This window comes from Pipistrellus kuhlii, unplaced genomic scaffold, assembly GCF_014108245.1.
Source record: "Pipistrellus kuhlii isolate mPipKuh1 unplaced genomic scaffold, mPipKuh1.p scaffold_m20_p_25, whole genome shotgun sequence".
In the NCBI taxonomy this organism is placed as follows: Eukaryota; Metazoa; Chordata; class Mammalia; order Chiroptera; family Vespertilionidae; genus Pipistrellus; species Pipistrellus kuhlii.
The window spans coordinates 30,841-100,676 of NW_023425524.1; the positions used below are offsets into that span (position 1 = coordinate 30,841).

General features: G+C 56.1%; 1 protein-coding gene across 7 annotated transcripts; it reads right to left on the bottom strand.

Moving 5' to 3' along the window:
• Window positions 1–7,475: 7,475 nt before the first annotated feature.
• On the bottom strand, window positions 7,476–48,724 carry SIPA1L2 (signal induced proliferation associated 1 like 2). Of its 7 annotated transcripts, XM_045587047.1 has the most exons (22): window positions 47,030–48,724; window positions 44,599–44,732; window positions 44,013–44,201; window positions 41,343–41,517; window positions 39,516–39,619; window positions 35,037–35,194; window positions 32,562–33,138; window positions 31,398–31,672; window positions 22,814–23,071; window positions 21,915–21,998; window positions 20,960–21,060; window positions 20,281–20,400; window positions 19,627–20,009; window positions 18,925–19,140; window positions 18,374–18,382; window positions 17,575–17,579; window positions 16,175–16,331; window positions 14,202–14,421; window positions 12,674–12,805; window positions 9,759–9,879; window positions 9,111–9,192; window positions 8,386–8,603 (listed from the first exon to the last, which is right to left on the bottom strand). In XM_045587047.1, the coding sequence occupies exons 1-22, from the start codon at window positions 48,471–48,473 to the stop codon at window positions 8,457–8,459; spliced, it is 5,091 nt and encodes a 1,696-aa protein (XP_045443003.1). In that variant the 5' UTR covers window positions 48,474–48,724; the 3' UTR covers window positions 8,386–8,456. The 7 variants fall into 7 exon arrangements, with proteins under 7 accessions (XP_045443001.1, XP_045443002.1, XP_045443003.1 ...); XM_045587045.1 differs by lacking the exons at window positions 17,575–17,579; window positions 18,374–18,382 and adding an exon at window positions 10,251–10,304 and having other exon boundaries at window positions 7,476–8,603; XM_036453518.2 differs by lacking the exons at window positions 17,575–17,579; window positions 18,374–18,382 and adding an exon at window positions 10,251–10,304 and having other exon boundaries at window positions 8,387–8,603; window positions 20,297–20,400.
• Between the last annotated feature and the right edge of the window lie 21,112 nt (window positions 48,725–69,836).

The following is a 69,836-nucleotide window of genomic DNA, read 5'->3' on the forward strand; positions in this document are numbered from 1 at the left end:
GGCCGGATTCAGTGACTCCCGGGGATTCATTTCCTGATAAAAAGCCAAGATTCAGCCGGCCGGTGTGGCCCAGCAGTGGAGCATCGACCTGGGAACCAGGAGGTCAGGGTTCGATCCCCTGTCAAGGGCACAGGCCCGGGTTGCAAGCTCCATCCCCAGTGTGGGGCGTGCAGGAGGCAGCCGGTCCATGGTTCTCTCTCATCATGGATGTTTCTCTCTCTGTCTCCCTCTCTCCCTTCCTCTTTGAAATTAAAAAAAAAAAAATAAAAAAAAAATAGCCCTGACAGGTTTGGCTCAGTGGATAGAGCGATGCGCTGCGGACTGAAGGGTTCTGGGTTCGATTCCAGTCAGGGGCATGTACCTTGGTTGCGGGCACATCCCCAGCAGGGGGCGTGCAGAAGGCAGGTGATGGATGTTTCTCTCTCATCGGTGTTTCTAACTCTCTACCCCTCTCTCTTTCTCTTAAAAAAAAAAATCAATAAAATATATCTAAAATTATATATATAATTTTAGATATATTTTATTATATATATATATAATTTAAAAAGCTAAGATGACAAAAGAACTGGTGGCCCAGAAAGAAGCTCACTACAGACTGATTCATTTGCCTTTCAGCATAGCGATTATTGCTTCTCTCACTTTTGATTCTTATAAGTGTATTTCCAGGAGGACATGAGCTCACTCATCCGGGGGAAACGGTGAACACCATAGACGGATGTACAAGAACGGACCCGGAGACAAGGAGCCATGGGCCAGACTGTCGGACCTCAGAGGGAGGGTGGGGACAAAAGGGAGAGATCCACCAAAGAAAGGACCTGTGTGCACACATAGGAGCCTAACCAGTGGTCACGGACGATAGGGGGGTGGGGGCAGGAGTGGGGAGGGGTGGGGGATTGGAATGGGGGGTTGAGGACAAATATGTGATACCTTAATCAATAAGGAAATTAATTTGAGAAAATAAAAAGCTAAGACGAATCACTTCACTTGTCCCTGGAGAGACGTGGGCGGGAGGGAGGGGGTGCGGCACATTCGCTGCTCACACACAGTCTCTCCCCAAAGAATTCTGTCTCTCACCGGCTGCCCTCTGCCTCTGCCGCCCCCACCCCTGCCCGCACCTCCGAGCTTCAGCCTCAGCTCCAGGCTGCCTCCCCGCACCCCTGCCCTCCGCCCAGCCCCCCCACCCCCCACCCCAGCGCACTCTGTGGAGGGACAGCTGGTCTTGGGGTTCCGGACAGACACCAGGAACACGCTGCCCGCCCCCCCCAGTTCTATCCAAGGCAATGACGCCTGAGGTTGGGGGAGGGGTTGGAAACGCCACAAAAAAACTCAGAAATCCCTACGGCTCCCCGCTTTGCCATTCTTTCTGGAACCTCCCCCTGCGGATTGGAGGGCCGACGGCTACTCCCGTGGCCCCGAGCCTGCCGCTGAGGGGGTGATGGACGGCTCGGTGCCAGGACCCCAGACAAGCAGGACCATGGGGGCGCCACAGTTCGCGGTGATGGATGGGCGTTTTCTCCTCCCGACACCGCTTCACCCTCTGCCCGTCTCCATCGCCGCTCCCACCGGAGCGCTCAGAGCCGCGTCCGCCTTTCCGAAGCCTGGTTTGTCACAGACAACTCCCCCTCCCTGACCAGCGCGGCTCAGCGGTGGAGCGCCGACCTAGGAACCAGGAGGTCCCGGTTCGATTCCCGGTCAGGGCACAGGCCCGGGCTGCGGGCTCCACCCCCAGGGGGCAGCCGGTCCACGATTCTCTCTCTCTCTCTCTCTCTCTCTCTCTCTCTCTCTCTCTCTCTCTCTCTCTCTCTCTCTCTCTCTCTCTCATTGAGCTATCTCACTGGCCCAGCGGTCGGCAAACTCATGAGTCCACAGAACCCAATACCAGCAAGACAACGACTGACATGCCTTCGGAGAGCCACATTTTTTAAACTTAAGCTTCTTCGAACGCCACGTCTTCCACACAGACTCGCCCAGGCCGTGGTGTTTTGTGCAAGAGCCACACTCACGGGGCCAAAGAGCCGCCTGTGGCTCGAGAGCCGCGGTTTGCAGACCACGGACCCAGCCTAACTACCTTGTTTCCCCGAAAATAAGACAGTGTCTTATATTAATTTTTTTTTTCTCCCAAAGTTGCGCTAGGTCTTATTTTCAGGGGCTGTCTTATCTTTCCATGGGCTCGGTCTTATTTTCGGGGAAACACGGTAGGCAGTGACGGTGCCCTCAGCGGGGACTCTCCCAGGGGCAGGCAGGGCAGAGGCCACGAGCGGGAACCCTCTGGGCGAGTGGCAGGGACAGCCGGAGGCACCCCGCACCCAGAGCCACGCAGACCCCACCTCCAGCTCCCCAGGCAGGAGGCAGGCTGGCCCCGAGACAGGTCCAGGCGCGGGAGCCACCTGGCACCCACAGCTCTCTCCGTGCTAAAGGGGCAGGCTGGCCCCCTGCCTCCCGGGCCGTCACCACGGCCCCCCATCGGCCTGCACCCTAGAAACGGCGATGAGTCAGGCACCGAGGAGAATGCTGTTGGCCTGGGGACTTCAGCCTCGGTGTCCATGGAGACCCAGCGGGCAGTCATCTGCCAGAAACCCCGGGAGCTCCCAGGAAAACCCAGCGACTCACCTGCCAGGCCCGGAAAAGGGGGTGCTGGTCAGAGGAACCCCATTCATTGCGGACCATCCTCACGGCCCTAAACATCAGCCCCCTTTGGTGGAGGAACAGGGTGCAGGGGAGATGAGCCACGCCCTGGCTGGTGTGGCTCAGTGGGTAGAGCGTCGGCCTGTGAACCGAAGGGTCCCGGTTCGATTCCGGTCAAGGGCACGTATCTCGGTGGCAGGCTCCTCGCCGGCCGGGGGCCCTCAAAATGTGTGCAGGAGGCAACCCATCGATGTGTCTCTCTCACATCCATGTTTCTCTCTGTCTCGCCCTCTCTCTCCCATTCTCCCTAAAAATCAATGGGAAAATATCCTCGGGTGAGGATTAACCAAAACAACAACAACAATAACAACAACAACAAAACCCCACAAAAAAAAAACAACAGCCAAAACCGGTGTGGCTCAGTGGATAGAGCGTCGGCCTGTGGACTGAAGGGTCCCGGGTTCGATTCCGGTCAAGGGCATGGACCTTGGTTGCGGACACGTCCCCGGTGGGGGGGCGTGTAAGAGGCAGCTGGTCGATGTTTCTCTCTCATCAATGTTTCTAACTCTCTATCCCTCTCTCTTCCTCTCTGTAAAAAAAAAAAAAAAAAAAAATCAAGATATATTAAAAAACAAAACAAAAAACAGCAACAACAAAAAAAACCAAGGACAGGGAGCCACAGGCCTGCTGGCAATCACAGGCTCCACAGCTCTGTCTGCCACCGGCTCCAGACTGCCCAGCGCGGGAGCTGGCACGCTCCTGGCTTCTCCGCAGAGCGGTGTGGGGCAGGGAGGTGGCGAGTGGCACAGGGCCCGTAGCGGAGGATGCCCAAGGCCACGTCCCTCCCTGGTCTCAGTGGGAGCACGGTGTCCGGCCCCGGCCCGGCCCCTGGGGAAGGAGTGACCGGATGAGGGTTCCCAGCCCTTTCCGCTTCCCCACCTTCGAGCCCAGAGACTGGCTGATCCGATCGAGGGGGCGGGAGACGTGATTCCGCCTCATTGATGGCAGCTGGCCGGCGCTGGCCCGCCATTTTCCCCGACAACGAGCAGCTGGTTCCCAGGGAGGAGATTCCAGAAGCTGGCTAGTGGCTTTCTGGGAGCAGGTGCACGCTGCTTTTTGTTGTTTTTGTAATATATATATATATATGTATTTATTGATTTCAGAGAGAAAGGGAGAGGGAGAGAGACACAGAGAGAGAAACATCAGTGATGAGAATCATGGACCAGCTGCCTCCTGCACACCGCACACTGGGGATGGAGCCCACAACCCGGGCCTGTGCTCCTGACCGGGAATCGAACCCTGACCTCCTGGGTCCTAGGTCGATGCTCAACCACTGAGCCACGCTGGCTGGGCCTGAGTCACGGTTTGATTCCCAGTCAGGGCCCAGGCCTGGGTTACTGGCTTGATCCCCAGTGTGGGGCGTGCAGGAGGCAGCCGGTCCATGGTTCTCTCTCATCACGGATGTTTCTCTCTCCCTCCCTCTCCTTGCCTCTCTGAAACTAATAAAGATATATTTAAAAACAAATAAATAAAAGACAAAATCCCTATATTTCTCCATTCTCCCCTCCTTCTCCTCCCTCCCCCGTTTGAACAGAACGCCTATGGAACGGCCGGCACAGGAATGGACAGGAGCCACCTTCTCAGGCCGGAGGGAGGTCTCCTCTCACGAAGGGCCCAGCATCCGCCATCGAAGCCGGACAGACTCCCAGGGCCCTGCCAGCGCCCGGGGGGCGGGCTCCAGCCCCTGGAAGGGCTCAGAGCGGGGTCCCAGGCGGGAGCTGCAGACAGGAGCTGGGAAGGGGGGGCAGCGCACATGGCTGGTTCTGCAGGGAGGAGGGAAGGAGGGAAGGAAGGAGGGAGGGAGGGAAGGAGGGAGGGAGGGCCTGCCCGGAGCCCAGGCCTCACCAGGAGCTGGTGCCCCCTGCACCAGAGTCAAGTTACCGTGTTTCCCCGCAAATAAGACATCCTCCGAAAATAAGACCGAGCGCATGGAAAGATAAGACATCCCCTGAAAATAAGACCTAGCGCAACGTTGGGAGGAAAAAATTAATATAAGACACTGTCTTATTTTCGGGGAAACAGGGTCTGACGTCTAAGGCCTGGGAGCTGTAACGTGTACGCGGCCCAAGTCAAAAAGATTCCTTCTTGTGCCCGGCAGGCCGGTGTGGCTCAGGGGTTGAGCATCGACCTGTGAACCAGGAGGTCACAGTTCGATTCCCGATCAGGGCACAGGCCCGGGTTACTGGCTCCATCTCCAGTGGGGGGCGTGCAGGAGGCAGCCGATCCACGATTCCCTCTCATCATGGATGCTTCTCTCTCTCTCTCCCTTTCTCTCTGAAATCAATTAAAAACAAAAAAGATTCCTTCTTGCTCTAGACCACATGTGTCAAACACAAGGCCCGCGGGCCAAATCCGTCCCGCCAGGCCTTGCAATGTGGCCCGCACCGCGCTGTCATCACTGCACTCCGCTGCGTTTCCATCACAATGACAGTTTATGACTGTTCAGTAAACCATTTGGCCCGCGATTTTAGATTTTGGCCCCTTCTCTGATTGAGTTCGACACCCCTACTCTAGACCCAGGCCCAGCCCTTGAGCGACAGGGGTTGGGGCAGTTCGCTCAGGAGGCGATTGGGGCCTCCAGGCGGGACCTGGTTGCGGGGCGGGGATAGGGGTGAGGGTGACAGTATTTGACAGTATTTGCCTAGTTGCTCTGCTAGATGGTTCCCATCGCTCCTCGCTTCACCCAGGGAGCTGCTTCACAGAACAAATAGCAACGGGTTTGGCCCGTGAGGTGGGGCAGGCGGCAGGAGGAGGAGGTCTGGGCTGGGATCCTAACTCACAGAGTTACCCCGGAGGCGCTGTTGCTAAGTGGTCGGCCACTCGGAGCTTCACCCCCTCCCCCCACCTCTGCCTCCGTGCGGGGGTCGGGGGAGGACCGTTCTCAGGACCCTGAGCCTGGGAGTTTGCCCCCAGCTGGGGGTGAGCACCAGGCGGGCTGGTGGCGGGAAGTGCGAGTCTGGGAGCCGGACCTCCGCTCCCCCTTCCTTTCCTGGGCTCGGCTTTCTTTCTTGATGATCTGCTCATTTCTCAGTTTCCCCAACCCTGGGGTTCGCCTCCCTGCCTCCTGGACCTCCCTCTGGGGGCTCAGGGATTGCCTCTTGGGGACACATCTCCTGGGCCTTGAGCCCCGTTGTTCGCTGGGTGTCACAGGCACCAGACTGGGACCCCCAATTCTTTTTTTTTTTTTTTAATATATATTTCTATATTGCTTTCAGAGAGGAAGGGAGAATGAGAGAGATAGAAACATCAACGTGAGAGAATCACGGATCGGCTGCCTCCTGCAGGCCCCACACTGGGGATCAAGTCTGCCACCCGGGCCTGTGCCCTTGACCGGAATGAAACCCGGGACCCTTCAGTCCGCAGGCCGACGCTCTAGCCACTGAGCCACACCGGTTTCGGCCCCAATTCTCTTTAAAAACATTTATTTTTATTAATTTCAGAGAGGAAGGGAGGATGAGAGAGAACCATGCACACCCCACCCTGGGGATGGAGCCCCCAACCTGGGCCTGTGCCCCTGACTGGGAATTGAACTCTGACCTCCTGGTTCACAGGTCACCGAGCCACGTGGCCCGGTGGAAGCGTTTTCTCGCCCCTGGTCCCCAGCCCCTCCTCCCCCTGCTCCTGCCGCCACGCAGAGCCGTGAACACCAGGGCCTGCAGCAAACATCGCAGGGCCCAGCCGCTCCTCCTCCTCTCCGCATTAATTACCAGATTAATCATCCTCCCGAGGCCTCCGCCCCCCGCCGGCCCCCGCCGGCCCCCGCCTTGGCCTCCTGAGCCGAGCTTCCGAGAGGAGGCGGCCTCTCCCCGCATCGGGCCGCCATCCATCACCGCCTGGCTGCCCTTTGGCATCCGGAGGGCACTTCGGAGTGTGCCCTGCCTGCCTGCCTGCCTGCGCCGGGTCCAGAAAGGCTGTGTCTGGGGAGACGAAGCTGGCTGGTGTCCCCACAAATGGACTCATTCAGGTCCCCATTCCCTTCCCTTTTCTTTAAAAATTTTTTTATTTTTTTATTTCAGAGAGGGAAATAGAAACATCCGTTCTGAAGGGAGAGAGAAACAGAAGCATCCATGATGAGAGAGCATCGTCGGTCAGCCGCCTCCTGCACGCCCCTCACTGGGGATGGAGCCCCCAACCCGGGCCTACGCCCCTGACTGGGAAGTGAACTCTGACCTCCTGGTTCACAGGTCGACACTCAACCACTGAGCCACCCTGGCTGGGCTGTGGCCTCTCATGCTTGACACGATGTCACGGTTGCTGCCCCCCGAACGGGCAGAACCTGGCACCTTGTCCTGGCCCCCCCCCCCCCCGCCCCCCCCGTGGCCCATGCGCTGTCTCCTGTCTGCCTTACACTCGACTGGAAGTTGGGGTTTACCCCTTCCTGGTGGTTTTTCAAATCCCTACGACTTTATTACTTGTATGTTCTTGTAAGGAACACCAAATTCTTTACTGAATAAGATTCTAATCTCTCTCTCTCTCTCTCCTCTCTCTCACACACACACAAGGCAACCTTAGGAGGTACTTACCTTGAGCCTCAGTTTACCAAGCTGTAAAATGGGTCCGTGAGGACACCGTGGGGTTACAGGAGGTGGACGGAAGCGCAGGGACAGGGTCTGGCGCGGGGCAGCGGTTCGGAGGGACCTGTCACCGTGTGGGTCAGGTTGGGGTTGCGTGGACGGCTGGGCAGCATTCAACAGAGACCTCCCCCCCCCCCCCCACTGCGCCCGGAGAGACGCTCACGGCCGCTCCCGCTGTGGACATGACATCCCATTCACCCGACAACACCGCCGCTCGTGTGGGCTCTTCCAAACATTTATTAAAAAAGCAAAACGGACGTTCTTCCCGAAAGGAACTGTGAAAAACCGGAAAGCAATACGAAGGTGGTGTCTAGCAGCATCGGGCGCTCAGCCTGCCTGCGGCCCCGTCTCCGGCCGGCCGGCCGGGCGCGCCCAGCGCCGGGGAGCCTGCGGGCCACGCCGTGTCCGTAGAATGAGCCATTCCGGGTTAAATAAGCTTAAATAAGGGTGTTAAATACAGGACACTTCATCGAAGCCTCTGCGCAGAGACGCGCCGGCCGGGAGCGCGGGGGGCTCTCGCCCGTGGGCCGGCCGCCCCCGTCTGACAGCGTCCGCCGCACACCCCTGAGCTAAGATCGGGGTGACTGCTGAGCGAGCCATGGACAGGGCGCCGCCTCTTTGTTAAAGAGCATCAGAGATTAGAATCTTATTCGGTCAAGGTCAAGATCCAGGCGCCGTCCGCTCCTGCAGGCGCGCTGGCCTCCGGAACCGCTCCGGGCGAGCGCCGAGCGTCGGGCACGCTCGACGGGGCCTCCCCGCGCCCGGACGCGCCCGTCTTATTGCTGTGAGAGCGGCCGTGCAGAGAGAACTACTGTACATCCAGAAAAAATAGACGGCCTTTCATAAAGTCTACGGCTGGCTATCTGCGCCGGCCCGCCTGACCGGCTGGGCTGGGACTACGGGAGTGGCTGACGCCTCTAGCAGGTCGCCTGGCACCAGGGACACAACTATTATATATACACAGACCGCGTGTGGCGTCTACGGGGGAGTCTAAGCTGACACTGGGGCTACATTCACCTCCGCACGGAGTACATTCATCTTCGCGCCCGCGTTCCCGCCCGCGACGGCCGCGGAGAGGGCGTGGGGCGCGAGGGTGGGGGGCGGGGGTGACCCCTGGCGGGATGGCAGCACGGCTGCCTGCGACGACGATGTGCAGGGCCCCTGGGCGTGTCCCCGCCCCCCCCCGAGGGGCCCCGGCTAGGACTTCTTGTCGACGGTGCTGAAGAACCACTCGGTGAACTTGCGCAGCTGGGCGGCGGCCGTCTGCGACTCCTCCTGCAGCCGCCGGTTGTCCTGGCGGAGGTGTCGCACCTCGGCCTGCAGCACCGCCTTGTCCTGCTTCTCCTGCGGGAGAGACTCCAGCGTCAGCGCTGCTCACAAGGCCCAGGCCTCCCTGACGTCCCACTCTTTTCTTATTTTAAACTGGGGGTGTCGAACTCAATCAGAGAAGGGGCCAAAATCTAAAATCCAGCCTAAATCGCGGGCCGAATGGCTTACTGAACAGTCATAAACTGTCATTGTGATGGAAACGCAGCGGAGTGCAGTGATGACAGCGCGGTGCGGGCCACATTGCAAGGCCTGGCGGGACGGATTTGGCCCGCGGGCCTTGTGTTTGACACATGTGTTTTAAACCATTCCCTTTGTTTACAAATGGGTCTCAGACGGGAAGGGAGAGGGAGAGAAACATCAAAGATGAGAGGGGATCCTGGATCGGCTGCCCCCACAGCCCAGGCGTGTGCCCTGATTGGGAATCGAACCCTGATCTCCTCTGGTTCCTGGCGGGGAGGGGGGTGCTGTGTGCGGAGAGGGCTGATCAGGGACAGAGGGCGTGAGAGGGAGCACCAGGCTTACCTTGCGGAGGTCGGTCTGCAGCTGCCGCAGGACCAGCTCCAGCTGGTTCACCTTGCCGGTCAGCGTGGCCGGGGACGGCTCCCTGAGAGGACAGAGGCACAGAGTGAGAGGCCCGCCCGGGCCCCGGGGCCCGCCCCGCGCAGGGCGCTCGCCGCTCGGCGCTCCCTCTGAACCATCCCCTGGGCCTGGGCGGGCAGGGTCCTCGGGGTCGGCACAGCCTGGCCGCGGAGGCCCCTCAGGGAGGGAGGGGTCCATCTGCACCGTCAGTGACTGGCAGGTGCTGATCTCGCCGTGGGGAGCCTCACACCGTGGGCACCGGCTGCACATCTGGGTGGCAAGGCCCGCCACGGAGCTGAGCAGGAGCCGGTCAGTCTCACCCCGTCCCTTCTCTGGCTGCCCTGGGTCTGAGGGACGGGGTGGCAGGGGGCACTGTGGCGGGGGTGCTGGCTGCCCTGGGTCTGAGGGACGGGGTGGCAGGGGGCACTGTGGCAGGGGGTCTGAGGGACGGGGTGGCAGGGGCACTGTGGCGGGGGGTCTGAGGGACGGGGTGGCAGGGGGCACTGTGGCGGGGGGGGGGGTCTGGCTGCCTGAGTTCCCGGATGCCTGACCCCTGGGCTGGGATGGGGACGTGGCGGACCACGGACTCACCCCGTGGCGTCCAGGAAGTCCTGGCCGCCGGGCTCCAGGCACAGGGGCAGCTCCGGGGCGCCCTCCAGGCCCTGCGCGCGCTGCATGTCCGTCAGGGTGCAGAAGGCGGCCACCCGCTGGTCTGGAGGGACGCACGGAGGTGTTAGCCCCACCGATCCTTGTGGAAAGGAGCTTCCACCTCCCTCCACCCCCAGTCCGTCCACAAAACAAGCAGACGCGGGCAGCACTGGCGCCGGCCGCACGGCCCATGCACACAGCCCGACGCGGCAGGCACAGGGGAGCCCACGGCTCCTGCTTCCGCCCGGACAGACGCCGACGGCGCTGGACCAGGACCAGGACCGGGACCCGGACCCAGACCCGGGACCCAGGAGGCCACGCTCCTCAGCCCCAGCCCCAGAGCACCGTGGGCGCGCGGCCCGGCCCTCGACGTGCCCATGCAGACGTGCACACGGATGCAAGCACAGGGCCCGGCCGCCCGGGCCCGCCAGTCACCTAGGTAGGGCGCGTGGTGATAGAGCAGGGCGAGCTCCTCGTCCGCGTCCAGGCCTGAAACAAGAGCCGGAGACCCCGTGAGGAGGCCGCTGTGCGCGGGCCCCTGCGCCCCAGGCCCGCCGGGCCCCAGCGACAGGGCTGCGAGGCACAGCAGCCCGTCCCTGATGTGAGCAGAGCGGGCGGGCTCGACGCCATCAGCCCCCTCGGGGAGCAGCGGGAGCCAGGGCGGGGCTGACAGCGGTTCCGCCCGGAGCTGAGAGCCCGGGGAGGGCGGGGGTGGGGGGGGCTGAAGTGCAAACAGATGGGCCCTGAAGCATTCTGGGGAGTAGCTCATCCCAGCGCAGCTTCCAGGGGCGGCGAGGGGGGAGGGGCCCGACTTCTGCGATGGGGACACTCGGACAAAGCAATGACTGACATGGTCCCATATGGCTCAGACAAAACTGTGAAGGGAGAGAGGCGTACCGTAGGTGACCGAGTCCCCTAAACAGCTTGTAGGGTGCAGAGACACCCACCCACACTATACACACACACACACACACACACACACACACACACACATGCATGCCTCCACCTCACATCTGTCTGCCTGGAAAAACACCAACAGGCTCCCCGACGGTGACAGGGTGACGGCTGGGTCGTGGGACACAGTCCGCCGGCTGCATTTAGGAGTCGGACGGGCAAAGGGCCACATCTTGCCCTCACCAGACCACAGAACCGCACGCATGAAACAGGCCTGAACTGCTCCCCGATAGTTCTCCGACTCACAGGACGGCGGGCCAGGAGCCCGGGCAGAGTGTGGGTACCCGCTCACTGATTCATCGCACTGTAATAACGCTGTGCAGTATTTCTCTACTGGAAGCTTTTTTTTTTTTTTTTGCTTCTTCTTTCGCGTAATTTCCAGTAAGCAAGTTTTCAGGAATTAATTAGGTTTCTGGTCCAAGGGTGGGTACGTTTTTCATCATCTTGCCTGAACCAAAACGTGAATCATTTTGTGATCTGTGTAAGGACATGGGCGGCGGGCGGGCATTCCTCACAGCTCCCCAGAGCAGCTGAATCACTTTGATGCTCAGAAGGTGCGAGCTGGCAGCTCAGGCGCGTTGACGTTGACCCGTGTGGTCGAGCGTTTCTCGAGGACATATTCACGCGTGATTCTTCTTCTGAGGACTGTGCATGCGTGCACCTAGACCAGCGGTTTTCTGCTTTCTGGATATGGGAGCATAGCTGTACACATTTATTTACCTCCAAAATGTATTCCTTTCTTCTTCGCTTGCTTTCATGTCCAGGATCCCAGGATACAATTATAGGATGTGGTTGCAAATGATACCTTTGGTTTCTGGATTTAAGAAATATATTTATCCTATTTTCCTATTAATTATTATGCAGATCTTTGGAATAGAGTAGATTTCTTTGTTAAGTTTGAAGGTATCTCTCAAATCTTCTTATTAAAAACTAGAGGCCTGATGCACGAAATTCCTGCAAGGGACTCCGCCCTCACAGCCCTGGCTTCATCCGGAAGGTTGTCTGGACGGTTGTTCGGCTGTTTGGTCTAATTAGCATATTAGCTCTTTATTATATAGGATAGGTTCTAATTATATTAGATACGCCCTTTTGGTGAAACTGATATAACTTTTAATTAATTCACCTGCTGTAACTTGCAATTAGAAGTTGTTTTTTTTTTACTAAACTGGCTAAACTCTTGCCAATAACAACGAATAATCTTTTTGGTTTACCACAACGTTTCATTTTCACACCAAGATTGTCATGAATCTTTGTGTGTGTTTGTTATCAGGAAAGAACCCTCTGAGACAATAAAGCTGTGTCTGAATTTGAAGAAAAATGTATACGAGGGCACCATTATTCTTCAAAGTTTGCAAACAGTGAACTGTAAACTCAGTTTCCGGTGATCTTTGGGAATAGGGACATTCTTGGACAATTCTCCCACTGCCCTCTGCACTTGGCCTTGGGGTGCTTCTTGCAAGAAGTGCCCAATCATCTGACTCATCCATTAAGTAAAATATATAGATGCATGACATTCTTTAATTTTTACAATCTCTCTTATGGATGATTTACTACTAATTTCCTTTCTCATTTCTAACACTGTCCACTCATACTTTTCATATTTTGATCCAATTCATATTGGTTTATAGACCTTAGAGAAACTTGATCCTAGGTGTTTTTTTCACTTATAAATCGCACTGAAAATGTCATTTGCCAGTTTAAAAAAAAATTATTTTATTCCTTTCCTTTCTTTTTTTTACTTTCCCTCACGGCATTTGCAGAGTCTTTTAGAAGTGCGATCCCCAAGGAGGGGTCGTTAGTCACAGCTCCATCCTCAAAGATGTGCGAGCATCCAAAGCGCTAGCCCAGACCCCCGGGGACAGGCGGCCCCCAGATTGCCACCCCTGGAAGCGGGGAGTCCTTACCTTCGAACGCCTGAGCGGCATCCACGAGGTGGGACCAGTCCAGGCCGGTGCCCGCGTCCGGGAGGGGCATCAGGCCGGGGTCTGCGCACTTGGTCTTGTCCGACAGGGACCCGTCGGAGAACCAGAACTCGTCTAAACGAAGCAGAACCAGAGTCAGGCAGATCGCAGGACGTTCAAACTCCTCCTCCTGCCTCTCACTGCAGGACTGAGTGGTACCACCGGGCCCAGGGGCTCGGACCCGGGTCAGCGGGGAGGGGCACCCTGTGCTTTCGGTGTCCCGGGCTACTGGCCCCGGAACCCTGCGCCCGAATGGCCACTCCCACGTCTCTCTCTATCGGGGCCACTGAAGAGATTTTACCCTGAACCCCCCCCCCCCCCATCCCCTCGACCCCCAGCACCGGGAGCCAAGGCCCTGCCTGCTGGGCGGATCCACCTGCCCGGCCCGCTTTCCTTTCACGTCTCCAGCCTGATGCGCCCGCCTCAGTGACTTCGCAGGAAATGTACACGGGTCCTGGCATGCACCGCCCGAAACCCGCTGGCGAGGTGTCTGTCTCCCGAGCTGAGATTAGGATCTCGATCTCCGGAGAGCAAAGATCCCGAACGGGTTCAGGCCGGAGCATCAAAAAGCTACAAATCCCTGCCCCGGAGGCCTGGCTGTCCCCATCCCGCCCGGAGGAGCTGGGTGAGGCCTTCCCATCGCAGCGGAAGACACGGGCTTGCTCCCTTTTCGTCTGCTCTCTCTCACCTCCACACCGGGAGCCAGCCCCGGACGAGTCCCCGCTAGAGAAAGGTTCTCTCTCTGAAGATCAGACGCGGTCTGGGAAAGCGCGAGTTTTAAAGTGGAAAAGGCCCAGCTGGCATGGCTCAGTGACTGAGCGTTGACCATGCACCAGGAGGTCCCGGTTCGATTCCCAGTCAGGGCACTTGCTCGGGTTGTGGGCTCCATCCCCAGCAGGGGGCGTGCAGGGCATAGAGGTAGGTTGTGGGTTGGATTCTCGTTTGGGGCACGTACAGGAGGCAACTGACTGATGGATGCTTCTCTCTCTAAGCATATCTTCGAGGGAGGATTTAAAAAAACGTGTTTAATACAGATTTTCAAATTGTCTTCAAAATTGATTGCATTGGCGAAACCGGTGTGGCTCAGTGGATAGAGCATCAGCCTGCAGACTGAAGGGTCCCAGGTTCGATTCCGGGTCAAGGGTATGTACCTTGGTTGCGGGCACATCCCCAGTAGGGGGTGTGCAAGAGGCAGCTGATGGATGATTCTCTCTCATCGATGTTTCTAGCTCTCTATTCCTCTCTCTTCCTCTCTGTAAAAAAATCAATAAAATATATTTTAAAAAAATGGATTGCATTGTATTGCTTAACTTCTTTACAATGCGCACTCTGGGGATTTTATCATATAAAGAGGAAAACACACCAGCACATGCTACATGGTTTAAAAAGTAACCCCCCCAACCACCTCCGGAGGAGATCATCCGAGGGGGCCCATGAGGCCCCGGGTCCGAGCCCCCCAGCCCCCACTCACTGCGCAGGCTGGCCAGGCCGGGCGCGGGCTGCGTGCGGGGCGGCAGGGTGCTGCGCTGGGGCGGGGTGCTGCTGAACAGGATGTCGCTGGGCAGGGCGTGGTCCAGGGCGGAGCTGCGGGAGCTGGCGAGGGAGGCGCCCCTGCGGTGACCGCACACGCTCTCGTCCGAGAGGGTGCGGTACAGCGACCGGCGAGGGGACAGGTTCCCGTAGAAGGAGAACTAGGGTTCGGACACAGGGTGGGGAGAGCACAGGCGTCAGGCAGCCGCGAGCACAGGCTGAGGCGACAGTGAGCGGGGTCCCAGCAATCACCGGTACAGCCCTGGCCGGTGTGGCTCAGCGGTTAGAGGACCAGCCTGCAGACTGAAAGGTCCGGGGTTCGATTCCCGGTCAAGGGCACAGGCCAGGATTGCGGGCTTCATCTCCGGTGGGGGCGTACAGGAGGCAGCCGATCAATGATTCTCTCTCGTCGTGGATATTTCTCTCTCTCTCCCTCTCCCTTCCTCTCTGAAATCAATAAAAATATATTTTTTGAAAACCACCGGCACAAGGTCATTCTGTGAGACGGTGTGGTGAGTTAGACACGCTCAGCTCTGTCACTAAAACGCTAAGCGTGGAGAAACTGTCATTTCCGGCCAGGTACGCAGAGCGCCTGGCTTGATGGTGATGGGAAGTGACTCCGTGTTGCTATGGGGCCACTCCTGTGCCAATCATCGGCCGGTGAGGTCCAGTCTAATCTAAACAGTGACACGCTGATGGTGACTGCCCGCCTCCCAGGCCATGCGACAGGCTGTGAGAAATGGAGCCGATGCAGTGACGCTGCTGTCCACCTTACAGCATTGCTCACAGGAGACAGTCACCATGGCTGGAGACTTAAACTTTTTTTTCCCTTTTTTTAAAATATATTTTTTATTGATTTTTTTACAGAGAGGAAAGGAGAGGGACAGAGAGCTAGAAACATCGACCAGCTGCCTCCTGCACACCCCCCACCGGGGATGTGCCTGCAACCAAGGTCCATGCCCTTGACCGGAATCGAACCTGGGACCCTTCAGTCCGCAGACGGACGCTCTATCCACGGAGCCAAACCGGTTTCGGCTAGAGACTCAATCTTAGTCGTCGTTGACCATAACCAGCGGGAAAGGGACCATCATGATGACCGTGCATTAAAGCACAGACAGAGCAAGGAAAGTTCTTCCTAAAGAAGCAAGTAGTCAAATACTAAAAAAAAAAAAAATTAAAAATCTGAATTTCCTACTTCTTCAACGCACTGGACCACACTCCTTTCACACGAACTACAGAAAGAGCCAGACGTTTGCGTGAAACAAATATAGAAACGGCTACCGCCACGTGGGACTGCAGCCAGCGGCTAAAAATACCCCATTGTGCGCGTCCCCTCCACTGTCAGTCCGTCCCACCGAGGCGCCGGCTGAATGTGAGCGACCGGGGTTAAATTTGCTCCATGAGAAGGAGGTGATCTGTCTCTGAGGAAAAACCCGCCTGTGCCAAGGAGTTCCCTCCTGTTAACAGCAAAGGGACCGGACTTGGCGTACGGCAGTCTGTGCCGGCTCAAGGCCCAGCCTAAGGGACTGGACGCAAGTTACAAAGAAAAGGCTCAGCCTGGCTGGTGTGGCTCAGTGGTTGGAGCGTCGACCTGAGAACCAGGAGGTCACGGTTCGATTCCCAGTCAGGGCACAGGCCCCGGGTTGCGGGCTCCATCCCCAGTGCGGGGGGAGGGGGGCGGTGCAGGAGGCAGCCGATCCATGATTCTCTCTCATCATGGATGTTTCTATCTCTCCCTCCCTTACTCGCCCTTTCTCTCTTTGAAATCAATAAAAATACGTGTATATATTTTTTAAAAAAAATCAATCACGTAGCGGATGGCTGTCGGAGCCGGGATCTGAGGCCAGGCCCTCAGGTCCCCGATGGTGAGCTCCCTTTGGTGCCCAGGAACCCGGAGCCCCCAGAGTCGCTGACCTTCCTCCTCCCCTCCTCCGCGCAGGGGCTGTCCGGGAGCAGCAGCTTCACAAAGTCCTCCTTCGACAGGACGTGCTGCGTCTCCGAGCCGCCGTCGCCCACGGCCGCCGTCGGATGCTGCGCGGCGGGGGACATGAGCTCCATCTCGGCGAACAGCCTGTCGGAGCGAGCAGAGGGGGGTGAGACGCGGTGCCCAGCCGTCCGCAGAGCGCCCGCAGCGTGAGGATGGACATCCCGTACGCAGACTCAGCCGGCACGCAGGCACCGCGCGCGGCTCTGGACCGCTCCGTCCGTCCTGTCGCGTCTGCGGCATCCGCTCTGCACCCCTCCTCCCTCCCCCTCCTCCCTCCTGTGTGTGAAACGAGTCAACTGCAGAGTCAGACTCCTGAATAATTCAGAGACGAATCCCGTCCCCAAGCCCGGAAAGAGAAGAAACGCAGGCAGCTTCTACAATAAAGGCTGCCTTCTCCTCCCCTGCTTGGCCAGCGTGGCTCAGTGGGTGAGCGTCGACCTAGGAACCAGGAGGTCCCGGTTCGATTCCCGGTCAGGGCACATGCCTGGGGTGCGGGCTCCATCCTCAGTGTGGGGAGTGCAGGAGGCAGCCGGTCAATGACTCTCTCTCATCAATGATGCTTTTCTCTCCCTCTTCTTTCCTTTCCTAAATAAATAAAAGTTTATAAAATCATTCATCTGAGATCCTCGTGCTCCTGAGAGGGCACCCGGGTGCCGCCCAGAAACCGGAGCCAGCCAGCCAGCCACACCCCGGATCTGGGATCTCGGGGCCGCAGGGAGGGGCCGGGAGCCCGGGTCTAGGAGTAATCAATCCCGGCGTGCGCCAAGCAGGTTTTGTCATCAGCCGCTCCGGGAGCGGCCGGGATAACGCAGGCAGCTGTCACCCCTCGTTATCAGCACATAAAAATGCATTTATGCGGACAAAGGCTGTCTGGCTGAGTTACTGCCTCAGCGCTTTTCCAGGGAGGGAGTCCGTCTGAGGAGCTCTGCTCTGGAGACGCCATCGGAGCAACACAGCCCCCTGCGGACGGAGCGAATGAACGGGGTCAGCCAGGCGACAGGGCAGCCCCGGGGGCCGGAGACGTCGCTCCCGGGGGGCCCGGGCCCGGGGCGGCGGACGGCGGGGCGGCCGCTCCCTGGGAAGCGATCGGGTGGGAGACTCGGACTCGCTCGGAAGGAGCAGCGATGCCCTGGGAATCTCCCGGCTTTGGCTCGGCTCCCGAGGCGCTCGGGGGAGCCTGCGTGCGGCCTCGGACCTCGGAGCCGCAGCCACACGGACATGAGCAGACGGCGGTGTGGAAAGCGCCTGTTAAAACGTTTGAGACGTGACTGGAGATTTGGTTGGCCTTGGGGGGTGGCAGGGCATGAAAAGGGGCCACGAGACACGCCCTGGCTCTGGGGGGCGGGGGGCGGGGAGTCTCTGATGAAGCCACGGAGGGACCACGAGATACGACGATGAGGCCAACGCCCAGCCAACGCCCAGGTGCCATCCGTAGCTGCCGAACGAACATCTAACACCTAGACTGGCGGCCCCTGGAAAGCAACAGTCTATTGAAAACACCTGCGTAGAGTAGACGTGCGCAGCCCAAACCCACGTTGTCCAGGGGTTTGTCAGCCGTAACTCCTAATAAAACGCGCCGTTCCAGCTTTCCTGAGCGCCGGCCCAGAAATCCACAGCCTCTCCCGCTACGTCAGTCATTTTACTAAGGCTGCCGGGCGGTGCGACAGTCAACATGTCCCCCCGGCCCGCCTTGTAGCCGGGACTAGAGGTGAGCACACGGATGCTCCAGACTGTAGGGGTGTCGAACTCAATCAGAGAAGGGGCCAAAATCTAAAATCCAGCCTAAATCGCGGGCCGAATGGCTTACTGAACAGTCATAAACTGTCATTGTGATGGAAACGCAGCGGAGTGCAGTGATGACAGCGCGGTGCGGGCCACATTGCAAGGCCTGGCGGGATGGATTTGGCCCGCGGGCCTTGTGTTTGACACATGTGCTCCAGAGGGCCCGGAGCTGGGGAATACGCATGTGCGCGTGTGCTTGTTCATGTGTGTGTGCGCATGTGCACGCATGTGTGCGTGCGTCTGCAGGACCATGGATGAACAGTCCTCCCTCCCTGCCCCCCAGACTGAAGGGAAGTCACAGTCCCGCTGAAACTGGGTCACATGGAACAGCAGCTCTAGCGAACGCACGCGGGCTGTGTGGGACTCAAATTGTCCTTGAACTTGTTTATTCCGAGTGGATGCTCATGCCACCGGCAGCACATCCCCGAGATGGTGCCCCTGCGGGCAGCTTTCTGAATAGAAGGAGGGACAGCAGGGGTTGCGTTTACATTTACATGTAAAAGTCAAGGAAAAAGAAGACTTGGGAGAAATAGAAATGCCAATGTTTGGCGAGTTTTCCAAAGATGTTTCAAGGTTGTTCTTCTTTATTTATTTTTTTTGAAATATATTTTTATTGATTTCAGAGAGAGAGAGAGAGAGAGAGAGAGAAACGTCAACGATGAGAGAGCATCATGGATCGGCGGCCTCCTGCACGCCCCACACTGAGGATGGAGCCCGAAGCCTGGCATGTGCCCTGACCGGGAATCGAACCGGGACCTCCTGGTTCATAGGTCGATGCGTAACCACTGAGCTACACTGCCCGGACTAGCTTATTCTTTTTTTTAGAAAATACATTCTGTTGGGGAGATACATGTGCTCAGCCCAGGCTGCCTGGAGGGGCCCTCGGCCACCTTACCCCGGACACTCGGGCTCCTCGGGGGGCGGGCTGTCCTCCGACTTCTTCCAGCCGATGACGTACTTGCTCACGGCGCCTTGGCGGTGGTAGGCCTTGGACATGGCCCCGGGCCCCGGCGGGCCGCTGCTGTGGGCCACGATGTAGACTTTGGATGTGTCCAGGGACCCGGTGCTTTTGGGACAGTGCGCGGAGGGGCTGCCTGAGTGATGTGAGCCGCTGAGGAGAGGACAGACAGAAGCGGCGATGCACCCGGAGCCCAGCGGTGCCGGCTGGTCCCCACGCTCCCGGCCACCCGCTTTGAGCATCCGTGTACGCCTGCTGCCCGTGTTCCAGTTCGATGTCCCCCCGTGTGCGTGCAGCAGCCTCCTGTCCCGGAACGCAGCTCGCACTTGAGCATCCTGAGCCCGTGGAGGTCGGGGGGATCTGACATGTCTGCCTCCTGCTGCCCGCCTGCTCTCAGAGGCGGGCAGGAGCGGCGTGGCTGTGAGCTGGGTGGCATGCCTGGTTTTGTGCTCAGAGGTGGGCAGGAGTGAGCACAAACACGTGGCTTGCTAGTGTGTAAATCTCACAGTTCAAAACGTATCTCACCCGCACGCTGCTCCTCTCTCAGCCCCCCGCCCCACAGGTGAGGCGTGCGGGGCCCAGGGGGTCCCCCGGGGGAGGTGCCAGGGCCCAGGGGGCATCGCAGGTGCGGGCGCTCACCTGGAGTGAGAGGAGATCTCGCTGAGGTCGCCCATGCTGCCGTCGGCGGCGCCGCCGGTGGGGGCGGGCGCGTAGCCATGGACCGCGTACAGCTTGGCCTGCTCGTCCTCCGGCCCCGAGATGTCCCCGGAGCCCGCCCAGGGCTCCGCCCGGCTGTGGATCATGGACCTGCTGCCCGGCAGGTGCCCGGGGCCCAGGCCCGCGGGGGGCAGGCAGGGCGCCGTGTCGATGCCGCTGTCGGTGGACGCCCCCTTCAGGTAGGTCAGGCCCAGCAGCTCGGGGTCCAGGTCCCCGGAGCCGAAGTGCTTGTCGTCGCTGGTGCTGGAGGCGCTGCTGGACAGCGTGGCGCTGCTGGAGGGGCTGGGGCAGCCCTTGTCCGCCATCTGCGGGGAGAGGAGCGGGGCGTCAGGGGGCACTGGCCACACATCGCCACGCTGGGCGCACACGTGTTTCCCACAGGGAAGGTCTGTGTGCCTGAGCTTTTTATGTATTTTTTCACCTCGGCTCAGAGAGACCTGCAGGGTCAAGGATGCGCCGTGGAAAAGGCCTGGCAATGAGCTGATGTGACGTGGCCAGAGGCACCCCAGAGGCTGCACACACAACACATGTGCAGAGGACTTACATGGGGGAGGACTCACGCAGGGGAGGACTCACGCAGGGGAGGACTCACGTGGGACAGCTTGTTGGGAGACTCCTTGCAGCTGCCGTCCTTCTGCAGGCCCCGGTCCTTGTAGGAGCCCAGGACTTTGGAGGGCGGGCCGTGCCACTTGGCTTCTGTCACACGGAGAGAGAAGAGCTGAGCACCGGCAGAAGAGCAGAGAGAACAGGCCGTGGCTCTAGGACTTTCTGGTCTTACAGCGGACATGCCCCCGAGGTGGCAGGACAGGCACCATAGAGGCACTGGTCCGGTCCGGCCCGGCCGGCGTGGCTCAGGAGCTGAGCATCGACCTATGAGCCAGGAGGTCACGGTTCGATTCCCGGTCAGGGCACAGGCCCAGACTGCGGGCTCCATCCCCAGTGCGGGGGCAGGAGGCAGCCGATCCATGATTCTCTTTCATTATTGATGTTTCTCTCTCTCTCTCTCCTTCTCCCTTCCTCTCTGAAATCAATAAAAATATTTAAAATGTACATAAAAATAAAAAAAGGCAATGGTCCATTTTTATTGGCACCACTAGTCTGATCCAGCCCAATGACCTCAGGGGTCGAGCTGACACACTGACAGGTGACACCTACCAGCCATGTGTGGAAGGAGCGAGTGAAGGCGGGAGGGACGGAGAAGAGGGAGCAGGAGGGAGGGCGTGGGGGGGCGGGGGGCAGGGGAGCTCCTCATTACCTGGGTGCCTGCCTCCGTCCATGGCGTCATCCCGGTCCCTGGCTCCTTCACACTCCAAAGGGCCCGGGCCCTGGTGCTCCAGCAGCAGGGGGGACTGGCACCTGGGGAGGGCACAGAGCTGAGCCGCTGCCATGTTCCCGGGCGCCCTGGGGCTCACCTCACCGGCGGGCGCCGGGGCACCCGGGGAGCCCATGCTGCAAAGGTGACCCCAACCTCAGCCCACACGGAGGCAGCCTTCCGCTCCTCCCTCCCAGGAGGCAGCAAAGGGCTGTCGAGGCGGCCCTGCCTGCTCTGCCACGCAGGTGAGGGCACACGTCCAAGGGCACTGCCCAGAGAGCCCGCCACCTTCCTGCCCACGCGCTCACTAAGACCTCACTAAAGAAAGAAGAGCAGCCGGCGTGGGGCTCAGGGCTGCGCGTCCACCATGAACCTGGAGGTCACGCCTCCTTCCGGTCAGGGCATGTGCCCGGGCTGCGGGCTCCATCCCCAGTGTGGGGCGTGCAGGAGGCGGCCGATCCATGATTCTCTCTCATCATGGATGTTTCTCTCTCTCTCTCTCTCTCTCTCTCTCTCTCCCTATCCCTCCCTCTCTGGTAAAAATACATTAAAAAAAGAAAAAGCAGACAAGCTCGGAATACAGACAAACGAGCACTAGCTGCCTAGACAGAAACCAGGAGCCCCGGGCTGGACAGGCTCAGCCTGGCATCTTCACATCCTCTGGGGGCTGCGTATGCCGGGCAGTTCCCAAAACAGGCTTCCCCAGGCTCCTGGGCTCCCCTAGGCCCTCCCTAGACCCCCAGCTCCTCCCAGGGTCTGACCAGACCCCCCCCCCCACACCCTCAGGCTCTGACCAGGCCCCCCAACACCCTCAGGCTCTGACCAGGCCCCCCAACACCCTCAGGCTCTGACCAGGCCCCCCAGCGCCCCCAGGCCAGGGAGGGTGAGGTGGGCATACCCGTCGTAGCCCACTTGCGGTCTCCAGGGCCCACTGCCTCCAGGCCCAGGGTCGCTGGAGGAGGACTGGTTGCTGGGTGAACTTCTGAAACGGGACAGAGTCATTAGCAGGCCCCGAGGCCTCCGTGCAGCCCGCCCCTGGCCTGGCTGGCGTTCCCAACGAGCCCGCTGCCACAGGGCAGAAGCACACGCGGCAGGAGAGGCAGTATCTGTGAGGCAAACTGCGGCTCTCGAGCCACAGGCGGCTCTTTGGCCCCCTGAGTGCGGCTCTTGCACAAAATACCACGGCCTGGGCGAGTCTGTGTGGAAGAAGTGGCGTTCGAAGAAGCTTAAGTTTAAACAACGTGGCTCTCCAAAGAAACGTCCATCGTTGTGCGGTTGATATTTGGCTCTGCTGATGAGTGAGTTTGCCGACCACTGATCTAGAGGGTCTGAGTGGCCAGTAGGACTGCGGAGGGAGGGAGAGTGGGCCCTGGTGGCGGAATCTGTAAATAGGACCCTCATTTTTTTTTCATTTTTTTTTCATATTTGCTTTTCCACTGCAGTTGGTGTCCGGTGTCATATTAGTTTCAGGTGAACAACAGTGACTGGCCAGACGCACTGTACAAGGGGGTCCCCCGAGCTTCCCAGGATGCACCTGGCACTGCACGGTCCCCACAATGCTGCGGATGCTGTTCCCTACGCTGCACGTGACGTCGAATGGCTGTCTGACACTCAGTCCCTCGCAGGGACCAGCGTGCCATCAGCTCCATCCTGGGGGCTCCCGCATCCCTGCACCCCCGCACCCCGGGCCTGCCCCAGCGCCGCCTGCCAGCACCCCGCAGCCACACGGGGAGGCCCCCCAGCCTGGCTGCGCCCCGGGGGGTGGGACCCTCGGCTTCCGGAGGGGGCGCCCGGTACCTGGTGCCGTCGGGCAGCTTGCGGTCGAAGGAGGTGCTGCGCGGGATGGCGGCCTGAGCCTGCGGGAGCAGCTGCGGGCACGGCAGCCGGTCGGGCGTGCCGGGCGCGGGCGAGGCCCGGGGCAGGGGCTGTAGGGCCGGGGTGGGCACCCGGTGCCACGTGGTGTTCCTCCGGAAGGGGGTCTTGTACTCGCAGGGGGTGCCCTCGCTGTCCAGCTTGTACTCCACCATGGGGACGCGGCAGAGCTCCGAGCAGCCTCTGCGGGGCCGAGGGGAGAGGGGGGGGGTGGTCAGGCACCGGCTGGGCTTGTGGGGCCCGCAGACCAGAGGCAGGGCTCCTGCATCCGAGGAGCAAGTCTCGGGGGTCCAGGGAATTTTCCGGGGAACCCGCCAGGGTCAAGGGCCGCGGAGTCACGTTCTGAATGGACGGGACGGGAACCCTGCATCTCGGGAAGCAGAGGGCGCCCCCTCTGCATGTCTGGGTTACAAGCTGATCAGGCTGGGCGTCAGAGGAGGGATAAACAAAGGGAAGACAGATGGCTGAGTGGTGCGGGCACTGAATTCACGCTCAGCCTGGGGTCCTTAATAAGGGATGTAATTCAGCTGGAGTCTCGGAGGAGGGAGGCGCTGTCAGTGCGGAGCCGGGAGGAGCGGCTGAGAGGAGCGACGGGAACTGCAAGGCGTGCGGCTGAGGGGCCGGGCGGAGAGTCCGCTTCCGGCCTCTGCGCGGCCCTCTGCCAATGATTGTTAGCTTTAAAAAACCGCCATTCTTTGGCCCTGATACAAATCAGCTATTCTCAAAAGAAGGGCTTTCTTTTTATTTAAAACATTTTTTAAAAAAAATAATTGTTATTTTTTTCCGAGAGAGAGGAAGGGAGAGAGAGAGAAACATCAATGTGAGAGTGGAAAAGCAGACAGGCTGCCTCCTCCTGGTCCGTTACCCATCGAGCCCATGACCTTTCGGTGCACAGGAAGATGTCCAACCGACTGAGCCACATGGGCCGGGACCAAAGAAGGGCGCTATTTTTAAATCTAAATTAATTTCATTGTAATGTGACACTTTTACGGCAACTGCTCTTATAAACCGAATATTTCCTTCTTTATTTCTGTGGCTGAGACATCATGGAAACACTGCTAATTATAACATGTCATCAAACCCGGACACCTGAGTTCTGCTCCATATGTAGATGAAATTCCTTCAAAAAATGGGGAGATGCCCAGCCAGTGTGGTTCAGTGGTTGAGCATTGACCTATCAACCAGGAGGTCATGGTTCAATTCCCGGTCAGGGCACAGGCCTGGGCTGTGGGCTTGATCCCCAGTGTGGGGCGTGCAGGAGGCAGCCGGTCCGTGATTCTCTCTCACCATGGGTGTTCCTCTCTCTCCGTCCTCTCCCTTCCTCTCTGAGATCAATAATGTATATTTTTAAAGGATGCGAACAGTAAATTAAACCTGTCTTTAGGGAAAGGGGGAGAGGGGTCAAATAGGAATTACCAAGGAGCCTGCAGAGGCCCATGGGCACCTGTGTCTGCCCCAGCGCACCCTCTCTCTGTGAGGGGGGAGGGGGTCCCCAGCACAGGACGTGTTCCCAGCTCATCCGAAGCATCACCGCCAGGGCTGCTGGGAAGGGACTCCCGCAAATGCCTCTGCAAGAAGCAAGGCCGAGTGGACCCAGCACAACAGGCGCTTCCGAGAAAGTGAGCTGCTCGTCATGTGTGTGCATGGACATGCGTGAGGGAGACGGAAGCCCCTGCTTGCCTGCACTGGTGCGCAGGTTCACGCCTGCTCCACGCCTGCCTGCCTTCCTGCCGGGACCCAGCCAGGCGTGGAGGGAGCCGCCCTTCCGGCTTCCCCCACGTCTTCCGATTTCTCGCCAGAGGAGACACTCGGAGACAATAGACCAGGCTGTGGGGCCGCTCACAGGGAAGCTTTACAACAAATGGCATGCCATCTTCGCAGGCTCCCAATTAGCATGCGAGAGAGACACCCGTAGACACTCAGCTGCGGGGTTAGAAATAAGTGCGATTGCTAACACTGCGGCCGCGAGCCAGCAACTGTCTGAGCCTAACGCGTGTGAGTGTGCCCTGCCAGGCACGCCGCCGTGTCGGCCAAGGTCACGGCAAACGTGCTGGTTGGGCATGCAATTCGACGGGACGGGGAGAGTGGCGAGCAGGATCTTACGTTCACTGCGTCACTCTGAAAACCTGCCCGGCGGGCGTGGCTCAGGGGCTGCACTTTGACCTGTGAGCCTGGAGGTCGCGGTTCGATTCCCGGTCGGGGCACAGGCCCGGGGTGCAGACACAATCCCCGGTGTGGGGCGTGCAGGGGGCAGCCGGTCCATAATTCTCTCTCATCACGGGTGTGTCTAGCTCTCCCCCTCTCTCTTCCTCTCTGGAATCAATAGAAATATATTAAAAAAAATAACGCACACACACACACACACACCAAAAAACCAATGTGGTCCCTGTGAACCAGCTCTGTGGGCTTCCTGTGACAGGGACACGCATGCACGCAGTGCCTCCTCCTGCGGCAGGAAGCAGTTCCCACTCGCGCATCCTTGGCCAAAGCTGCTGCCGCTTCTGGCCAGGCCGGCGCCCAGGGGCGTCCGCTCCGCCTCACAGCTGACAGCACCCCGCTCGCTGCCAAGCCAGCTCGGCCCCTGGGCACCTTAACCCCGGACACCCAGCGCGAGATGCCAGCAAGAGGGCACTGCGCCCGAGGCCTGCTCCCGGGTGAGGGCCCCTCCTTTCCTGGAAGAACCTCCACTGACCATCACTAACTGGAGCACTTGAAGGAGAGGCTGGGGGGGGCGGGGGATGTTCTCCCCTCGGAGCCTGACCCAGGACGGCCTTGTGGAGCCCAGCGGGCGGAGCGGTTTCCTCTCCCCTCCCAGCAGGACGCTCCACACCAACCACCTGCTCTCCCTGACGGAGAGTGTTCGCTCTGGGCTCCAGCCCAGACCCGCCATGTGCAGCCCAGAAACGGGAGCTCTTCTTTACATAGATGTTTACTGGCTTCAGACAGGAAGGGAGAGGGAGAGAGAGAGGTAGAAACATCCATGATGGTAGAGAGGATCATGGATCGGCTGCTTCCTGCCCGCCCCGCACTGGGGATGGAGCCCGCAACCCGGGCCTGTGCCCTTGACCGGGAATCGAACCGGGACCTCCTGGTTCATAGGTCGACGCTCAACCCCTGAGCCACACCGGCCAGGCTAGGTTTTTTTTTCTTCTTCTTCTTCTTCTTCTTCTTCTTCTTCTTCTTCTTCTTCTTCTTCTTCTTCTTCTTCTTCTTCTTCTTCTTCTTTCTTCTTTTTATTAAAGGCATTTGAACCAATTAGCAGGGCCTGGACCGCACGGCCACAGCCTGACCACGTAATTACCACTTGCGTGCGTCTGCTGCCCTCGGAGGGGCCTGCTGGTTCCACTCACTTAGCTGCATGGCAGAGACTCTTGCGCGAACCCAGCAATCGGAGGGAAGGCCTGCAGTAAGTATGCTTCCATGCTGCCCCGGATCCCAATCCACCACCCACCTCGTCCAGCCCTTGACCGCGTCCCACAGGCCCCAGGCCACAGCCAGTCCCACAGATGTCCGAGGCGCTGCAGCTCCGACTTCCAGAGAAGGCGCGAGGAGAGGGCGGGAAGGGGGCACGGCTCATCAGACACGGGTCGCCTCGGACCTGGGGCCTCTGGCCTCTATCTCAGTGCCCTTTCCAAAACCCGTGGCCAGCTCCTTAGAAAGCCACCAAAGAGCCCAGCCACGGTTCGATTCCCGGTCAGGGCACAAACCCGGATTGCGGGCTCATCCCGTGTGGGGCGTGCAGGAGGCAGCCGACCCGTGATGCTCTCTCATCATTGTTTCTCTCTCTCTCTCTCTCTCCCCCCTCCTCACTTTCCGTTCCTCTATGAAATCAATAAAAATATAGTTTTAAAAGAGAAAGAAAACCACCAAAGAATAGGTAATATGGCCCACGTGTGCCATGTTTGCCACTAGGAGCTAAAAAAAAAAAAGAAAAAAGAAATCTTGGAAACAAAGGCGGACAGAATCCCGAAAAGAACTGCTTGCTCCCTCTCTATTGTGCACTTTGCAAAAGAACACTCCGGGCCCTGGGGTTCAGGCAGTCGCTGATGTTTTAATCGCTCTTTACATCTGTTATGCTAATCATCGCCTGCTAATAGCTAAACGACTCTTCCCAAGTCATCCAACAAGGTGACAGGGGGAATTGAGGCTCAGTCACCAGATTCTCAAACTCTTTCTTCCTGATGCGTGAAAAAATCAAAAGCATGCAACGGGGAGAAGCCACACAGGACGGCTTCCGGGGAAGGAAGGAGGGACTAAATGAAAGATTAACTCCCTTCCCTACAAATGCCCTTGACTTACAGACACAGAAAGCCAGCTCGACTATAGACAGAAAAAGAGACATCGGCCCTGGGCTGTGTGGCTCAGTGGTGGGAGTGTAGGCCCATCCAACAAGAGGTTGTGGTTCGATTCCCGGTCAGAGCACAGGCCCAGGTTGCCAGCTGGATCCACCGTGAGGGGCGTGCAGGAGGCAGCCGATCCATGGTTCTCTCTCATCATGGGTGTTTCTCTCTCTCTCTTCCTCTCTGAAGTCAATAAAGATATATTAAAAAGTAATAATATCCTAGCTGGTTTGGCTCAGTGGATAGAGCATCAGCCTGCGGACTGAAGGGTCCTGGGTTCGATTTTGGTCAAGGGCACATGCTTGGGTTGCAGGCTCGATCCTCAATAGGGGGCGTGCAGGAGGCAGCCAATCAATGATTGTCTCTCATTGCAGTTTCTCTCTCTCCCTTCCTCTCTGAATGTAATAAAAACATTAAAAAAAAAGTAATAATAATAAAAAAATAAAACCTCATTCTAGTCCAGATTTCCACTCACCATGTGTGTGTGCGCTCGTGTACACACACACCCACACACATGCTCACTGCTCATCTAACACGCGTGAGCTCCCTCCCCTTCCGGCTTTGATTCCCGCCCTCCCCTGGGCACTGGAGGGAGCTGGATGGCCAGGCCACAGGCAGCAGCAGAACAGCCGACAAGCACAGCGAGCCCCACGCTTACAGAGCGACGAGAGAATCACCATTTGGATTCAGGACAACATGAGATAATTTCCACTGTTTTGCATTATATAGAAAAATATGTCATGTCAACAGAGGACGAGAAATCACACAAAACAGATGCACCCCAGCAAGGAACTCCATTTCCATTTTTATTGGACATGGCTCCTAAATCACTCGCGTTGCCTAACAGCTCATGCGTGATTCTGATGAGCTGTGACTTCCTTTCTGCCCTCCTTTGGAGTGGATCTGCTTTCCCGGAGACGACACTTGCAGAATGTCAGTCCCCTGGGCAGGCCGGCCGGGGGCGGGGCCACACCAGCCCCCACAAAGCCAAAGTTAATGAAGCAGCTTCAGCAACTCTTCACCTTGGCCCAGAGACTGGGGAGCCCGCCCCCCTTTAATCTCGCTTCCACGCAAAGAGTGCTATTCCCAAGCCGCTTCCCGCCACGCGTGCCCCATCCGTGTGAATCCACGCAGATCCAGTCCCGGCCGGAAATCACTTCATCAGCTCCCCCAAAGGGGACCCTCCCTGCCTGCCCGGGGTCCCCTGGAGCTCGGCTGGCGGGTGGCTGAGGGATCATCACCCCGAGGCTTGAGGAGGAGACTGCAAAATGCAGGGGTAGCTTTTGATTCCACGGGGAACGCTTTTCCAGCCATAGACTTCATCACATCCGGCAGCTTCCGAGTCATAACAAACACCTGACCTCAGATCAGCCAGCCGGGATTGGGGGGGCGGGGAGAGGGGCGCTATGAGTGACAGGCCCCGCCCGCTGCCCTCTGACAGCCATCAGGCTGATAAGGGCAGGAATGAACGGGCGCATTTTCACTTGCTCGTCACAGTGTTTATGAGGCACGGAATCTCTCGCAATCCATTCACTGGGCCGTTTTGGCCATCCTTGTGGGCTCTTACATTAAAGACAAGTTTTAAAAAATCACACACACACACACACACACACACACACACAAATGCATGTTTTCTCCTTGCCCCTCCTTGACAAGGACAGAGAGCCAATTTGTTAAAAAAAAAAAAAAAGACGGGTTTCACGCCACAAATTAAAGGTGTAGTTTTAGCTTAAGGCCTATGTTTGTACGTTTTGCTACAGGATGGATGATGTTTAGCTACGGTTCCTTAAAAAGATTTGTATTTTAATTTTTAAAATGAGTCAAATGCTGCCCGTTTCCCCTCTAAGGCCCTCCTGACAGTTTCTTTTTTTAAAAATCTAACAGAGGCTGAACTCCAGGAAGGCTGACATTGAAATGACCTTGGCCACGGCTGGCCAGGATGGTTTCTGTTCCGGAAGCTGCCTGACAACAGCGCTTTATCCGGCTCCCGGGCAGCCACAGGCAGCGCGAGTCCCAAACGAACCAGCACGTGGATTTAAAAATGTACAAATTCAAATGCAAGAAGACGGAATCGAAACAATTTTAAGTGGTACAGGCTGAGCTTAAGACCTTCAAGATGCGGAAATGTGGGCCAGAGGGTTACTACTAAGCAAATGGCTCTCATCCTGGCTGAAGTTCAAATGCAGAAAACACTTATTCCGGATTCATCCAGAGGAAAATCTGTACCAGGAAACAAAGGAAAAGCTCTAAATATCCTCAATAGCTTTAATCAGAGGATTTGCGTTTGATACAAAGAAAGGATGCATTGTGCACAGACCAAGGCAGTTAAACTAATTCGTGGATTAAACAATAACAATAAAAACAACCTAAACTTGTAAATGGTGGTTTTTTGTTTGTTTGTTTTAGCTAACGAAATTCAGTACTTCTTAGGAAATTCTACTTTTTTTTCTTTTTCTTTTTTTTGAAACCAAACATAATGATAACTTTGACTTATTTATTAACCGGGTCTCCTGAATGCTTTAAGAAGTCTTACTGTAGGCCAAAGCGAAACGTCGGAGAAACAGGTTTTTAAACTGAGAGCCGGGTAACGTTTTGTCTAATGAATGCTATGGTAGCAATCAACCTCTAGGACAGATAAAAGGACTTGATTTTCCCCAAAGGAAGAAAGAAAGAAATCTTACTGTCTGGAAAAATGTCCTAATAACTGGCTTAAACTTTATTTTTATTTTTTTTAAAGAGTTTCACTTACAAACTATCTTTGCTTCTTGATCGGAATCGAACCTGAGTCCCTTCGGTCTGCAGGTTGACGCTCTATCCACTGAGCCACACTGGCCAGGCAGGACTAAACGCCTGTTGGCATCACCCTGCAATGGCCTTTACACCCCCAGGGCCGTCACCTGGTCCCCAGCTCAGCATGTCTCCCACACCTCAAAGCCCCTCCACCCCCTCTCTGACCCGCTCATGCACGCAAAGTTCCCACACATACTTGTGTGTTACATTCAGTCGTTTTCCTCTCGCTCATCTGGCTCCTGTCTGTTTGAGAATCAGATCAGCCAGAAGAACCTCGAGGGCAGAGGGAAATCTGTCCCTCCCCAACGTGGGTAATTAAGTCTTAAGCGATTAAAATGAAAAAGCCATCTCCTCGGTCACACTAGCCACGTTTCGCGTGTGCAGCAGTCACGTGGGGCGCGTGGCCACCTCTGCGGGCGATACGGACAAGGGACGTGGCATCGCGGGAAGGGTTGGGACCGTGCTAACCGCTCAGGCAGAGGGCAGGGGCTGGACAGACCATCAGGAGCGTCCTGTCGTCACAGAAAGAAGGTTTAGCAACTAGCAGCGGCAGCTCGTGACGGCTGAGGGATAAGGATTTCCTTAGAGCAGGAGAAAATCCGAGTGAGAAAGGGTCTTCGCGATCTTAACCGAGACGCGGGTGCTGGTGAGGCCGGGAGGTGCTCCTGAGCCCTCATCTCATCCGACCGTCACGGGCACAGCAGGAGCTGGCGAGGTGATGACCCCACCTTCCAGGCCTTACCCAGGGCCTTACACGGTGCAGACCCGGATACCACCAGACACGGCAGAAAGCCTCCCAGAGCCAGAGGCGGCTTGTCCTTAAATAGCGCTCCTTGCCCGGATGGTGTGGCTCAGTGGTTGAGCATCGACCTATGAACCAGGAGGTCAGGGTTCGATTCCCGGTCAGGGCACAGGCCCGGGTTGTGAACTCGATCCCCAGGGTGGGGCGTGCAGGAGGCAGCCGATCCATGATTCTCTCTCATCCCTGATGTTTCTATCTCTCTCTCTCCCTCTCCCTTCCTCTCTGAAATCAATAAAAACATATTAAAACACACATACACACACACACAGTCATGCCTTCAGCTAGGGAAGGGAAGCGCAGACACTGCATTCGCGAAGGCCGAGCGGTGACATGGACACCCCTTTTCTTAGACGCAGCCTCACGTCCAGGTGAGCCGGGGCCCGCTCCGCAGCTCAGCACGACGGCTCGGCTTTTCCGCCGTCACTGTCCCGTTAAATTGCTCGGAAAACGATGCTTTATCGTGTCCTTGGCCCTGCGAGCTGTCAGAGCGCTTTTCCAACGGCTCTGATGGCCGACAGCCAGGCCACGTGGTGGAGGACCGCGCTGTTTTCCCAGCAGGCCCGCCGGCCGGGCTTACCTGCGGGGCGAGCCGTCGCCGTGGGGCTGGATGATGACCACCTTCACGGTCACGGACGTGCGCAGCAGGTCGATCATCTGCTCGTGGGTCAGCGTGGCCACGGCCACCTTGCAGATCTCCACGAGACGGCTGCCCTGGCGGAGGCCCGCCTTCCAGGCGAAGCCGAAAGGCTCCACGTCGGCGACGATGCCCTCGAAGTTCACGTGGAAGCCCAGCTGGCCCAGCCCGTTCCTCCTCAGGGTCATTTCCACGGTCTCGCAGCCTCTGGTCACTATCTGCGGGGACAGGAGACGGTCAGAGACGCGGCTGTGAGGTCCCTGTGCAGGAGGTGCACACACAGGCCTCGCGCCTGCTCCTCCTCAGCCTCACAGCCCCGCCCTCGAACTGTCCACGTGACAGGGGCACGTCTCGATTCAAGTTCAGCGTCTGTCGTTCACCATATGGCATCAGGCACAAAGCAATAACAAGAGTTAAGCAATGGTTTCATTCTTTTTTTTTTTTTTTTTTTTTTTGGTTAATACTCGCCCAAGAATATTTTCCCATTGATTTTTAGGGAGAGTAGGAGAGAGAGAGGGAAAGACAGAGAGAGAGACATCGAGGTGAGAGAAACACATCGATTGGTTGCTTCCAACCAGGGCCAGGGCCCGAGGAGCCTGCAACCGAGGTATGTGCCCTTGACCAGAATCGAACCCGGGACCCTTCAGTCCGCAGGCTGACGCTCTGATTCACTGAGCCAAACCGGTTTTGGCATTTTTGCCATGTCTTGCTTCTCAACATTTGCTAAAGCGGAAGGATCCTGTTCTCCATTTATCTGGAGTCCTTCACATCCTTACGTGGACTCAGTCATCACAGGAAACAGCCATTCAATCCTAGGTGTCATTCATTCCTAAGTGTCATTCATTCCCTAGATGCCATTCGTTCCTAGATGCCATTCATTCATAGGTGTCATTCATTCCCCAGGTGCCATTCGTTCCTAGATGCCATTCATTCATAGGTGTCATTCATTCCCCAGCTGCCATTCGTTCCTAGATGCCATTCATTCATAGGTGTCATTCATTCCCCAGGTGCCATAACCACGGCGGGGTGGGGCGTGCACAGTGGGGCCAATAGCAGTCGGGGACTGAAGGCCTCAGGACGTGGGGAGAGGAAACCCGGGGGACTCACCCCCAGGCGCTGGACCATTTCCCGGATGTCCTCCGGAGAGCCGTCCACCGAGGAGAGAAGGATGCACTCGCCTCTCTCGTAAAACACTTTGATGCTCATGAGTCCCGAGGTCCAGCCGATGACGTCCCTGCAGGAGCAGTTGAACACCACGTTCTTGGACTCCTTCTCGACGAGCATGACGAACTCGTTGGAGATGCCCAGCAGGCACTCGATGTCGGCCGCCTGGCCGAAGTCCCGCGCCACCACGTGCCACATGATGGCGCCCACGCTGAACAGGTGGGCGTCCTTGCGCGGCTTCACCTTCTCCTTCTTCTTGGCGCCCAGCGTGATGAAGCTGAACTTGGCCGAGGTGTCCACGGTGGCCGTGGTGACGAAGTTCTCCGCCAGGTCCTTCAGGTACTCCTGCCGAGTCCGCGTGGCCATCGCCCGGAACTTCTCCGACTTGTGGGCCGCGTTCTCCGCGTTGATGACCTTGGCCAAGAGGAAGTCCCGGAACACGGCGGACTTGGGGAACGTGACGCCTTTGGGGATGGGGGGGCCGAACGGGGGCACGTCTTTGGATCTGGAGACCCCGACGCTGAGGAGGAGAGAGAAACGGGATGGGCGGTGGTGCCCAGACCCCTCCCTTCAGGAACCTGACACAGACACCCTTTCAGCTTAGCCAGCTCTTTGGAGCTTTTTGTCTTCTCATTTCTGCATAAGTTTTTAAAATATATATATATATATTTTAATGATCTCAGAGAGAAAGAAGGGGGAGGAGATATAGAAACATCAATGATGAGAAAGAATCACTGATCAGCTGCCTCCTGCACACCCCACACTGGGCATGCACCCTGACCGGAAATTGAACTGTGACCACTGAGCATCACCGGCCGGGCTGGAGAAGTTTCTATTTGTTTGAGTGGTTTGCACACCCCTCCTCGGTTAACAGAAAGCACAATGCAATCCACTCTGCTTGTAAGATCTATATTTATGCCAAAAAAAATTCCTCCCGGTTGGCCTAATTAAAACAAAAAACCTGAAAAAAATAGATATTACGTATGTTTAGGGTCTTCTGTGCCAATAATGAACCCCTCTTGTGATAGAAGCAATAAACTAAAGATAGAAAGTAACTTAAAAATGCTTGTTTGGCCTAAAAAAATGGCAGCCAATAAAAATCACACCACATACAGCGCCGCCCTTGGCTCAAGTTTCCAATCCCTTAGGACGGCTCACTGAAGATTATCTTTCATAATTACCATTCTTAGGGAGAGATCTCAGAAGAACCAGCCAATTACCATGTTTGCACCAATGCTGTCTAGTCAAGTAGAAAGTTTATACAGAGTAGATACTGCACTTTTCCCTTTTTTATTACTTTACTTTTAGCGTTAGTGAGTGGATCTGAGCATTAGGCCAGCGCTGTCCTGCTCGGATATGTATAAAAATCGCTGTGGGAGGAAGACAAGCAGGTGGCAGGCATACTGGGCTAGCACGCCGCACAGTAGGGCCAGAGAATCGCTGGCTCTAACCCACACTGCACCCCGCCTCGGCCATTTCCGCTATTTATTCTTCATGAATGTGAAGTGAACACGATGATCCCCACATTTAAGAGAAGGAAGCAGAGGCTCCGAGAAATAAAGAATTCATACCAAGCCCCACAACCTCAGCTCAAAGGCCCACTCTTTTCCCAGAACCCCACGGAAGTTCAGCTGTTTCTTAGGAAAGAGTTGCCCAGCCCGGCCGGTGTGGCTCAGTGGTTGGGTGTTGCCCTAGGAACCACGAGATCCCGGTTGGATTCCCGGTCAGGGCACAGGCCCGGGTTGTGGGCTCCGTCCCCAGTGGGGGGCGTGCAGGAGGCAGTCGAGCAATGGTTCTCTCTCCTCATTGATTTCTCTCTCCCCCTTCTTCTCTGAAATCAATAAAAAATATATTAAAAAAAAAAAAACACACACGAATTGCCCTTTACTCAGGAGGAAAGAAGGAAAGCAGGCCTGGGTGGAAACGGCTGGGGCCTGAGGCCCGTGGACGGCTGAGGGAAGTCACCAGGGCCAGTGGCCCCTCCAGTTCCCAGCCTGCGGGAGCCTGTGCTCCCAGGAGCCGGGCCGACAGGCAGAGTTTTGCTCTGTGATAGATAATTCCTCCTCCTCCAGCAGCACTGCCCTGGCCACATCCCCCTGCCCAGGCTGGGAGCAGGTACCTTCCAGTGCTGGCAGGGGCCGGAGGAAGTTTTTACGGAAAAAAATTCAAGGAAATGTATCCTTTACATTTCTGATCTGCTAGGCATTTCGTTTTCTTCAAAAAAAACGGGAAGGTAATTATTTCTTACAGAAGAAAGCATGCGAGTGAAGACAGAGGGGAATATAATTAGACAAAAGGGATAATTATGGGGTTAAAAATAGTAATTGGGAAATAAAACGACCCGCGGGAGGGAGGAGCTGTTGAGATGGACCGGGGGAGGGGAGACGGGGAGAGAGGAGAGCCGTCGGGCCGGCTCACCTGTAGCACACGCTCTCCGTGCATGGGCTGTGCACCCTGACGATGACGAAGACGTGCTGGAAGTGGGACCGGATGCTTTTGGGGGTGAAGGGCAGTGCTCCGGGCTCTTGGAAGACAATGGTCACGATGTCATTTCCTATATGCCTTTTCCTCAGGAGCTGCGGGCGGGACAGAGCACACACACGCCGTTACACACGGGCCCTGTCGGTGCACACGACCAGCCCGCCTCTCAGCAGAGGGAAGCCAGTTGGAGCAGCTCCTGACCGGCCCCAGGACAGCACCTGGGGGATGAAATCCCACGTTATGTCCCGCTCCTTCAGCGGCACTCTCTCTCCTTTTACCTTTTGTGGATTTCAGAGAAGAAGGAAGAGGGAAGGGGAGAGAGCAAGAGAGAGAGCGAGAGAGCGAGAGAGCGAGAGCGAGAGAGAGAGAGAGAGAGAGAGAGAGAGAGAGGGAGAAACATCAATGATGAGAGAGAATCACCGATCGGCTGTCTTCTGCACACCCTGCAGTGGGGATCAAGCTCACCATCTGGGCCTGTGCCCTGAGTGGAAATCGAACCCTGACCTCCTGGTTCACAGGTCGACGCTAACCACTGAGCGACACCGGCCAGGCTCCTTTAATCTTTTTACCCTAAAGCAATACACGTTAGAGATCAACATGCTTCAAGGAATTTCATGGGTGAAGCTCTTTGACTCAGAGGAGACAGATCCTCACGGTGGCCTCAGTCAAGGGGAGCCATTGGGAAGAATAAATCCTAAAACTCATTGTAATCGAATAAAATAAGAACAATTAGTAACTCCCCGTCCAAGAACAGGATGCTTGAATCTGATTAGAGGCTCCAGCCATGTAACATCTGGCAAGTGAAGCCAAACATTCTCCACTTATCGGCTAAGACCTTATCGAACACCGGAGAAGGAATTTCTTGGACTTCTTACAAAAGGTAAGTGGTTTCTCTAGTGAGCGGTGCAGGGTTTTTTTTTAACTGGTCAGTGATATTCCGGATGATCGGAGCCTGGAAGGGGAAGGAGAAAGGTGTGCCGGCCATAAACAAACAGCCCAGCAAGCCCGGAGGGCAGGCCCTGACCGCCAGGGACTGTTGGCTTGGGAATTGGGAACAGGAAGTGACACCCACTAGGCTAACGTCTCCCTTCTCCACGTGACGCTCAAAACACTCTTCAGTGCCAAGAGAACCAGCTCAGGCCGGGCCGGTGTGGCTCCGTGGTCAAGTGTCGACCCAGGAACCGAGACGTTAGGGGTCAAGTCCCAGTCGGGGCACAGGCCTGGGCTGCGGGCTCCATCCCCAGTGGGGGGCGTGCAGGAGGCAGCCGACCGGTGATTCTCTCTCATGGCTGATGTTTCTCTCTCTCTCTCCCTCCCCCTTCCTTTCTCTAAAAATTAATAAAAACTCTTTTAAAACATTTTTTTCAAAAGGTCACCAGTGCTAGGTCCCACCAGTGCTAGGTTCATCTGTTTTAGACACTTAGTTTGCCTGACAGGCTTCTCTGCCAAAGGGAAGCTTAGAGCTAATTCGTGGGGCTCTTTCCACCGCTGCCACCCTGACTGCTCCACTGAGATTTGTCTGCGGGGCCAGCAGGAGGGAAACACCCTGGGGAGACGGGCCTGTGGACAGGCCTGACTGCCGACCAGGCCCCCGAGACCCCAGGACCCAGCAGGAGGGCAGCGCCCCACGCAGGGCCCTACACCACACCCGGGCGCTTTGTGGGCGGATGACATTCCAAACGTTGAACTTTCTTGCTGGGGTGAGTTCTCTGAAGACTTTTACTGCGTCTCAGAACCAGCTCTCAGCTTGGTTTATTACGAGAACAAACAGAGGAAATTCTATCTGATGTGGACGAGTCTGGACCAGTTAGGCAGTCACAGATGCCATGGTGCTAATGAGGCCGGAGTCACGGGCACGGCCCATGCCCAGCTGCCCATTTCAGACACGGATGCCCTTGGTATGCACGCAACGTGTGGGCATGGGAGGGGTGGGTGAGAGAGACGGGGAGAGGCAGTAGAACCCATGATAAATTAGGAAAAGCACACGTTCCATGATTGGATATGGCGTCATTTACCTGTAACGAATATTCTTTAAAAAAAAATTTTTTTTTTTTTTATTGATTTCAGAGAGGAAGGGAGAGGGAGAGAGAGAGAAACCTCAACAATGAAAGAGAATCATCCATCGGCTGCCTCCTGCATGCCCTCCACTGGGGATTGAGCCTGAAACACGGGTATATGCCCCGACTGGGAATTGAACCAGTGACCTCTGGACTCCTGGGTTGATGTTCAACCGCTGGGCCACACTGAGCTGGTCCAGAATATTCTGATGACAACTCATGAGTAGCAAAATAGTCAATGTCAGAGTACAAGTAATGTTACGAAATTCTTAATAAATCAGCCCCTTACTTTCTTCACTATTCAGGCCTTGGTTTTTCATAACATCTTTGGGATCGGGAACAGGAAAATAAAATGCAAATTAAGTCATTTCAATGCCAGGCTTTATAGCTAGTAAATGACAGAGTAACAGTTCCTACTAAAACTTGCTGAGCACACTGGCCCAGGAACACTTCACGTGCTTCTGTGTATTAACCCTTCTGACCCTAATTATCACTGAGGAAGGCTTAGTGATTAACTCAACAGCTGTTTAGAGACCCTTAGGGACACTTTGTGAAGAAAAGAGCCCAGGCCAGTTCGGCTCAGTGGATAGTGCGCTGGCCTGTGGACCAAAGGGTCCTGGGTTCGATTCTGGTCAAGGGCATGTACCTCGGTTGCCGGGTCCTCCCCAACATGGGCTCTGGTCAGGCCCGTGCAGGAGGCAACCAATCCGTGTGTTTCTCTCTCATCGATGTGTCTCTCTGTCTTTCCTACTCTCTTCCACTCTCACTGAAAACCAATGGAAAGATAACCTCGAGGTAAGGATTAACAAAACAAAGGAGAGAGAGAGAGAGAGAAAGAGAGAGAGAGAGGGAGAGAGAGAGAGAGAGAGAGAGAGGGAGATAAGCATCTGTCTGGGGCGGGAAGGGAAGGAAACTAAAGCTCCAAAAGGTGGCCCAAGGTCACGAGCTAGTAGCCAGGACTCCAGCCCAGGAAGTCTGGCTCGGGAGATCTCGCTCTTTAACAAACTCCATTCTTGGGCTGGAGCCTTGTCTCGGTCGAGAAGGAAGCCACAAGGAGGAACCGAGAGTCACAGAATCCTGCCGCTAAGCCACTAGATACCATCTCATCCACACTAGCTCACAGGATCCTGACACGTTTCCAAACTCAGGGTGGGGTCTCAGAATCACAGCGTCCTTCCCCTGAGCCTGAAGCTACCCTAGATTCCTCCCCAACCCACAGCATGTCCTTATCCTCTATTCATCACCAGCTCTCCTGGGACCCAGGGCCTAACCCAAGGCCAAGGCCATGGGGCAGGGGGCCGATGGTGACCCGTCCACTCCCCGCCTCACTCCTCCCCTCCGCGCTATCCCCGGGGAGTGGAGTAGACAGTGGTCCCCTTGATTCGAAGTCTGCTTTCCATGCTTTCCGTCACCCGCCGTCAACCACAGCCTGAAAATACTCAATGGAAAATTCCAGAAAGAAACAATTCGCAAGTTACAAATGGCTCTCTGTTCTGGGGAGCGTGAGGAAATCCCGTTCGGTCCCCCGAGATGTAAATCGCGTCTTTGTCCAGCATCTGCCCGCGATACACACACTGCAGCTCTGAGCGGCCGGAGTCACATACCTTCCATCCCAGCGAATGGTTAGAACCGGCTCTTTCATTCCCGGGCATCGCTGTTCCTCTCTTACTGCGCTGAACTGACAACTTAAACTTTATCCTAGGTGTGTATGCAGAGGGGAAATATGAGCATACAGAGGGTGTGGTGCCATCTGTGGTTTCAGGCACCCACTGGGGTTTTGAAATGTACCCCTGGGGATGGGGGGGGGGGTGGCTACTATAGGTTTCCCAGGGACCCACATTCAGGATCATACATGTTCTACATGCGAGAAGCGCAACTAAAGAAACAAAGCAGTTCTGATGGTTTCCCACCTCTTATTGATCTGCATAAGTTATCCAAAGTCACAGATGCTCACTCAAGTCTTCAAAAGCGGTAACCATCTAGCGACTCCTCTTTATGCAAATAAACCATCTAACCCGGCTGGCATGGCTCAGTAGTTGAGCGCTGACCTATAAACCAGGAGGCCCTGGTTCGATTCCCGATCAGGGTCCCATCCCCACGATGGGACGAGCGGGAGGCAGCTTACCCATGACTCTCTCATCACTGATGTTTCTCTCTCTCTCTCCATCTCTTTTCCTCTCTGAAATTCACAAAAATATATTAAAAACAAAACACGTGTAAGTAATACTCCCTTGAAAGCCCAAGTGATTAAGAGTCAACGATTCTGAATGCCTTTTAAGAAAAACCCCAGGATTCTCTGCAGAGCCCACAGCGTGACCCTCCCCACCCCGGGGCCGGGCTGGCTGCGGGGTGAGCGTACCTGCTGTCTGTTCTTGGGCATGTGCGGCAGCATGGTGGACACGTGGAACATGAGCTCGTAGTCCTTGTACGTGGTGTAGAGGGAGTGTGTCCCTGTAGAGTCGGCTAGAGACGGACAATCACAAAAGCAAGTCAGGAACCGGAAGTGGGCGCTAGGACACTGAGAAGGTCACCCTTACAGAAGGCGATTTGATCGGAGAAACAAACCACTAGGCCATGCACAATGGTGTCTTGATGGTCCCCTACCCTCTGGAATCTCCTGTGTCTGCTGCTCTCCCATCAGATCTGCAGTCCCTCTGCTCTCACCACGTGCCTCTGAGCCCTCAGCTCAGGGGACCCCCCCCCCCCCCACTGCAGTGACGAGGTGCCTCTGCACGTCCTTGTGAGTATGTGCGTGCTTCCAGCCAATTCTCAGCTGGAACCAGGAGAACAAAGGCCATCCCAAGGCAGTAGCCAGCACCTCAAGGCGTGGGTGGTGGTGGTTTGTGGGTAAGAGCAGTTTGCCAAGAAAGAAAGAAAGAAAACCAGAAAAGGCCTCACTGAACTTCACTAAAACATGTATATTTGCAGTGGAGGTCACGAATGATTTCCTTATCTTTATGCATCTGAGGTGAGAGCAACATGCATTCAACCTAACAGCCCGACTCCGGCTCCGACGAGTGTGGAGGCCACACGTGCGCTAACATGTCTCCAGGTCCTGTGGTCTGTCCTCTCCGTGACCTTCAGACCCAGACCTTGTGACAGGGGTACGCAGACCTGGCACCACCCTGAGGTGGGCGAGTCCCAGTGAATGGGCGCAGGGGGCGGGGAGCTCGAGGCCCCAGGCCACGTGGGTCCCAATGCCAGCCCGCCGCACGCTGGCACTGCCACTCCTCCCCAGGGCGTGGGCCGGCCGCCTTCCCAGACCCTGCACTTCAGACTCTACTTGCTCCTCTCTCAGGAAAAGGACAAGCAACTCATTGCTCCACAATAAGCAGGATTTTCCAACATATACAACTTCCTCTGCCTGGAGTAGCGACTCAACGTCAGCACAAACACTCGGCCGGAATATGTAGAACGTTCTACCTCTGATGACCTAACTGAAGATTCAAGACAGATCGCACGTTAGTGGACGGAAACCCGAGTTTTAAATCGGCCCGTCCACCTGGCACCTGACGGAGGTTCCTGAAAAACAGGATCGTCAGCTTTTCAATGGCAGCTCTGACTCCGAGTCACCGTGGTGAATCCAGGAGCGAACAGAGCCAGCCTGAGCGCGGGCCCGTGTTCATATTCTCGCTTTTAGAAACCAGTGGAGCCGAAACCGGTGTGGCTCCGTGGATAGCGAGTCGGCCTGCGGACTGAAGGGCCCCAGGTTCGATTCTGATTGGGGGCATGTACGTTGGTTGCGGGCACATCCCCGGTGGGGGGGGTGGGGGGGGGCGTGCAGGAGGCAGCTGATCAAGGTTTCTCTCTCATCGATGTTTCTAGCTCTCTATCCCTCTCCCTTCCTCTCTGTAAAAAAAAAATCTATAAAATATATTTTTTAAAAAAGAAAGAAAGAAACGAGTGGAGTGCTCATCCTTGGTAAACCAGAGCCGGCAGGAGGTTAAAACGAAGAGGAAAAGATTCATCCTGAAACACTGGGGTTCTCTCTGCTGGCGTCACAGAGGAAGAACTGACCCCCCCGAGTGCGTGTGAAACATACATGTGGACGAAGACACTTCCCACGAGTGTCGGAGGAAATCTATACTTGACCCCAAACCAGCTGGCCAGGCAGCTCCTGGGCCCAGGCCGGAGGGCACGTGGCCGCCCCCCGGGAGAGGGAAACACAAGCCGACACGGGGCTTACTCTTGTTGTCGAGCTGAGCCCGGTATTTGCTGAAGCCCTTGAGCCGCACGCGCTGGCCCAGGAGGTCCAGAAACTCCTCGAAGGCGGGCCCGGCCGTCTCGTTGTTGTACATCTCCTCCTCCGTGCCCTGGCCGGCCCTGCAGTACAGGATCCCGATCTTGTGCTGGAAGCTCAGCTGCAAGGGGAAGCAGGGCGGTTGGTGACTCATCAGGGAGCATCAGACATGCTGGCTCCCAGGCAAACGAGAACGGCAGAAGCTTCGAGTTCAGTCCTCAGGGAGCTGGCGGGACGGTGCCCCTGAGCAGATGGGCCAAAGAAGAAGGAACTATATTACCCTGGACCAGGGGTCCTCAAACTTTTTAAAGTGGGGGCCAGATCACGGTCCCTCAGAGAGCTGGAGGGCCGGACTATATGAACTATTAATTCCTACTGTAACACCTCGGCTGCGCTCACTGCCCAAAAAAACCTGGCGGGCCGGATCAGACTCCTCTGCGGGCCGCATGTGGCCCGCGGGCCGTAGTTTGAAGACCCCTGCCCTGGACCGTCTGGCTCAGGGGTCTGAATGTCAACCTATGAACCAGAGGTCATGGTTCCATTCCCGGTCAGGGCACAGGCCTGGGTTGCAGGCTCGATCCCCAGCTGATCCATGATTCTCTCTCCTCATTGATGTTTCTCTCTCCCCTCTCTCTCTCTCCTTCCTCTCTGAAATCAATAAAAATATATTTTAAAAAAAAGCAGCAGCAGCTGCAAACGGGGTTGTACAAACGGCCCCAAATCCAGGAACCCCAAAAACACCACGGAAGAAATGGCAGCAATCCTGAGAAATTACGTCAAGCATCCGCCAAGTTTCCAAAATGCACGGGTAAGGTCAAGCATCTGCTACTCAACTGTCGCTGGAAATACTTCGTCTCGCGCCCGCCACAGATTAACGAGAATTATCCTCCAGGTCGGGAGTCAAAAAGGCCCCAGACTTTTAAAAGCTTTCCGTCGCTGGCTCCACACGTTCCCCTTCTTGCCGTTCTTTGAACAATCATAAAAATATGAAATATGAAAGGCTGCAGTAAGAAAACAAATCCAACGGAGGCCGGGTAAGGCCGGGGTCCCAGCGGGCGCTGTGATATATGCACATAAACAGAATACTGTTTGCTTTCCATCGAAGTGGCTCTGCCCGCGCAATTAGAGCCATTTCTACATTTCGACTATCTCGAAAAGAAAACATCTGTTAAATATACAAAGGCAGCGAGGAATGTTAATAGCGATTGAAGGGTTCCGGCTGTAACCCTATGCCGGGCGCTCCCCCGTGGGTGGGAGCGCGGGTGCGGCTCTCTCCCAGGCTGGGAGGGAGGGGGAGGGAAGAGGGGGGGGGAACAGGATCCATCTTCAGATTCTCGGGTTCTCCCCCAAGAGGGCCCTCTTCTCCCTCCGCGGTATCAGGGCCCTCCATCTCCCTCGCAGCAACCTGAGCCGCAGACACTGACAGATCAGCAGACGGGCCTCTCTCTCCAGCCGTCAACCCAGACCGCGCTCGCTTTTATGGCCTCGCTGGACGAGAGAGCCCGGATCGGGATTCAGAGCTGACTCGGTCAGCGAAATCAGGAGACTCTTTTCCCCCTGGAGGGGCCCTGACAGACGCTGTCTCGTCCGCAAACCGGGAGAGTGTGTGTGTGTGTGGGGGGGAGACACCGGCTGGGGGGACGTGAGCGCCTGCAGGGAGCAGCTCATGGGCCAGGAGGTAGAGTCACCAGGACAGGCCTCTGAGGGCACGGACCCCGAGTGCGTGCTGTGGGGGGAGGCAAGGAAGAGCCACCTGTGAAGATGGGTCCTTGGGTCCTGGCCGGTGTAGCTCAATGGATAGAGCCTCGGCCTGCAGACCAAAGGGTCCTGGGTTTGATTCCGGTCAAGGGCACGTACCTTGGTGGCAGGGTCCGCCCCGGCCCAGGCCCTGGTTGGGGCTCCTGCAGGAGGCAGCCAATACATGTATCTCTCATATCGATGTTTCTGTCTGTCTTTCCCTCTCTCTTCCACTCTCTCTAAAAACCAGTGGGAAAATATCATCGGGTTAGGACAAACAAAAAGAATAAAATGGGCGCTCCCTGTGGGGCGAGGGACCGCTCTGGCCTCAGGCTCCTGCCAGAGCGAAAGCTCACGTGGCAGCTGGGGGCCACAGCCAGCCTGTCCGCTTCCCTCCCACCAGAACAGACTCCCCGAGACACAGCCCTGATCACGTCACCCCCCTAAACCCTCTTGGGCTCCCTGCTGCCTGCTCGACCCACCCACCCCATAGCCAGGCATCCAAGTTCACGGGCTCCGGTTCTTGTAAGGAAGCAAATCCAGTTCCTCCAACAGCCCACCCCCCTCTCTCCCTGCTGGGATGCTGCCCACGGCCCCGTGGCATCGTCATCGCCTTCAGAGCTGCCTTCTTGGCAAGGCGCTCCCTGCATTTCCACGCCTCCCGGGCCCAGGGCACAGCCTGTGTGCTCTTGGCCCTCCTGTTCCCGTGGCCCTGGCAGGGGCGCTCCGCCAGCTATGCAGGCGGCATGTGTCTGGCCCCGGAAAGGGGCGTTCTGGGGGAAAAAAAACCCAGCAAGAAAAGGAGTCCAGGCACCAAAGAGAGACGATCGGAAAGGAAAGGTGGATGGGAAACACCCCCCGGCCTCACAGGACACGCACCCCCTGCTCGTCCAGCTTGAGCAGCTGCTCGGGGACGCGGGGGGAGCTGGCGGCCTGCCGCAGGCACTGGATGTTCAGCTCGGGGATCACGTACTCCAGCACCTCCTTGAGGGGCAGGCCCCGCGCCGTGCCATGCCGGGCCGTTGAGGGCACCGCGTCTTCCAGAATCGCTCCTCTCAGCGTGGTGAGCTGCAGGGGCGACACACGGGACCGGCGTCAATCTTTTCTTAAAACGTATTTTTATTGATGTCAGCCAGGAAAGGAGAGAGAGAGAGAGAGAGAGAAGCATCAATGATGAGAGGAAATCACGGATCGGCTGCCTCTTGCATGCCCCACCCTGGGGATGGAGCCCATAACCTGGGCATGTGCCCCTGACCGGGAATCAAACTATGACCTCCTGGTCCATAGGTCAGCAGTGCTCAACCACTGAGCCACACTGGCCAGGCCATCCATGTTTAAATAAAAAGGTGTGGCCCTTGCAATGATCTGAAATGCGGTAACAGTTCTCCTTAAGAGTCTTCCTGAAATAACCGAACGTGTGGCATCCCACGCTCGGCCCCGGACTGTGACCACCGGGCCCCCTCACCTCGCTCGTCCTGAACGCCACCCGGTAGTTGAACTGCGACCCCTCCTTCTCCTTGGCGTCCTCCACCTTCTCCCTCCGGATGCTGACGGCCACGGGGCCCAGGTGCTCGTCGATCCCGAAGTAGTTCTGGTGCTCTGCGGGGGACAGCGCGGTCAGAGGGAGGGGCAGGGCGCCGGGCCGCGGGCCGTCCGCTCTGAGCAACCACAGGCCTCCGGGACCCCCCCCCCCCAAATGGGTGTTTCCAAACCCCGTGTGCTTCCCATGGCACTTTCTTTTTCTTTTCTTTTCCTCTTTTAAATATATTTTTGTTGATCTCAGAGAGGAAGGGAGAGGGAGCAAGAGAGAAACATCAATGCGAGAGAGAATCATGGATCGGCTGCCTCCTGCACGCCCCACACTGGGGATGGAGCCCGCAACCCGGGCCTGTGCCCTGAGTGGGAATCGAACCGTGGCCTCCTGGTTCATAGGTCGATGCTCAGCCACTGAGCCACACCGGCCGGGCTACATGCCACTTTCTAGCACCTCTTCCTCCCCTTCTGCATGAGCCCTCCCCGCTGCTCGCTGAGATTTGGGTGTGAGGAGAGCATCACGGGAGACGGCGTGCTGCCCTCTCAGGAACCGTCCGGAGGAACCTGGCTACGTGAAGAGCCGTGGCTGGAACTCTTCCTCCCGCGGGGAGTCCCCTTCTGTAACGGAGCGCGGGCCAGAGGGGGCCGGCTAGCCACCCGGATGAGCCAGATCGATCCCGGCGAACATCACCCTGACATCACGAGGCCACGAAAGCGCCCTACAGTCTAAAGTAAAACTGTAGCAACGGAGAGAATGAGCCCCCGGCCCCCCGCCCCCGCTCCCGCCCGAGCCTGTCATTATCGCGCGAACACGATTTCCATAAAATTGCTTCAAGGTGAATCAAAGGAAATTCCTCCCCGGCAGAATGAAAGCGGTGGAAGGGGGGAAAGCTGAACGGCAGTGCTCACATCACGAAGATGCAGGGGGGTGGGAGAGGAAGTGGGTGAAGGAGACTGCAGGGCGGGGAGTGAGACTCGGCGCTCCTGTGCTGCACTTGGCTGTGGAGTAAAGAAGCAGCTCCCTCCGGGAAGAGGGAAAGGCTCTGAGGGAGAGAGGGAAACATCCACGATAAGAGAGAATCATGGACCGGCTGCCTCCTGCACGCTCCCCTCTGGGGATGGAGCCCACATCCCGGGCCTGTGCCCTGACCGGGATCGAACCGTGACCTCCTGGTTCCTAGGTCAACGCTCAACCCACTGAGCCACACCGGCCAGACTTGTTTTCTTTCTTTCCTGGCACAGACAGTGGCATCCGTGTGGGTCTCACAAGACCAGGAGGAGGTTCTGAAAAGTTGGGGCCCTGGGAGACCAGCTTCCTTTACCAGCAGCAAAACACAAGCAAGCTTCTCAGTTCACCGCCATGTCAGGCGTGAATTCCTCTCCGCAGGGGCAAGCCCGGGGCTCAGGCCCAGAGGGCACATTCCCAGGAGGCTGCGGGGCGGGAACCGTGACCTCCTCCCCATCTCGGGGGCGGGCTGAGCGTTTCCCACGGCGGCTACAGCATTGGAGGCGAGATGGGGGGCAGAGGGGTAGGCGGAGTGGCTGTGTCTGCTCGGGGAGGAATTTGCTGTTTAGAAAAGTCCTATTGTGAGGAATAGCACTCAGTGCATCCTATGAATGTAATAGTGCCCAATGCCTGCTCATTTCCTTCAGTGACTGTGTAACACCAGGAGGAGAAAAGAGGAGCCACCAGGCATGAAATCCAAGGCAAGGCAGCTGCACCCCGCAGCAGGGGGTCCCTGGGTCTGTGAGGTACACCCCCCCAGAGGCCGGCCTGTTAGTGAAACCTAAGTGAGAGTGTTTGGCTCGGGAAACCCCTCCCCAGGCTGCGTTCCCCGGGGCCCACCCGCCATATGGTTCACTCTGCTTCCGCCCCTTTTCATCTATTAACCGTTAAAGCGAGGTACCACCTTGCCGACCCTGCACAATGGTTTCCGTTTACTTAAGAGCCACCTGGCCACCCGGAAGATGCGTGCTCTGTGCCGGGCGCCTGCTGCCCTGGGTCGCCTAGAGATGTTTTTATTCTGCTCCCATTTGACAGGTGATGAACTGAGGCCCAAAGCCAGGGCCTGGCCCCCGAGCTGGGACGTGAACCCAGGAGCCGGACTTCAGAACAGCCTGCACATTTCCTCGAGCGAGCCGCCTCGCCCACCAGCCCCAGGCCCGACCACCGTGAAGAGGAGGAAGGCTCCCTCTAACTGCAGCCTATTGATATTTGGCTCTGTGGATAGTGAGTTTGCCGGCTAGAGAGACAGGAACCAGGCCATGGACAGCGGCCTTGGAGGGAGGTGCTGTGTCCCTTGTCCCTCCCAAGAGGCCCGAAGGATGCTGGCTCGCACGCACGCACGCACGCACGCCCTCACCTTTCCCGTAGAAGAACTTGCGGTAGTAGTAGGCGCCGAGGTCAATGTGCTCGATGATGTAGCGCTTGACCTTCTCCCTGTGGATGGGCTGGTTCTCCCGGGGCACCTCCAGGACCGACACGCCCGCGTTGGTGCAGTGCGAGCTGAGGGAGGACTCGAAGGAGCAGTTCTCCCCGGCGCCCAGCGGGGACGCGCTGGCCCTGGACAGCGCGATCCTGCGGTCCCCCTCCCCGCCCGTCTCGTTCCGGAAGTGAGGGCAGCTCAGGACCAGCTCGTTGCTCTTCCCGTCGCCCTCGTCCGCGTCCAGGTTCTCTTTGGGGTTGAGGTCCTCCTTGCTGCCCAGCGGGGACTCGCAGCAGGTGCCCGTCGGGGCCGCGGGCGCCTGCGTCTGGGACGCGGCCGAGGCCCCCGTGGTCATGTTCTTCCGTTTGCCCGCGTTGGCCCGCGTGGCCACGGCCTCGTTGATGTTGAACAGGATGCTCTGGACGTCGTAGTGGGCGAAGCAGCGCTGGCAGGGCCGGGGGCGCGCGCCCCGCTCCGGGCGGCCGTCCTCCGGCTCCGACGTGACCTTGAACCACTCGTGCTCGCTGCGCACCGTCCGCAGCTTCCGGAAGAGGGACGTCTCCGCCGCCTCCGGCTTCAGCCTCCGCTTGAACGGCTTGTCCCTGTCCCTGGCCCTGAGGAAGGCGCCCGCGTCCACGCAGTCGAGCCCTGAGAGGCGGGCCAGCTCCCCGCGGGAGATCTGGGCTGCGGCGTGGAGGCTGGGCGACACGGCCGGGCGGCAGGGGAGGAAGTCCGGGAAGCCCGGGAAGGGGGCGGCCGCGGCCTTGGGGTCGTAGCTTTCCACCCGGTACCCCCGGAGCATCGCGAAGAAGCTCTCCCCGGACAGGCCCTGCCGGTCGATGGAGGAGGTGCTCCCGTACTCGCGGTGCAGTGCAGCCCCCGTGTTGGGGTTCACGGCGCGCTGGTCCAGGACGTCCTCGGCGTCGATGTCGCTGATGGTGACGTCGCTGTTGCTCCTCTGCCGGATGGGGTGAAGGGCCCTCTGCGGAGAGTGGACGAAGGTGTCCCCGGCGGTGTACTTGGCCTCGGCGAAGCCCAGGTCCAGCGGGTCCTCGGGGGGCCCGTCGCCCTGGCCGTTCTGCCCGTTGTGCACGGCGCCCCACACGGCCTTGGGGCCGTCCTTCTTCGGGGGCCACTCGGACACCCTGGCCCTCACGCCCATCTTGGGCACCGCGGGGGTGCCGTTGGCCGGGCCCCCGCCCTCGCTGGCACCCGGGACGCTCAGGGGAGCTGCGGCGGGCCCCATGCTCCCGTTGATGGCTTTGAATTTCCGAGCAAAGTAATCGTCGGACTGCATGGCTCTGGGCGGGTCCTTGAACTTGGAAGGGGCCCTGCCCAGCTTGTGCTTCTCTTCCTGCGGCGGCGGCCGCGGGTCGCTCATGTCGGCGCGGGAGGAGCGCCGCGTCTCAGCGGGAGCACAGGGACGCGGGGCCGGTCACATCGCTGAAGGGCCTCGGCATCCAACACACAGACGAGGCTTCGCCTAGAGCCGCCCTCTCTCGGGTCCCCCGGAGGCAAACGGCATCCCCGGTGCGGACTCTCCGGCCCGGACGTGCGTGTCAGGGATGTTTTATTCGGCCCCGAGCTTTCCAAAGGGTTCCTGAGACATCCGGCCGTGCGCGCTTCCTTCACCTGAAGGAAAGGACAGGGAACAGCGTTAACAGTGACAGCTCGAGTTCCACACATGCTCCATGCGGTTTCTTTCTTTAAAAAAATATATTTTTATTGATTTCAGATAGAGGAAGGGAAAGGGAGAGAGAGATGGAAACATCGACGCTGAGAATCACTGATCGGCTGCCTCCTGCACGCCCCCGTGGGGATGGAGCCTGCAACCCGGGCATGTGCCCTTGACCGGAATCGAACCCGGGACCCTTCAGTCCGCAGGCCGACGCTCTATCCATGAAAGTAGCCCGGCTTAAACCGGGTCCTCAGGCAATGTTTCAATCAGGTATCTTGAGAGTCAGGTGATAGGCGAGCAACTGCCACAGCATCACCGCTGAGTCTTGGAGACCAGGGTTATAGTCAGTCACAACTGAGCCGCTGGTCAGGACCGCCCCTGGAGCCGATGGATTGGAAAAACCACAAAATGCACACATTATGAGCGCCATTCAAGGAAACAACGGTTACGACGATAGGGCAGGCTTATCATAAAGCGTAACTACCGGAAAAATGCTTGTTTTTCTCATCACAGCCCATCGGCTCTGATACTAACGTGCACAATTGGGCAGGGAATCAAAAGAGGGACAGATCATCCCGCAGTCACTGTCTCGGGGGCCAGGGGGCTGAGCGAGGAGCTGAGGAGTGCCCCCCTCCCCCAAGGTCTGATCCCCTGAAACGCACTCCCCGTAAAATCACCACGTCCAGGTACTTTCAGCCCGGAAGTGCGTGAAGCTATGGCTGTGAAAGTATAAAACAATCCATTAACTCACTCTCACATCACAGCAGACTACTGACTCCGAGACAGTTTGGTAAGTGGGCTATTATTAAGTAACAATGGCCATAAATGGATATAGATGTTCAATAATAGTCACGCCGCTGGCTGCTTTTGGCAGCTTCGGACGTGAAAATCCGTTCTTAGGCATTTATCACGGTCTAAGCATTGGAGCAGTATCAAAGATAAATATTTGAGGGCATCAGAACATAAAAAAAGAGCAAATTCTCCTCCTTGGACTTTTTTAAGAGGGGGTAGATGACTTGTGAAAGAACATCAAGTATTTTCTTGGAGCCCTGGCTAGGTTGCTCAGTGGATAGAGCATCTACCTGTGGACTGAAGGGTCCCAGGTTCGATTCCAGCAAAGGGCACATACCCAGGGTTGCAGGCTGGGTCCCCAGTTGAGGGCGTACAGGAGGCAGCCAATCCATGATTCTCATCATTGATGTTTCTCTCTCTCTCTCCCTCTTCCTTTCTCTCTGAAATCAATAAAAAAAATATATATATATTTTTAAAAAGTATTTTTCTTGGTGGAGTCTTCACAATGGTGTTAGACACGTTCTTAAAGTGCCCCACGCTGATATTTGGAGGCATTTCCGAATATGTAGTTCGGGACCTCTTCATCTCATTCATGAGAGCAGGGACCCAATCAGAAGGGCCTGACCATTCAGACCGCACCGGGACCCGAGTATGACTGCTCCCTACTGAGTCATAACCACCGTGACTGGAAGGACCAATCAAACATTGGCGAGGGGTAAGCTCCTTGAAAGTAGGTCCTGGTCTGCCCTGTTCCTGCCTGGGCCCCAGCACCCCGAGGTGGGCGGGCACTTAGTATGATTAACTCCCGCCCACCGTCTAAATGGAAATGGCTGTAAACCAAACGACCCCAAAGCACCAAGTCGAGCTATTATCACAACACGTGCCTGAAGCACAGTGATTCTTGATTCACTGTCTGATTTCCTTGCTGGCTCCTTTAAATGCTGACCATCCTGGGAGCTTACTGCAGGCGTGTCCTTTCATTTCCTTGTGTAATTCTATTCGCTTCATGTGCCACCTCGGTGCTGAGGGCTCCAAAATGTATCCATAGTCCAGAGGAGTCTCATAAGCCACGCTGCAGACCCTGAGGCCTCTCCCACCCTCTGCCGCCCTCCTCGCACCCGGTCCTCCTTCCCAGCTCAGGAGCGGGTCCACGGCCATCTGCTGCCCACGCCCAGCACCAAGGCTCAGCCTGCCTCCCCTCGCAATCCACATCCAATCAGACTCGTCAACTTGACCTTCCGAATGTCCTCAAGCCCATGCAGACCTTGCTATCTCAACTGCCACCACCACCAGAGCTAAAACCACAATCGTTTTCTTAAGTACAATATGTTTTTATTGATTTCAGGGAGGAAGGACGAGGGAGAGAGAGAGAGAGAGAAACATTAATGATGAGAGAGAATCATTGGTCGACTACCTCCTGCACGCCCCCCACTGGGAATCGAGCCTGCCACCCAGGCACATGCCCTTGACCAGAAAATGGAACCGAGACCTCCTGGTACATAGGTGGATTGTCAACCACAGAGCCATGCGGGCCGGGCTAATTGCTCATTTTTTAAATCAATTCCTTTGTCAGTAAATATTCATTCATATACAAGAAAATGTCATAAACTCATAAATCCAATGTTCCAGCTAATGCTTCTGAACCTTTGATACAGGAAACAGGGAGGTAAAACTTTGCACCTCGAGCTCATTGGCTCTTTGGAATGACCCTACTGAAGTGGATACAGTGGTTGTGACTTCGCAGCTGGGAACTGAGGCTCAGGAGGAGAGTGACTTCGCCACAGACTCAGCTGGCAGGCGGCAGGCCTGGAACTCTGCCCGGGGCCCCGGTGCAAAGACGTGGCTCTGCTTTCACAGCGCTCAGGGCGTCGAGGAGGTTAGAGACCAGGGAACAGGCTGCTGCAGGTGTGTGCGTTTCTCTTACAGCAGACGGTCGGAGGAAAGGTGCAGAAAGCCAGCTTCTGCGCATGGGCCACAAAGTTTCAATCGCACTGTACGTGCTCGCCAGCACATGGTATTTTGTGGGAAAGCCATACTCAAGAGGCCAAAGAGCTGCATGTGGCTCGAGAGCCTTGGTTTGCCGACCACTGGGTTAGGGCCCACGCTAAGGTTTGAGAAGAGCCCAATATATGCGCTGAGATCTGTCTAAAAACTGGTCGTCGTGGCTCAGTGGCTGAGCATCAACCTATGAACCAGGAGGTCATGGTTCCACTCCCGGTCAGGGCACAGGCCTGGGTTGCAGGCTCCATCCCTAGTGTGGGGCGTGCAGGAGGCAGCCGATCCAGGATTCTCTCTCATCATGGATGTTTCTATTCTTCTCTCCCTTCCTCTATGAAATACATTTTTTTTTAAATGAGCAATTCAAATGAGTAAGATACATGACAGCCATCTGCGAGGAGCATAGTCATGTTTAGAAAATATAATGTGGTAAGTGCTGATGTGCGTGAGAAGCAGAATGGCAACACAGAGCAGCAGTCACCGCCTCGCAACAGTTTAGCTGATTCTGCACGAGGCGAACAGAAGCTTCCGGGAGGTGGTGGAGATGCCCAAAGCAATCACCCGGCAGGCGCTGGGCTCTTCCCAGTAACAACTTCTATTTAAATTCCTTTAGGGCCGTCACTGTATTATAATGAGACCGTTATGGAGCTTGTAACTTCCCCGTGTGCCAATAAAGAGCAGAAGCCAATTCCTGCTGGTACATCACTTTCGCCCATCCATCCGTCCATCCATCCACCCACTTGCGGGTCAAAAGCAGAATAAAGGAGGAGCTGTTTTGGTTAAATGGGATGTTTTGACGGTGGAATTTCTCAAGCAGACAGAAGAGCGGCTGTGGGTATGGACTATTCCCAGGACACCTTCTAAACCAGAAAGAGATAAAAAGAGAGAGCCCTGCCCCTCATTCCCTCAGGAGATTATTAGTTCCATTTTTTAAAATTTTTTTTTTTAGCAGCGTGGCCCTGAATTACAGATAACACAGCGGGAGGGCAGGCCTTCTGATGAATAATTTAAGCCGAGGCATTTGCGTCTCAGGAAAACTCAGCGAGAGCAAAACAGAATTTCTCTCCAGCGCCAGCCGACGGGGGCTGCACGTTGGTTGTTTTCGTTTTAAAAAATCACAGGAAATAAGCAGTTCTGTTATTCGGATAAAGGTGTGGTGACATCCGGTGACAAGGAAGGTTGGGACCTGAGCATTTCAGAATAAAAACCCGGGAGGCTGAGCGCCTAAAAAGCAATCTCTTGGGGGCCGCACAGGCTAGAATCCTCTTACTGGCTTCTCACTCGCCCTCCTGAGCACTGAATCCGCGGCGAGAACACAAAACTAAAAATCGATCAGTGCTATCGGAAACGGAGCTCAACGCGCGCAGTCGCTGCCTCCAACGAGCTCTTTGTAAAAAACGCACCAAGGGAGCCCAAAAGCCATCACGTCGGAAGATGCCTCCTTTCCGCTCGGCACAAAGGCGTGAAAGCGAACCTGCCAGCCCGCACGGCGGTGTAGCGTCTGGTTTCTGGAAAACAGTCATCTTAGCAGCAAACACAGAGCGAACCCCATTCACTCACCACGCACGCAGAGCCATCCCCGCATTGTTCGCGTGTTTGTCGGAATGACAGGGTAGCGACTTGTGGAGCGGCTTGATGGGGTGTATTATCTGATACAAAACCCCTTTTCTCGGGCCAGGAACGAAGCGTATTCAGCTCCGCTCCGCACTGTGCTGGGTGCTGGGCCCGGGGAGCGTGAGAGATGAATGACAGAGCATCCTAATCCTCACGGCTTAGCTGGCGAAGAGAGAGGCACACGCATGGCGAGGGATGAAGAAATGGAGTTCAAGGAACAGGACGCAGCCGAAACCGGTTTGGCTCAATGGATAGAGCGTCGGCTTGGGGACTGAAGGGTCCCGGGTTCGATTCCGGTCAAGGGCATGGACCTTGGTTGTGGGCATATCCCCAGTGAGGGGTGTGCAAGAGGCAGCTGATCGATGACTCTCTCTCATCGATGTTTCTCTCCATCTCTTTCCCTTCTTCTCTATACAAAGTCAATAAAATATTGTATATTAAAAAAAAAAAGAAGCATAAACATTAAAAAAAAAAAAAAAAAAAGGATCAGGACACCAGTGTGATTAGCACACGGTGAAAGCGGCCCATGTGCGTGTGCCCACACGTGTACGTGCTCCACGCAGCTGAGTCTGGGAATGGACTCCCTTGTGGCCAACAGAAGGCGAGAAAGCAGAGTGTCAGAGGGCTCTGGCCTGAGGCAGGCGATGTGTCATTAGCAACGTGAAGCCACCACCACCGACGTGGGACTCGGGAGGGAAGTGCTGGTTCCCAGACCTCGGCCTCGGCCTCGCTGTGATTAGAAGAAGCCCTCTGACGCCGACACTGGGGTGACCCAGCCTGCCTTTCCTCTATGCTCCCCTCTGGAACCAGGACTTGCATCTGGCCTGAGCGAAGGTACCCCAGTCGCTGTGCCTGCATTCACAGTGCCTACTCACAAGGCCCCAACGGCAAGCAAGCTGCCTGGCTATGTCCGAATCCGCAGTCCTGCCACCTAGGAGTCCATATCTATTCCACCAATAACTGGAAAGACATCCCATGTTCATGGACTGGAAGACATATCTATTCCACAAATAACTGGAAAGACATCCCATGTTCATGGACTGGAAGACATATCTATTCCACAAATAACTGGAAAGACATCCCATGTTCATGGACTGGAAGACACGTCTATTCCACAAACAAATGGAAAGACATCCCATGTTCATGGACTGGAAGACACGTCTATTCCACAAACAAATGGAAAGACATCCCATGTTCATGGACTGGAAGACACGTCTATTCCACAAATAACTGGAAAGACATCCCATGTTCATGGACTGGAGTGCTGTTAAAATCGCTTTGATCTACAGGCACAGTGCAACCTCTACCAAAATCCCAATGACTCACTTTCCAAAAACAGAAGAACCTACCCTAAAATCCGTGGCATCTCAAGGGACGTCAACCAGTCCAAACCGGCTTGATTTCAAAGGACAAAGGTGGAGGTCTCTCACCAGATCTGGTTTCCCACGCTTCTACACGGACCCGGTGCTGCAAACAGCGTGGTTCTGGTCTAAAGAGACGGACAGACCAGCCTGGTAGAGGAGAGAACAAAATGCTCGCGCACGTGGTGGAAGGACCTTCGACGCGGGCGCCGAGACTCTTTGGCGGGGACGGGTCAGTCCTCTCCACAAATGGCGCCGGGGCCACGGGGTGTCCCCACGGCCACGGGGTGTCCCCCCGCGGGAGAATCAAGGTGGACCCTTCCCGCTGCCCGGACATGAAAATCCACTTCACACGGAGCACGTGGATCTCCATGTCAGAGCTGCACGGAAACATGACAGCCTGGCAACGGACCTGGCGATGCTCACTGGATGTGACACTAAAAGCGCAGGGACGGAGCAGGGATAAGCTGGGCTTCATCCCAACCAGGAACTCCTGGGCGCCGAGGACACTCTCCACAGGGATGTCAAAGGCAACTCCGGGGATGGGAGAGTGTGTGTGCGAGTGATCTATCTGGTGAGGGAACTCCCACAGGACACAGCGGCCCACTGAGCCCAACTGCTGCCTCAGGCGTGGGCCCCATCCCCACAGACCTCACTCACTGTGCACGGGTCCTGCTCCAGCCAGCACGGGTCCGGGGCTGGGTCTTCAGGAAGACTCCCCATCCCAGCCACCCAATGGACACCCCCCCACCATATGACCACACCCCCAAACACGGGAGGTTCGTTTCTCACAGCTGAATCCCTGTCCTCCTGGATTTGATCCGGACATGACAGACCACACGCACAACACCTGTAGGCTCTGATGAGTGGGTGACATCAGCTGAAACTGGCAGCTTTCTGCTCAACCGAAAGTGGCAATCAGCACTCATCAGTCTAATATGGGGTGACAGCGCAGAATTACTTCTGCCGACAACGGCCAGTTCGACCCCACGGGACTGTGTGCGATCCATCCATCCAGAGGAAGATAAAAAGGGGCGGAGCAGGTGGCTGGAGCATTAAGGGACGAGGCTGCAGCCCGCCAGCATCCGCAGAGCTGGGAAATACCTGCCATGCTGTCTGTTTTTGAAGCTGTCGCCGTTTAGAGTCACTGACGGACTCTGCACACGGACCCCGGAGTGGGCGGTTGAGCCGCGGTGGCTGCCTCATGCGCAGACTCACAGGTGAGGGCTCAGCAAGAAGATCAGACACGGCTGAGGGCCACCATCCGCCCCAGGGACCATTCCCAGAGCAGACAAACCACCCCATTCGCCTCCGCATCATCTCTTCCCCCGCCGGCCCCTCACTCAGCTCATAATGAGTGTGAGCCCAGAATAGCTGTATTGTTTAGCTTCTACCCTCCCATGGTGCTAAGGCTCAGAGCAGACAAAACATGTGTGGGATCACCCCAAACAATGATCAGCTTATTAAACCCACTCATTTATTATTTCAACAAACACTTCCTTGTAAAGCAGATGACTCGGCACCGCAGGGGGGTCCCGGAGAGCGACATGTCGGCCCCTCTGTCTGGTGAGAGTGGACACGCACACCCTGCAAGGTCCCAGTTCTGGCCAGGGCAGTGGGGACACGTCACTGGCCTTCCAGCCAAGTCCTGGGGGGGGATCACGTGGCCCAGGCCAGGGGAGAAGATGGAGCCCAGGACTCTTCTCCTCTGCAGCTGCCCTCTCTCACTCTGGACTCTTGATGTCGCAGGAAACATGTATCCATGACGCATCGCGGCACCACATGACATGTCGCAGAGCCGAGAGGGTGAGCATCTCTCACAGGCCCATCTGTCTGAGCTCAGCGGAAGGCTGGATCATCGCGACCCAGTGGCGAATGTGAGGTCACGTGACAGCCAGTCAAATATTGACACTGCTCGGTGTGTTAGGTGTGAGCGTCCTTCTCCAGCCATCTCGCAGAAGTCAGACTTAATTACCAAGCCGGGGTGTGTGTGTGTGTGTGTGTGTGTGTGTGTGTGTGTGTGTGTGGCGGTTTACCTCCTGCATTCTCACACCAACCCAGGAGTTAAATACAAAGGCAGCTTTAACTTCACCAACCAGAGGCCGTGGGGAAATATTTAGGCAAGAAATCCTGCTGACGGCAGCAGTATGTTCAACCAGGGAGGCAGTTAAGCAGCATCACACAAACCGGGCAGACGTTTGAAAATACAGCTGCTCTGCGGTTCCGAGCACTAATAATTGGGACTGTGTGGTTGCCGCTGCTCAGGTCACGGTCAGGAGCGGCGGCTCTGCCAGGCCCATTTCAGGGCATCCACCCCCCCATCTGCCTCCCCAGACAACAGGAAGCTCCGCCTTCCACCAGGGATGAAAACCCTGTTTCCGAATGTTATTTAAAATATTCAAGTAGAGCCCTGGCCGTTTTGGCTCCGCGGATAGAGCGTCAGCCTGCGGACTGAAGGGTCCCGGGTTCGATTCCAGTCAAGGGCACATGTCTGGGTTGCAGACTCAATCCCCAGTGTGTGTGTGTGGGGGGGGGGGGGGGGGGGGGCAGACGTGCGTTTCTCTCTCTCTCTCCCTTTCCCTTCCTCTTGAAGTCAATAAAAATGTTTTAAAAAATAAATTAATTAAAAAAATTAAAAAAATATATATTCAAGAATATTTTAAGGCCGAGCTGGTATGGCTTGGTGGTTGAGCATCGACTTATGTACCAGGAGGCCACGGGTTGTGGGCTCGATCCCAGTGTGGGGCATGCAAGAGGCAGCCGATCCATGATTCTCTCTCCTCATTGATGTTTCTCTCTCTCTCCTTCTCCTTTCCTCTCTGATATCAATAAAAATATAAAAAGTAAATGGAAACCAAAGGTAGTGCTCAGGCAAGAGCGCCAGGAACGAGGGGGAGGGAGAGGAGCTCTCGGGGAGCGGGCGAGATGTGGAGAGAAAGGGTGCCACCCTCCAGCGTGGGGTGAGGGACACGCGGGTGTGGCTGGAGCGAATGATTCACCGCGAAGTGAACAGGAAAAGCGAAAACTGGAAAGACTAGTTATTTGGGAGGAAGTGTCGCGAGTGAAAAGCCGAGCCAAGGAATTTTAACTCTTTAAAAAAAATATGTTTTTATTGATTCAGAGAGGAAAGGAGAGGGAGAGAGAGAGAGAGACATCCATGATAAGAGAGAATCATGGATCAGCTGCCTCCTGCATGCTCCCCACTGGAGAATGAGCCCATAACCTGGGCATGTGCCCTGATTGGGAATCGAACTATGACCTTCTGATTCATAGGTCTACACTCAACTCTGAGCCACGCCAGCTGAGCTTAACTTTACCTTGAAATCAACAGTTTTTAAAGTCAGAGAGAGGTTTCGTTCATATCAAGTCTGAAGCCCAATGCCTGAGAAGGAGTGAACAGTGATGAAGCGTGAGCTTTTATTAAAATATTAACAAGACACTTATGGTTCTCCTGGACTCTTTTAGGCATCAACTTGAACCTGAGCTTGGTGGCTCTTTGACCTCTGGCACTGGTGTCTGACGCCAACCAGGGAATCAGGAAGTGCTGCTGACTAAAGGGGTGCCCGGTGAATGGACTGCCACTGTGGGGAGGCGGGCAGTGGCACCCCCACAGGCCCGATGGCATGGAGAGCGGCTTCCTGGGTTTGATGCCACCTCCCGGGCACCACGTGCGTCCTGCCCCAGGCCAGCTGCATGTGGGAACTGGCTGGACAGCCCGGAAAGAGCCGCCCAGGGTTCAGAGGGCAGAGCTGTCCCAACCTAGAACTTTTATACTCCTTCCTCTGTGGGCAACTACTTAACATCCTCCTCTTATAAAGCTCCTCTTCCACCACCAAACTCCTTTTAAACATTAACTTTTCCTGTGCTTTGTGAATGCTTCCTGTCTCGGCTATCAGACTATGAATTCCTAGAACAAAACACATTTATGTTCACTATGAGCAGGCACCACCAATCAATAAATCTAATTCAATCAACCAATAAATCTAATCCGATCAATTAAAAAAAATCTAATCCCATGTATCTACCTACCTATGTATCTATGTATCCATCTAAGTATCTATCTATGTATATCTTTGTATCTATCTATGTATCCATCTATTTATTGATCCCCAGATGGGACATATTCGGGAAGCAACCAATTGATGTTTCTCTCCTACATCCGTGTTTCTCTCTTGCTCTCTCTCGTTCCAAAATCCATAAAAACATATCCTTGGGTTGGGATAAAAAAATAAAAAAAAAAGTTCAAGCTGTGACTTCCAACCCTGCCACTTGGGGAGCATTACAAATCAGGACCCCCCCCTTTTCTGCAACGGAATGTCACTGAATGTTACTGGTCTGGGAGGGATATTGTTCCTTGTCCTCCAGGTCGTGTCATGGGCAGCCAAGGCTGAAACCCACAGAGCTAACCAAAGAAAGGTGATCAGTGTCCGCACCCCCAACCCCACCCCCAGCCCCAGAATGACGACATCGGGGTGTCCGCCTCCCAGAAATGCGATCTGCGCCCGGCCTGGCAGCTGTCGCCGCTGAGCTGGGTGCTGTCCCCAGGCATCCCCGGAGTCGGTCAGTTTAATTTTATCTCAGACTCAAAAGGCCCGGCTATTTTTATTAAAATAACAAGGAGGAAAGAACGTCCAGCTACGCATGTCTCAGCGAGAGCACGTCTGCATGCCACAGCGGCCGAGGCACAGCAACGGCTGGTAAACACGGAGCGGCCAGATGATGATGATCTCTGAACGCATCATAATCTGGCCACTCAGTGTGTGTGCGCGCGCGTGTGTGTGTGTGTGTGTGTGTGCGCACGCACACGCGTGAGAATTAGAGGCCCGGTGCATGAATTTGTGCATGAGTAGGGTCCGGCCAGCCAGGCCACGGGGAGGGGACATGGGCAGCTGGCCGGCCTGCCTGCTGGTCGAACTCCTGGTCGAGGGGACAGTGGGCATATTAGCCTTTTATTCTATAGGATAGACACTGAGTGGCCAGATGATTATGGGTTCAGGGATCATCATCATCTGGCCACCCCGTGTATAACCCACCTTTTCAACCCGACAAAGGCCACTGCTGAATGCAATCTAGTCTGTAGCGTCAGGAAGGCTCAAGGGCTGGACCAGGGTATCAGCTTCAGAGTGGTTGAACCAGGAGGTCACAGTTCAATTCCCGGTCGGGGCACAGGCCCAGGTTGTGGGCTCCGTTCTCCAGCGTGGGGCGTGCAGGAGGCAGCCGATCCATGATTCTCTGTCATCCTTGATGTATCTCTCTCTCCCTCTCCCTTTCTCTCTGAGATCAATAAAAATATATTAAAAATAAAAAAAGATAAGGCAGGCATTTAAACAGCCAGGTGGAATAGCTTTAAACATATTGGCTGCCACAATCACTGCGGGTGTGGACTATAAGCCAAAGGCGGGGAGTCAGAGCAGCATTGCTCCCGTGGGGCCCGCTTGGGGGCCACCTACCCTGTGCTTTCCTCTCATCGCCTTCCCCAGAGCGCCCGGAGCTTAGGAATCAGACGTAAACTTTACATCAGACGTCAACTCCAGGTCTGCCCGGCTGGACTGTGTCCTAATGAATGGCAACACGGAATTAAAGAGCGAGCTCTGGGCAGGCACTGGCACATGGAGACGCTAAGGATGCTGGAGCCGATCCTGGCATCAGGGAGAGGGGCCCTCGGACACGCGACTCACCCCTGAGTCCAGGGATCACCCCCATCGCTCAGCCCCGGTGCCGCCTGCACAGGCGCTGGCCCCACAGACTCCCAGCCCCTGCCCGCCTGCAGGCAGAGCGTGGGGCTGAGAGGAGGCCGGCACTGAGGTTCCCACGAGGGTGATGTTTGTTTTTGTGAATGAAGAGGCAGACCTGCTCGTTACACACTCAGGCTAGGGAGCCCGGCTGATGGGATTATGGTCTGAGAGATAGATGCACTGGTAGCGCGTTGGAGGCGGGGGAGGGGGATGTGGGGGGGTGGGGAGAAGAAGTTCTTTGAAAGCCACAGTGGTTTTCACCAAACAGACAACAATTGACTGAGCAAGACTGGAGACAGTTCAGCTTCACCAGCGCTGCCTCACTGCTGCCTTGGCAGGGCCGGGGCAGATCTCTGCAAAATGGAATTTGCAAAACCCAGCCCAAGGCTACTGTGACCTCAGATTCACTTGATGTGTTCATTCCACACTCTGGAGTCCTCTCACCCCACCGGTGGGCGGGTGGTCTGCAGGCTGGGAGGAAGGGCAGTGCCTAGGTTTACCCAGCAGCCCAGACCTCGGCCTCCAGCCTCCAGCGAGGCGGGCATGACCTCCCTGCTGCCAGCCAGCGGGGCAGCGAGGAACATTCTGGAAGCGGGCCAGCTGGGCCAATTATTTCTCCCATGCAGCGCTCCATCCCTGGCACCGGTGTCTCATGTAATAGACTCTTTCTCCACATCTTTATAGAGAGGGATGCTTTCAATACAGAAAATAACGGAAACTCAACACCCCAGTTCTACCTTCCATTCACAGGGCTCTGGGCTGCAAACACAAATATCCTTCGGCTGAGCAATAAAGAGGAGCACTGCCGAGAAGAAATGGGAGACGCGGAAGCCAGCATCTCCCCTTGACAGACAGCTGAGGCTGTCCCTACAGGGTGACGGGTCCAGCAGTCCTTTGCCAAAGAGAAACCTGAATCTGTAACACCAACAGGAAGGGCTTAAATACTGCCAGTATTTTTTTTTAAATATATTTTTATTGATTTCAGAAAGAGAAAGGGAGAGAGAGAGAGAGAGAGAGAGAGAGAGAGAGAGAGAGAGGGAGAGAAACATCGATGATGAGAGAGAAGCACGGACCGGCTGCCTCCTGCACGCCCCACACTGGGGATCCAGCCCGCAACCCGAGCATGTGCCCTGACCTGGAATCGGACCCTGACCTCCTGGTTCCTAGGTCGACGTTCAACCACTGAGCCACACGGGCCGGCCACAACACAGCTTTTCAGACAGAGGGGCAGAGTCAAGAGCAGTTACACGCTTCCCGTGTGACTTCCCCTGCGCTGCTGTCTGCGCATATTTTAGCACATTTCCAAAGGGGGAAAAGGAGACGGAGTAAAAATTAACAACCCAGCGAACACCTGCGAGGCCATGTGTGCGGAGAGCGGGGCCGTGGAGAGCCCCAGACTTCTGGCATCGCCCGCCAGGCTGCCAACCGCTGCCTCTGAGCACGTCAGCCGCTTTCTAAGGAAGAAATAAGGCCATGTGTGCGGAGCGCCTACGTGTACGGCCGACAGAACCAGCAGCCTCAAAAGGCTCAGCAGACTTTTATAAACCTATTGTGTGGTTTGTGCCTAAAAATAGCACGGCTAGGGGGGGAAGAGGGGGGCAGGTCCCACCGAGAAGAAATTCCTGCACACTACCCGCCAAACAATAGACTGGGAGTGGGGAGGGATGCCAACCGTCATAGCGGGCCGAGTCCCAGCCCCTGCGATCCGCCTGCCCTGGATCCATCCGGGCCCCTCCTGGACACAGCAAACCGGACAGCACATACGGAAAGGGGTGGGGGACAGGAGGGACCTGAGCCTTGGGGTCCTGCCCCCTGCCCCTCCCTCCCCCCACTGAAATGGACGTAAAGGTGACGATCACACCCTGATCATCAAACGCGGGGCCCTTCCCAGTTTCCCGGACTCCCTGGCTCATTTCCAAGGAAAAGCGGTGTTATCGAGGAAAACCAGTTATTGTACTTCCGAATCAAAACCGCTCCGCGGCCCATTGTTCCTCGCTGAATGCTTCCTTTATGAAATCTGCCGCCGATGCCTCCCCCGGAGAAATGTTTAATAAAACAAACAGAGGAGCGAAAACAAGAGCACGCTGAGGCTCCGGCTACAAAATTGCATTGTGCTGTGGGGGCGTCCTGCCGGCTCCCAGGGTCCCGGGTGGAGGGGTGAGCGGCCCTCCCCAGGGCTGCGTCTCTGCAGCGTGGGCTGGGAGCGTTTTCCACATAGCAACCCTGTGGGAGACACCCGACACCTGGCCTCGAACCTTAAACGCTCTGTAAGGACAATTCCCAACAGACAGGCTTACACATCAGCCATAGGCCCGTACTCAGGTCAGGTGACATCACCTCGGACACTCAGGAGCTGCCACCTGGACGGCCGGGCTCTGTGGTTGAACGTCGACCTGTGAACCTAAAAGTTTGCTTTTGGTCAAGGGCACATGCCCGGCTGGTGAGCTCCATCCCCAGGAGGCAGCCAATCAAGGATTCTCTCTCATCATTGATGTTTCTATCTCTTCCTCCCTCTCCCTTCCTCTCTGAAACAAACAAAAAATAATAATATTTAAAATAAATAAATAGCTTTAAGCAGTTTGGCTCAGCGGATAGAGCGTCGGCCTGTGAACTGAGGGGTCCCGGGTTCGATACCGGTCAAGGGCATGGACCTCGGTTGCGGGCACATCCCCAGTAGGGAGTGTGCAGGAGGCAGCTGATGGATGTTTCTCTCTCATCGATGTTTCTAACTCTCTATCCCTTTCCCTTCCTCTCTGTTAAAAAAAAAAAATCAATAAAATATATTTAAAATAAATAAATAAACAAACAAGCAAACAGACCAACTAAGAAGGTGGTTACATTGAAGATTCAACTAATGAGAGACCCTCAGGGCCAATCACCTGGCTTCCTGCACAAACTCCCATGGTCCTCTGCGCTCTGAGGGGCCGGGTACTAGGCTGTGGGGAGGTCAGTCACCAGCATCCACGTGAGTACGAGAATGTACAAGAACTGTCTCAGAGCGTTCTTGCCCACATTCTTAGAGTTTGGGTAGGATTCTGTCTGGTCTTACAGAATAGCAGTGTGCTCAACTTTATGAATGGTCAAAACATGGATACGCAGATGCTATCGCTGTGAAGGTTCAAACCGGTCCTGCAGGTTCTTCTCTTATCTGCCTGCAGAAAGCAGAACCGCATCCCGAAGTCCCAGTGAGATAAGCTACTCCATGACCTAACCTTCTCCTGACATCACCAGCCCTGGGGGCCCAGGGGGAGATCTGACAGCTGTGTAACCTTGAGAAAGTCATCTGACCTTCCTGGGCCTCAGTTTCCTTATCTGTAAAACGTGGCCAGCAAGACCTGCTGGGAGGTTAACCAGCTAGGCGAAGCACTAACACATTCTGCACCCCCACGTTTGCAACCACGGCTGTGGGAATAAAGAGGAACCAGAGACCTATGGACTCAATGCAGGGTCTGACCTCGGCCTGGGCCCGAACGACATGATAAGGACATTCTGGGTCAGGTGACAATGCCGGAATGCAAATGGCGGAGTAGGCAGAACTGATGAATCCTCATTTGAGTATCCTAACTTGATCACTGAACTATGGCTAACTACCTGTATGTCGATATTTGCATTTTAAGGAAAAGTCCTAACAGCAACTGTGATAAAGTAGGAAAGTCTAAACACGGACAAGTGACTACAGGTGCCTGCAGGGGCCGGGCGAGCCACCCCTCTGAGGCCTGCGGACTATTTTGAGCCAAAGGCCACCGAGACCCGGGGGGCTCATGGGAAGCCTCTGCCTCCTCTGAAAGACCTGGGAGAATTTAAATTAGGAGCCCTGGCCCTAACGATAAGAGCTATCACCAGAAATAACCCGTCTGACCTCTCTACAGGACAGGCAAGCTGCTAAATGTCTTACTGAGCGTCTGCTCTTCCTGCCGCAATGCCCCCCTCCCCTCTGCAGCCCAAGGTGACCCCCCCTTAGCTCACCAAGTCACATACGCATCACTCCTCCCCAGTCTGTCTCCGGACCTCCATGTATATGGGGCTCCCCAACATACACATGCACTCGCACAGAGGCCCTTGTATCGGAGGCACAAACGCGCAGCTGTCCGAGCCAATTTTTAAAAGTCATGTCTTGGCCTGGCCGGTGTGGCTCAGTGGTTGAGCATCAACCTATGAACCAGGAGGTCATGGTTCGATTCCCGCTCAGGGCACATGCCTGGATTGTGGGCTCCATTCTCAGTTGCCGGGGGTGTGTGTGTGGGAGGGGGGGCGGTGTAGGAGGCAGCCGATCAGTGATTCTCTCTCATCATTGATATTTCTATCCCTCTCTCTCTAAAAATCCATAAAAACGTATTAAAAAAAAAAAAAAAAGTTCAAGTCCTCTAAAGCATCAACATGTTAGAAGCCACTTTTTACCGAAATCATCAACGAATTGGCACAGGGAGCCTTTACAAGTCCCGATTCAACAGCCTGTTTCGGGGTCCCGTCTGGTCCCTCTCTCTCCAGCGCTGGTACCTTAAAGGAAAGGACGCTGAGGGGATGCGGGGACCACACAATGCAGGGACCTTTCCTTCCTCCGAGGCAGCAAACATCCTCCACACAATGGCTGCCCCCCAGCTGCCCGGCTGCTTTGTTTGTGGACAGGAAAGGGAACAGCAGCCTCTCCAAGTGGCCGGACTCAGAGCTCTGCCCCACTTCCTCAGAGCAGGTGGTTACATGAGGCTGCAGGCTATTGTCCTAGGCCCGGTTTTGGCTTCGGAGAGAAAACGGAGTGAGCTTTGGGCAGACCAAGGCCTTCTCCAGCAAGGAAGCTGGGGCGCGGGGGTGGGGTGGGGGGAGGGCTGGCCCTGGTCCCCGCCCCCTGCTGAGGGCGCCCCCTCCCCTCACATGCCAAGGGGGGCTCAGGCAGACAGCCCCTCTTCTCACCAGCAGGCTCTTCGCTGTTTTCCCAGCACACCGCGTTCGGAGAGAGTAACGGCAAATATTGACTTTCCACTGAGAATAGAAACATTCCATCCAGCTCAAAAGACTGCTTTTCTCTTTTTTTGTTTTCATGTATTTTTATTGGTTTCAGAGAGGAAAGGAGAGGGGGAGAGAGATAGAAACTTCCATGATGAGAGAGAACCGTGGATCGGCTGCCTCCTGCACGCCCCACACTGGGGAATCGAACCTGCAACCCAAGCAGGTGCCCTTGACCGGAATCAAACCCACGACCCTTCAGTCTGCAGGTCGACGCTCTATCCACTGAGCCAGACCAGCTAGGGCTGACATCAACCTTTCAGGAGTAAAGACCTAAGCCACCCGGACTCCTGGGATGGCCTTGATGGGGTGCAGGAAAGTACTTCCCACACGTGAGATGAATCAGGAAGCTCCCAGGAAGCAAAGCCCCCTGCTGAACTGGGCAGAGTCTGCAAAACCCAAACTTTCCACCGAGTCCTGATCCGGCCTCGCCAGCCGCTCCCTCCGGTCCTGCCACCCGCTCACACCCAAGGGTGGCATCTGCACTGGCTTAGTAGCGGGCGGAGCAGCGAAAAGGCTGAGGCTGTCTGAGCTCCCTCCCCTCCCCTCCCCTCCCCGGTGCGTGAAACATGATGAATGACACCCTTGTAACGTGGGAAGCAGGAACAATGTCCCTGGCAGAAGGATGCACATGAATTCACCGCGAATTCGCCCCGAGCAAGCCCATCCGGGAGAGGAGAGGACACTGGACTTGGCGTGCTCCGCTGACTCCCTCCTCCCGTCATTATTTATCATCGCCGTGGAGACTGGCAAAACATCCCGAAGAAGAAAACAGCGGCCCTGCAGTGGGACACTGAGGGCGGACCACCGCTCCCACCGCAGGCGCGCCCAGGAGCGGATGCGCGCACTGGAAGCGCTGGTGCCTGCCCTCTCCGCGTAGGTGGAACAAGGTTCGGACACAGTGGTCGGCAAACTCATTAGTCAACAGAGCGGCGAACCGTGGCTCTCGAGCCGCAGTTTTCCGACCAACTGTTCTAACACAATGGCCCCATGATGCCATTTTAAGACTAGGGACCTGTCTTTTCCGAAAGGAAAGAATAAAATATATTTGTGGCCCAGTCGGCATGGCCCAGTGGTCGAGCGTCCACCTATGAACCAGGGTGTCAGGGTTCGATTCAGGGCACAGTCCCGGGTTGCAGGCTCCATCCCCAGTGTGAGACGTGCAAGAGGCAGCTGATCCATGACTCTCTCTCATTACTGATGATTCTCTCTCTCTCTCTCTCTCTCTCTCTCTCTCTCTCTCTCTCTCTCTCTCTCTCTCTCTCTCTCTCTCTCTCTCCCTCTCTCTCTCTCCTTCTCTGAAATCAATAAAAATATATTTTAAAAAATACAACAATGGAACACACATGGAGAATAAAGGAGGAAGGAAGCCCTGGATGACCCCTCCTCCAGAACAGGGCACCCCGACTCTTAACAACCCAACGAGGGGGCCAAGCAGCAGGCGGCCACTGAGCACACACATCGCGGCTCCCACAGAAACATGGGGGGGTGGGGAGGGCAGAGGCAGAAAGGCAGGCTTGAACTGAATGGAATCCTTCCCAGGCCCGAAGCAGGGAAAATGGGGTGACACAACAGCCGTGACAGACAACCGGGCAGGGGACAGGCGTGGATTCGCGTGTCCACACAAAGGCGGCGGGAACAGGAGGCTGTGAGGCCTGCTCGTGGCTTCCTGGGATCATCCAGGGAAATCCCCAGGACAGCGGGCCGGCCCGGCTCCTCCCGGGCTGTTTGCTGAGCAGATGACAAGGCAGGGGCGTGGGGCGCACTCGGTCCTGCCCACACCACGCGGCCCTGGGAGTTCCGTCACAGGGAAGTCAGTTAGAAAGACAGTCATAACATAGCTGTCCGGGCTGCTCTCGTCCCCAGCTCGGGAGCACACATGCAATAAAGTCCTTATTAATATTTGATCAGACGTTTTCATTTTACGCAGACAAGCCTTCATCGCCACAATGCCTCTGCGACTGGGGGTTTCTAAGGAACAGAGCAGCTGACGGAAGCCTGGCCTCACGTCAGAGACTCAGTGAGACCCCCTTCATCCAACCTGAGTGCTTATCCTAAGTTCCTAGAAGAGCCCACAGAGCAGCACACACAATCAGAAAACTGGCCCGGCCGGGTGGCTCAGTGATGGAGCATCCACCTAGGAACCAGGAGGTCAGGGTTCGATTCCCGGTCAGGGCACTTGCCCGGGGTTGCGGGCTCCATCCCCAGTGGGGGGCATGCAGGAGGCAGCCGATGCATGAGTCTCATCATTGATGTTTCTCTCTCTCTCTCTCTCTCTCTCTCTCTCTCTCTCTCTCTCTCTCTCCTCTCTCTCTCTCTCTCTCTCTCTCTCTCTCTCCCTCCCTCCCTCCCTCCCTCCCTCTCTCTCTCTCTCTCTCTCTCTCTCTCTCTCTCTCTCTCTCCTTTCCTCTCTGAAATCAAGAAAAATGTCTTTTAACCTAATTTTTTAAATCAGAAAATAGAAGAGAAAAATAAAATGGGGCAAAATATCAACTCCAGCTATTCCGAACGCCTTAAACTTAGAACCAACAAACCGACAAGGCAAAGGCAGCAGTTCCAACGCAGAAGCGAGTGCGTTAGTCCGCACTACCCCGAGATACAAATTTATTTTAAGAACAAAGAAGCACAGGGATAGAAAAGACCAGGCATTCTTTCAGGCACAAACACCTTCCCAAGCAGAACCCATTTCGCTACTTCACACGGAAAACAAAATAAACTGCCTGGCCACCGAGCTGCGAGGCGAAGAAAAAACAAACACTGGGAGAATAGAAGCTGGTGACACAAACAGCCGAATCCATTTCACACCCAGCCTAGTTCTGTCCTGAGCTGGGAACGCACAGGTCAGCGTTTTGAGCCAAAATCGGCCCAGGCTGCGGTGATAACCGTCTGAGAAGCTCTGCCTGGTGCCAGCAGCCTTGACGGGACAGGAGACGGGCCTACAGGGGCCAGGGTAGCTAAGGAAGGCTCCAGGCGCCGGGGATAGCGTGGGGAGGGGCTGTGAGCTGTTTCACACAAGAAAGAAATCACCGTGATAAATCGGACTGCTGAGAACCTACTAGATTTATAATACAAGTGCTTTGCTCTCACTCGAATTGTTCAAACTGCTACAGCTACACTGAGTGGCCAGAGTATGATGATCTCTGAACGCATCATAATCTGGCCACTCAGTGTCTGTCCTATAGAATAAAATGCTAATATGCAAATTGTCCCCTCGACCAGGAGTTCGACCAGCAGGCAGGCCGGCCAACCGCCCATGTCCTCTCCCCCTGGCCAGGCTGGCTGGGCCCCACCCATGCACGAATTCATGCACCGGGCCTAACACACACACATACACACACACACACACACACACACACACCTGAGTGGCCAGATTATTATGCATTCAGAGATCATCATCATCTGGCCACTCAGTGTATTTCTTGCGTGCCATGCCAGGCGCCGATTCAAGTGCTTGGGAAGCAGCCGCTGACACCCCCTGGAAGCTCCTCACTCGGTACCTCCCCATCCATCTCCCCTGCCCTCCCCAAATTTTAAGAGTGCCAAGAAGCCCTAAGAGAAGCATTGTGAGAATCGGGCCGTTCTGAAGGCAGCTCCCACAGGAAGTGGAGGTGAGCAAGAAGGGCAGCAGGCGAGCTGAAGTTTCTGAGCCATCGGATGCCTGCACACAGCAGCGCCATCTGAATTCCCGAAGCCACACGGCTTCTTTCAGGGACAGACAAATGGTTAAAGCGTTTACACGTGGGGGGTGGGGGCTCCATTCATCTGTAAGTGTCCCGGATGAGGAGCCTCGGGTGACACCGCAGTCACACCGCATGTAAATGCACCCAATTAGCTCACGCTGCTGGTGCACGCTCCCGCATTCGCTGCTCTGTCTTTGCCACCATTGGCTGGGCGACTTCTCGCTGAATTATTGATTACCTGCCAATTAATTACCGTAGTGACATTCAGCTGGCTTAGCTCTGCAGGGTGTTTTTTTTTTGTGTGTGTGTGTGTGTTTTTCTCTCTCCCAGTTTCACTTTTCTGTACCCTTCAGAGTACAGTCAAAATAACTAGAAGCCTAAGATGAGCTACTAAGTTCTAAAAATATCCCAGGGAAAATCTACAAATAAACCAGTCTTCCCCTGGACTCAGGACATGGATGCTTTGCGCCTAGATGGTCCCTCAGTTCCCTGTGAATCCCTCAGCCTCTGGTGCGAATCTCAGGACCCGTCGGCTACTGAACCCGGGATGTGGCTAAGCAGGCAGGCGACCCTCTCGCTCCCAGGGGGTTGAGGCTCAGGGACAATCTTCAGTCTCATTATCCCCAGGCGAGCACGCCCGCTTAAGAGAAGAGGAAATCGTTTCTCATTCCTGAAACCAGACTTGCCCAGCTAAACGCACGCCCCACAGCAGCTCAAAAACCAGCGACTCTGGGGCTATGACCGGCGCCCAAATGTCCGTGATGCTGGCCTGGCCCCTTCCCTGGAATTCCGCCCCTTGTCCACCAGGAAGTACACCACCTCCTTCCCCCTTCCCGCTCTCCCTCCTCTGTTTCGAGGGTCTACCAGGCAGACTAGTCAGAACAA

What these genes read in the sequence shown, in the direction of transcription:
- SIPA1L2 (XM_045587045.1), bottom strand. Translation starts at nt 48,473, where the DNA reads ATGAGCGACCCGCGGCCGCCGCCGCAGGAAGAGAAGCACAAGCTGGGC. An exon ending in CAAGTTCTTCTACGGGAAAG is followed by an intron (nt 44,733 to 47,029) that starts GTGAGGGCGTGC and finishes TGTCCCCCGCAG; the next exon opens with AGCACCAGAACTACTTCGGG. An exon ending in ACGGAGAGCGTGTGCTACAG is followed by an intron (nt 33,139 to 35,036) that starts GTGAGCCGGCCC and finishes TCTCCTCCTCAG; the next exon opens with CGTCGGGGTCTCCAGATCCA.